We start from the raw sequence: 72,089 nt of genomic DNA, 5'->3' as shown, positions 1-72,089 counted from the left end.
TCCACTTTTCTCTCAATGACATAGATGTCGCTGCTTCGTGTTGAAATGCAGAATTCCCTCGCGTTCTTGAAAATTTCCCACTTTAGCAGAGTTGGTAATTATCGAGATTTCTGTCGATTTAATGTTTTTTGCTTCTAATTTATTTATTTTAAGCTAATATCTAACACAAATATTAAAAACGGGTTTGTTATTAACCTGTCCTGTTGGGGAAACCTTCCGAAATTTCGAACATATGAAGAAAATGGAGATATTTTCAAAAAAACTTCAAAATAAAGAGACACGTCATTTATTTTGCTCACAGTTGTACAATAATTCAAAATGAGACAATAATGCCTTACCCCCCACATAAATATATGGCATCGGTAATAAATAAGGGATTTATTAATTCAATAAATCTACCGACAATAACAATGTATACGCATATTTTTTGACATGCACACACCACACCTAACCTTTCTGAATCGTAGCTCTCTAAGGTTTATTTATTTAACAATTCGCCAGAGTGATAGCCATGGTCACAATCATATGTTAATTTTTCCGCTCGTATTGAAATCTTCCATTTTGCATTATTACACACAGCCTTGCGGAAGAAAACCTACAGACTGAAGCATAAGTCGGTTAATACTCCTGTAGCACAAGAACGGTTGTATGTTGCTCGGGTGAATTATGGACCATATTGTACCACATGGTTGTCATGGCGACCATCTTGGAAGCCACCATTTTGGATCAACTTTGTATTTTTAAATGTGAAGGGGGGCATGTGGGGTATCATTTGACACGAGCTCGATCTCAGGCAGCTATGTGCTGTCGTTCTTGAGGAAGACACTGCACGGCACCTCTGCCAATCCGCATGGACTCGCAACAGCATGTCAGGGTCAACGGTTTCACAACATTGCAGAATTTGTTGCATCAGATGGTGGATATCACAGATGGGTTCTTGATAAGACAGGTTCTTCAGATGGCCACAGAGGCAGACCTGGGGATTGTGGTGGCCACTCTATCGGTCCCCATCGCTCTTCCCAATGTTCCGGAAATTGTCTATCGAGCCATTGGCATGAACATAACGCATAATGAGGTGCAGCCCCGTGTTGCTGGAAAAAGGATGGAAAATCACCGTTCTCATTCAAAAGAGCAGGGAACACATCCTCGAGCAGATCACGATATTTCTCACCAGTCAGGATGAAGTACGTTCCAATAATGCTCGTCCCCCAGATTAGACACCACACTATCACGTTTTCCCAACCCATCCCAAAAATTAAAACAAGATTATAATCGATACAAATGTACGGGATGAATATGATCGCAAAGTATGGTGGAATAAGCTATTTGTTTAGTTCTTCTTGACCAACCACTAAGAGCATTTATAATCCATATGTGATTTTATTATGCTCAATTAGTACATTCAGGTTCACGAACAACGACGAAGTGAACGATACGAGGATACGGTTGCAAGTAACAACTGTAGTCATAATAATATAATTCAACTAAGCAACGACGAAAATGATGGGGAAATTAAAAATGACCAAAACTGAATGGTTTACATCGCTCATTTCGAAATACGCCTAGCAGAATAAACTTATAAGAAATGACAAAAATCAGTGAAATGGCATTGTACTAAGCATGGTTTGGGGGGGGGAAGCGAGCATCCCCAGTGAGGATATTTCAGTTGATTACTTTGGGGGGAAACAAAACGTGCTTGAGGGGGCAAATCCTCATCCCCCCGGTAATTCGCACCCTGTGTGTATCCTATACTAGAAAAAAACCGCACCAGCATTCAATATGACTAAGTTTGCGTTCATATTTTATAAAATAGTAGTGAAATTGTGATATTAATCGAAAGTACCATTCGATATCTGAAAACCAGAATCGTTAATGATTAGTTTTTCTAACCTGTGTAGTGGAAAAAGAATAAAAAGGCGGTAACAGTGGAGTGTGCCACATATTAATGTAAAAATGATTTTACTCATGGTTTGACAAGATAACCCCTCTCATACGTCGTGTAATGATCGTCATAGCAGTAAAATGACAGATGGATTGTTACTGTATTCACTCATCTCCGAGTGTAATTCCGTATTCATTTACGCGACGCGAATAACGTGACCGTGTCGTTTAATAATAGGCCAATGAGAAAAGGTATCTATATATTTAACCAGTGGGAAAATCTCAGTGTTGCTTGTGAATGGGAAATTAAAATAATAAATGGATATCTCTCATATTATTTTTTTTCTCTATCAAGATTAGTGTTAAAAATCAATTTTATGAGTTCTGTGTATAAGGTCATTAATATGCATTATAAGTGCTCTGTTTATTTATTATAAAATATATTTGCAAGGGGCTCTGGATAAAAACATATTCCAGGTAAGCTTTGAATATATTTGTGTGCCTTCTATGTTTATTTATTTATTTATTGTGCGTACAAGATAGTACGATACGACTTTACACTTGCTTTCCAGCCGACCTCTGCGAATTCGGGTTATTTATGTATATATTTAATGTATTATCCCCTGTAGCTATGAGAAACATCGTTAACATCCGAACCCAGATTAATAGAGACAATCAGACCACCATACTTAATGTTCAGCTGTAATCGTATCGTGTGGCTCGTCTTCGACGGTGGGTACCCGGAGGAAAACTCCAATCTATCTACGTAACTTGATACCGAACCCTAGCTATCGTCGTAAATGGAGGTTGTTTTTTTTATTATTATTAAAAACCTTGGATAGACACTTTCCAATTTAATATAGATAATCAATGAGTTCTAGAAAATATGCAAAATACTGAGGCTATACGAGAGTTGGGCAATACAGTTCAAGGAAGAAGCTGATACAATAATGCATTCAAATTTCTGGACTTTACCACCGGGAATTGAATTTCGTGATCCAAGGCACACGCACTATAGAAAATAGAGCAGCATAGAAACTTTCTGTTCATGTCGGATCAATCTGATGTCTCCTATATGATGCTGCAATTCTATTGGCCAACAGTGGTGGATAGTTCTTTAAACATACACATCCGTTCGTAAAACGCATAGTCAAACAACGAAGATAAAACGCAGAAACAGAGATAAACAGATTCGTGACATTTCACTACTTTATTATGTTTATGTATTTTAACATGTTTGATGTGGAACAGAGTAGCAACCCTACGAAAAGATCCTAATATTTGAGTTAAATGATTCTGTTTAATACGTAGCAACAGTTCTTCGATATCAGCACATAACATTTTTGCATAAAGAAGTTCTATTGGACTTCCGCTTCTCTTAATTAAGAGTTTTTCCATTCAATTTGACTGAAGATCGAAATTTGGAAGGAGAAAACATTTAAGCAGAAATCTAAGCATTTCAGTTCGTTCGTTTGTAAACACTTTATTCCCTTCGAGAAGTACAAGAAAGACAGAATATTGTGCTTCGCTTAACACACAGTAAATCGAATTCATTCTGAAGGGCAATATATTCAAATACGAACTTACACAACTTGATGTAGAACTGAAGGAAAGTTTTGGAGAAGGCAGATATTACATGGTTGAGAAGGCGACCGTAGTGACTTATTTATTTCAATATCTTCTCTGTTTCTTTTCATCTCTCCCTCGTGTTTAAATTTTCGTCAGTGTTCTCTTCTTGTGTATAAAGCGACAAAACTATCGGAGAGATTCTTCTATGAAAAGAAACCTAGCTCAGATTACGAGTAGAGCTTATTCCACTTCATGGAGTAAAGGCAATACTAGCGTACACGTGTTCTGGATGTGTTTCATTTATTTATCTCTTTAGCACCATGGTTATTCAGTTTCTTTTGTAGAAAAATATCAAAATATTTTGAATCACTGTTTAGAAATCAATATTAGGACATTTAGTAGATAATAGTAAAATATATTTTGATCATGAAAAGGGGCTAGAGCATATTAACTCAGTGGCAAAATATTTCATCTCGGTGCGAAAGGTCCTTTCTTTAATCGCGTACTACTAAAGCGATAAACACTAAGTGGAAAACAGTATGTTCATGAACTTTTCTCTTTTGTTTTTGAGTGAACGAATTGAACGAATTTTGTTTTTACTTCCTTCCACTAATTATTTACAGATTCGAGTAGCACACAGATCTTCCTTAATAGTACAGATTAGTAGCAATTCACTATTTTTTATTATTACTGAATAATAGTAATTATTAATTACTTTATTCTATGAAGTGCAGGTCTCGTGAGTAAGAAATTAATATCCCATATCTTCGGTTTTTTGAATAATGAATACACGGTACATTGGCTACAAAGATAAATAAATAAATAAAATGCAATTACTTATCAACATATGGAATGCATCATAATAAATTGAATTACTCACCTAGTAATATTCCTTCTTCTCTATATTTCGAATGAGTCACTCGTTCATTCTTCTTCGGGGGACACAAAAGGTTCTTACACTGTAATGGACTTAAGCTTTTGTATGTCCTAGAAGAAGAATGACTGAGTGGAACCATTCGAAAAATAGGGAAAAAGAAAAATTAGAAAGAACTTTCGGTGAGTTACACGATTTAAACAAAATGCAAGTTCGCAACTATCGTAACTGCAAGTCTCAGGGAAAATACTGATTTAAAATTTTAGCTGAATTAACGACGAGATATCTTCCCACCAGCAGAACTTGTAAATTAGAAAAACAATTGAAGGGTACACTGAAAAGAGGGGATAATTGTAATTTTTGTGAGAAAGCCGATATGGACAGTACCTGTTGGTGCTAGTTTGTACTTTTAAATTCACTACGGATATTGCGAGAAAAGTGACTCCTTGCAGAGAACTTACACAAGAAACACAGCTATACAAGGAAAGAACCACCGATCAACATTTTAAATTTCTTCTCCTGACAAAAATGTAAAATGTCGAATAGACCCTTCTTTCTGCGTACACTTGAATTGCTTTTCCAATCTTTTTTTTGCGTAGTTTTGGAGTTGCTTTTGTTCTTTGCACTGAAAATCTTTTTAGAAACAAGACATTCTAAAAATAAACTTGATTTGATACTTTTAGCAGAACCAAAATTTTACCTATCTTTCCAGCTCTACACAGAGAAAAATCCGTTCTCCGAACAGCGGTATATTGTATGATACCACCCTCCTTATTACAATGTATCAATTGCAACCTTCTTACACACTCTCGCTCTCCTGATATCACCCCCTTTACTACATCTCTCAGAATGCAATCCCCTAGCAAGATCGAAACTTGTGATCCGTTCATTTTTTCGCTTCCTTATATCGTCCAATATTGCTCTCGTCTCTTGCATTTTTTCAGCATTTCCTAATTCGTTTTCCTCTCTACCCTGCTAACCTTCTCTATTTTCCTCCATATCCAAATTAGCAAGGTTAAAATTTAAACAACCAAGTTCGAGAGTCAAAATAAAATTTGAAGTTCTGAAGACAACATGATTTCCTAGTAAGGAATGTATATAGAACTTCTTTTAATATTTTTTGCTGTGTAATAAACAAAAATTTCATCACGTTAACATTCCGATTTTTCCATTTAAAAACAGAGTTGCTATCTAGAATCATAAGGAACTAATTGCACTGAAATATCATTCTGTAGGGAATTACCTTTTAATTTTTTCTTGATTAATTTATCTACAAGATATTTGCAACGTTATATAAAATCAACCAGTAATTTAGTGGCCAGAAAGTCAAATCACTACCGCAGCAATAATAATAATCTTAAGGTGACCAAGAAAGTTCTGTCTCTTTTTGTGGAGGTCTGTGTTCAATTGGCCTTCACACCGTGAGTTGAATGCAAATGGAGTTAAGGCGAAGGTTAGTTGTTGGACGAGACGAGACGAGACAGAATTTTCATGAAGGGGTACGAGATGAGACAGAGCTCTTTCAATAGTAACATATTTACTTTTCGAGACGAGACTACCTTCATGACACATTTTCGAGACGAGAATGCCCCAAACCTGGTCTCGTGAGCAACACTAGTAAGTATATCCAACATACTACCTGATTGTGGCTGTTCAGATACACCGTGAACAGAGCGTCATAAGGGCTTGTTTGCTGTGCGAGTTCAAATTGCTGCTCCGCGGGGCGGAAGATATGACAGGCCTTTGGTGAGGGTGTCGTGACCAGAGCCCTGCACGGGCCGACCCGTTTCAAGTAAATCAAACTGGACCGGGCCCTAACCGGGCCGGGCACATATCGGGCCGAGCCGGACCGGCCCGGCTCGGCCCGGATACTCTGAAAAATGGTTCGGAAACTAATATTGTCAGCCTATTTGTTTATTTAATGTCCTCCACTACCTCTATTTTTGCCGTGTTTATACGGTCTTACTGTCAGCCTATGTTAATCGTAATGTGTTTGGGAAATTGACTCTTTATTCAAGACTGCGATGTACTGATAATACTATTACTATTACTACTTCTACTACTACTATTACTACTTCTACTATTACTACTACGACCACTGCTAATACTACTACAAGTGCTACGGCTTCGCGTCAGAGTTGACATGTCTGGTGGTACCGAATTTACCTTCTAAGTACAGAATAAAATGGAGAAGTGCTAGTTATTATGGCCGGTCTGCGTAGAATGTGAACCGATGCTTGATCTACGAGGGAGAACAGTGGCTCAGTAGAAAAACACTCACATCTGGTGCTAGAGGTCGTCGGATCAATCCCTGCTCATGCTATGTGAGCTTTGTGGTGGACAAACATCGTGTGCGTGGGAGTTTCTGGGGTGGTCCCGCTTCCTCCCACTGTTTTCTTTCCACCAATTCATCCCATCATCATCCATACAGCCTGAGCCGTAGTTACCTAAAGAACGTATGATAAAGTCAAGTACTTGACCTAGTAAGTAGAATTTGGTACGCTACCATTGGACCACGGAGGGCAAAACCATGAACTGGCGTGCTCATAAGATCAGTGCAATTTGTAGTAATGTTCAATTAGCAAGGCAAATATCGAATGGTGTTACATGTTCATGTATTGTTTATAGTATGATGCTACAAATATAATAAAATATAATGATCAAATAAATCACCAAATCGCCAGGGTGGATTAGGTGTTCCTGGAACGGTGGCTCAGTGGTTGAGCGTTCACCTCTGGTGTATGGGGTCCCTGGTTTGATCCGAGCTCTCGCCAAGTGAACTTTGTGGTGGACAAACACCGTGTGAGGGGTTCGCGGCGTTCTCCTGTTTCCTTCCACTTTATTTATTCCACTATTTCATTTATTTCTCATCATCATCGTCTCCTTTAGCCTAGTTGGCATAACTTGGAACCACCTACCAAGAAGAATAAACTAATGGATTGGAAAGATAGACATTCAGTCTCTGGTGAATTTGATGATAAGTAGACACCTACCTCAACATGTCATCATGTGTAAGAGAACTACATATACTGCAGTGGTGGAAGCAACAAGAACAAACATTACCAAAATTGTGTAAATTAGCGCGTCAGTATCTCGTCATCCCTGCTTCTAGTGCGTCTACTGAAAGAGCTTTTAGTACTCAGGAACGGAGAAATGCTCTAAAGCCTGAAACTGTTGACTCTGTTTCCGTGCTATTCGATGCGTACAAGGACATACAGTAAAGCGATGATCATTTTGCACTATTGGTTTCTTAGGAAACGTTATATTTTCATTTTCTTAATATCAACTATCCCTTCTATTATATGTGATGTTAAGAGGCATTTTTGATAGCTGATATCTATACATTTTTCATTCAGGGGACTTTTGAGGTATTTTTCGTTCAACAATGATATGTGTGGTTTTTGGTTTGATTTACTGCCTCGCATTCCGTCATATAGCTCAGTTATTTACTTGTTACGAACCGTTCCAGGAACACTTCATCGATCCTGGGGTCTGGGTTGTAAGGGGTCTGTCCTGGTTCGTATTTTAGTAATCTTCAAAATAATTCAAACCGTTTTAACACTTTCTTAGCTGGGTTTTAATACTTAACCATGAGAAGCGTACATAATCAACTTTCTGCATATAAAACAAGATATCTACACCTTTATACATACACTTATTTCCTCGACAAGATGTCTACGTACATGTACATTTATTTACGACGTTGCTATAGTAACAACTCTCTTACTTTAGTTACTGATTACAAAAAATAATGTCTCGAAATCTCTATATGTCTTTCTTTTCTTTATACATAATACTGCTCAAATAATTCGCCTCTGATCCGTTTCTGTAAATTGGCACAGATTGTTAATATTACATACAACGTTATCGTTGTAGCGTGATTTAATTGATCATTGTTTTTCTTTTGTTATTATTATTGTAGCATCGAATTATTAAGAATAGAGGAACATGTAATGTGATTTGGAATCTGCCGTGCTAATTGAACATTACTACAAATTGCGCTAATCTTATGAACACGCCAGTTCATGGTTTCGGCCTCCGTGGTCTAATGGTAGCGGAACAAATTCTAATTAGTAGGTCAAGGACTTGACTTTCTCATATGTTCTTTAGGCAATTACGGCTCAAGACGTATGGATGATGATGGATGAATTGGTGGAATGAAGACAGTGGACGAAACGGGCTAATCCAAAAACTCCCACGCACACGATGTTTGTCCACCACAAAGCTCACATAACACGAGGAGGGATCGATCCGAAGACCACTAGCACCAGATGTGAATGCTTTACCTACTGAGCCACCATTGCCCCTCGTCAAGCATCTGTTCGCATTCTACGCAGACTGGCCATAATAACTAGTATTTCTTCGATTTTTTCTGTACTTAGATTGTAAAGTATGTACCACCAGATATGTCAACTCTGACGCGAAATAGTAGAAGTAGTAGTAGTAGTAGTAGTAGTAATAGTAATAGTTGTAATTGTATTATTAATAATAATAATAATAATAATAATAATAATAATAATAATAATAATAATAATAGTGATAATAATAATAATAATAATAATAATAATAATAATAATAGCAGTAGTAGTAATAATAAGAGTAGTAGCAGTACAGTACTTTACAGTGTTGAATAAAGAGTTAATTTCCCAAACACATTACGATTAACACAGGCTGCCAACATTAGTTTCCGATCCGTCTTTCACAGTGTTCGGGCCGAGTCGGGCCGGCCCGGCTCGGCCCGGTTTGTGCCCGGCCCGGTTAGAGCCCGGCACAGAATTCAGATCCATCCGGGTCGGGCCGGGCCGTCTTCGGGCCTGGGCTTGCAGGGCTCTGGTCGTGACTACGCGGAGAATGCAGTGGTAGGACGGTTTAAGGACGGTGACGAAACACTCTAAGACGCACCACTTGCCGGAAGACAAACAGATGTTCAAAATAAAGATCTTCAGGCAGCAATTGAGGCGAAGACAGACATGTGAGGAACTGGTACTACAATTCAGTGTGAGTGGAGAAACCAGTCGGCACCACCACCATCAACTTGGGAAGCACTGCAAGTTGGGTTGATGGGTCCTACATGATTTGACTTGGGGCCAGAAAGCAACGCGAGCAGACACCTGTGTTTCTTTGGTGTCTCGTCTGAGGAAGGAGCAATTTCTGGACAGGGTGTTGACATGTGATGGGAAGTGGGTCCTGTATGAAGCTCCACGGCGCCGTCATCGTTAGTTAGCATCCCATGAACCGGTTCAACAACAGCCCAAGCCAGCACTAAGGTTCTCCTGTGCATATTGTGGACTGCTCGCGGCATCGTCCATCGGGAACTGCTACCAGTTGGTCAGAGCATCAATGCAACTGTGTAGTGTCAGTCTCTGGGTCCAGCACTTATGAATCGCAAAGGGGTCCTCCTGTTACAAGGCAACGCTAAGCCCCACGGGACTAAGGTGACCCAGGCCACCATTCTACGCCTTGGATGGGAAACACTATTGGTTCCGCCATACTCCACGGACATTGTACCGTCCGATTATCACCTGTTCCATTCCTTAGACAATCACCTTAGAGAACGCCAGTTCAAATCGCTAGTAGAGGTTCAATATGCACTTGATACCTTGTTCGCTTCACGTCAAACCAAGTTCGACTGCAATGGAATCCATAGCCTTCCAGAACGTTGGCAGAAGGTCGTCGATGCTGATGGAGACTATTTTTGATATTCCAGGTACATCATAGGTTACATATCAATGTTCGAAGGTGTTGGTGAAAAGGCGGTGGAACTTTCTTGGTCACTCTTAAAGTAATAATAATAATAATAATAATAATAATAATAATAATAATAATAATAATAATAATAATAATAATAATAATAATAATAATAATAATAATAATAATGTGTCCTGCCCAAAGGCAGATGTTTGACCCTAAGGTCCATGGGTATTGATTCCAGCTCGTACCAAGTAAGTTTTCTGGTGGACAAACACCGTATGCATGTGTTTTCTTGGTGGTCTCCCATTTCCTCCCACTTTCTTCATTCAACCACTTCAATTATTTCTCATCATCACTGTCTCTCTTAACGTTGGTGCATAACGTGGGACATTAACTAGATATTTCCTTTCAATTTCAATTAATGTGACATTTAACTTGACATAAAAACGCAGAAAGCAAAAAAGTCAGTCGTAATATTAATTACAATTACCATGCCAATTAGTTAATATACGGTTAAATTAAAATTTTATTACTATTTCAGCTACAATCAGTCACAATTATCATTCATTCACCAACTTCGAATTGAATTCTACAATAAAGCTCGTAATAGTGTTTCAAAATAAGTGAAGAATGTGACCCGACTCGAGCTGACCCGACCCGACCCGTTTGAGAGCACTATCAGAGGGGTACAATTTATTTTGTATGGTTTAGCATACTTTAAGGCTGCCATATTTTTTGAAAATAGAGAAAGCGGGACATCTTTCAAATTAATAGTAAATATTGCATTTTGTATTAATATTATCTTTCGAATTTTACTACAGCATCGCACTAATTACACAACTTAAAATAATGTATTAATATAGTCCATACTTAATCAACAATGCTAAAAATTATTATAGAACTAGAAGCTGTTATACAATATAAACGCAATCAGTGAACATGCAATATTTAGGCAAAAATTGTATTTTCAATAATATTACACATACAACCTCACATGCTCTACATGTCTATAAAGAAAAAAATCCAGATTTATGAAGTTGTTTCCAAATTTCAATGGACTGATTTATTTTTGTTAACCTAAAATGCGAACTAAAAGAAAGCAATTTGCACAATTGTTTTTCTGAAGCAGAAAAAAAAAGTGTTTTCGGGGCTGGTCTGCAACGTCACAAGAATTTGTTGCCACCTCGGTGTATACATTCTTACTTTTGGTGATAAGAGTGCCAGTTAGGAGGATTTAAACATTGCATATTATATCCGGGGAAGCAGCGATTGAAATAATAATAATAAAGATTAGAATGAAATTGTGCCTATAGTATTGTCGGAATCGAAAGCAAAAGAAATAAGTCGATTTTATTATCTTTTCAGAACTTTTGATATGTAATTAATAATAATAATAAAAAAAGGACAAGAAGATAAATTTCTGCACACCGGGACAAATTTTAAGAAACCGGGACGTATGGTAGCCTTACATACTTATTTGCATGCGGAGTGTCAGTACGGAGCCACTACGTAGCAGAGTTGAAACAAAACCTCGTAAATAGGTTGCCAACTCAGGAAAACAAAATTACCGGCACACCCTCAAAATTTTCTGTACAAATGAGAAACTGAAGACTGTATTGATCGTTATTGTATTTCCAGCAATTGCCACTTCCTTAAAATTATCGAAATAGATGAATAATACTGGATATTAATCTTTACGTAATAATTGTTGATTCATAAAATGAAATTAACTCTATAAACTTACACTTTAAATAAAGGAAATTGCTTTAAAAAGTCATTTTCTACTCTCAATAAATGTATAAAATTCTTTTACAATAAAATCTGTTATCAAATTTCTTATATTAAATAAATAAAAAAAACTGCCATTGATTAAAAAAATATCGATAATGTATAATACAACGGAAATTTGTGTTTGTAAAGGCACTGTTGAAAAATTTCGATGTTCAATGTTATATTCCGGAATGCAGATTCCAAAATACAGGTCAGAAGCTGGCTAATAAGAAGTTTGTACCGGTCACCGGTCTTAATCAAAATCACAGCAATATTCCCGGCCAGGAAGGTGAAATACCGGCCAGTTAGCAACCCTACTCGTAAACAGAATGCTGAATGCACCAAAATACTTCACCATGTATTCTATAGGTTCTGCAAAATGAGTTTAATGAAGATGTTCAAATAAAACAAGATATTGTGTTATAATTTTCCCCTTAACAGTCTACTTTGTGAATTTGTTAAATCTTCCACTTGTCAATTTCCTGTACGAGATGAGAATAACGGTTTCTGCGCAAGTTAGAAAGAAAAAATGCATTTTTCTCATAAGGATTCAGCTCACGTAAAAACTAATGAATAAGTTTAATAATAAGAGCCGAGGAGCGATAAACTAACTAGCAATAATGATCGTAAGTATAAATATAAATATAAAAACAAAAAATAACATTTAATTCCATCATCGTTAGAATAAGATCAATGCAGTAAATCACACGATAGTGTGAACATAAAAATCGACACAATAGTGTGTACAAAGTCTTGTTAGAAAAATACTCCATAGTATGTGACACATTTTTTAAAGTTTCTACCATTTAGAGAGTCCCGCACATTGTTTTCGTTCTAGCGGCGCCCCTAATTGTGTACAGATGAAAAATTCGCCTGCACGTTTCTGTACAAATGATGTACAAACGATTGCGACAACTTGTGATTGAATTGGACATGGCGCGGGTTACCATTTAGACAGGCCCCACTTTGTTTTCGTTCTGGCGGTGCCACTAATTGTGTACAAACGAATATTTCGCCTGCACATTTCTGTACAAATGATGTACAAACGATTACGACAATTTGTGATTAAATTGGACATGGTGCGGGCTACCATTTAGACAGCCCCCATTTTGTTTTCGTTCTGGCGGCGCCCCTAATTGTGTACAAACGAAAATTTTGCCTGCACATTTCTGTACAAACGATGTATAAACGATTGCGTCAATTTGTGATTGAATTGGACATGGTGGGGGTATCATTTAGAGAGCCCCCTACTTTGTTTTCGTTCTGTCGGCGCCCCTAATTGTGTAGAAACGAAAATTTCGCCTGCACATTTCTGTACAAACGATATAGAAACGATTGCGACGATTTGTGATTGAATTGGACATGGTGGGGGGCTACCATTTGGACAGTCCCCACTTTGTTTTCGTTCTGGCGGCGCCCCTAATTGTGTACAAATGAAAATTTCGCCTGCACATTTCTGTACAAGAGATGTACAAACGATTGAGTCCATTTCCGATTGAGTCTTGAAAGGTGGGGGGGGGGCTGTCTAAATGGACGTGAAAAGCAGTACTGCAAAAATACATGTAATTCATATTGAGCACGATAGGAGGCAATGTTCATTTTAGATTTTCCAGGGCGAGGGAATTGAATAAACGATGGCTGAATATAGTACTGTGAAAATTCTAGTAACTCAGATTGTGCACGCTCGGGATATGCCATAGAGGAAATTTCGAAGCTCTAGCCCCAAGAGCCGCCTCTATAATCATCACTGACTGCCATTTCAATGTGTTTTATGGTCTTGTGTCCGTGTTTCCATCCTTTCCCTCCCCCTCCAACTGGATATTTGATACTTTTTCTATTCCAAATTTTTGTGCTAGTTTTCTGCCGAAACCTTGAGTTTTGTACTCTTATCGGTTTCTAGTTAGTTAATTATTTAAGTTTAGGATTCCGTTTCTGCATCGAGGTTATATGAGACGTAGACTCAAGATTATGATGAAATTCAAACAAAGTAATCGTCCAAATTTTGTAAGCTCTATAGTGATCAACGTTAAAATCGGAAATGACCCATTTCTACCACTTCCAGTTGGCGAATCACCTCCATTAAGGAACTCCCTCGAGAGGAACTCCCTGAATTAAAAAATTCGCATTCGTCCAAAGTTATTGTGTGAAGTATCTGCCGCTCGTATGTACGTACTAATATCGATAAGTTCCACTACGCGATCCCAATTAATACTTCATATACCCCCGCCACACACACACACACACTAGCATATGTACACACGAAAGCTTACTTGGTAGTATCCACACGCTTACGCCGGAAACTAGAAACACACACACAGAAACAGACGGAGAGAGAGAGAGAGAGAGAGAGAGAGAGAGAGAAAATCTTGTTGTATCTTTATACTGAATGCACCATAACTCACAAAATCAATTAGAAAAGAAAAAGGAAAAAAGTTGTAAATGAAACTTTCAAAGATTGGTACCACTTCTGCGTGTAACGCATGAAATTGTTCCATAATGATTGATTCGTAATATGATGTATGTGGGTTTCTTAATGGTAGTATAACAAAATGCCTTCAAATTGACCACAAAATAAAAAGTGAAATTTATTTCTCAAATTTTGTAACATCGAAGTCGGTGGACATTATGGGAACAGTCTACAATAACAATATATGCAAATAAATATTAATATACTTCACGTTTTCCAGTGGGTGCAAGAAAGCTTCCAATAGTGTTTGGTGTCATAATCATTAGCGGTAAATATATATATATTAAAATGCCACAACAGCAATTATAAGCGTGTTGTTTTGTTTTAAGTTAGCTATCTATGGTGTAGCTTGCACCCATTGCGAGGGCTGCACCCTCTATTTAGGAAAGGGATTTTACATTATTATGGCGAAAAAAAGGAATTTCTGTTAGGCAAAGAGACATTTATTAATTTTATTAAACATCCATTTTTTTAAATTTTTTATTTATTTATTTATTTATTTATTTATTTTTTTTGTTATACGTGAGAGGTCCTGTTAGTAACAAGCGGGTTTACTGTGTATGATATGAAAGTAAGATATGGGCCGGTACGTGTGATGTGCTGAGGATACTGATGATGTTATAGTCCGGATGATTTGGAGGTACGTATATTTATATAATGCGAAAAGCAGTGAGAGAGGTGTAGACGTGTGGTGATGGCTGTGAGTGTAGGGAGCGTCGCTGTAAAAGGTTTCAAAAAATAAAGCGTGTTCGGTGTCATAGCATTGAGTTATATATTTAACACGAAGAGCTCAATATGAGAAAGAAAGTGACGAAATGTGATGCGGTAGTACAATTCACGGGTTGGACTTGTTAATTTAATGCGGTAGGCTAGGCGGAGAGCATGTCGTTCCATTATTAACAGCTTTTCGTAATGTTTTGCGCTTACTGATATCCAGGAGGTTAAACCATATGTAAGAACGGGACGGAGGAAGACCTTGTAGGTGTTAATGAGCGTAGAAGAATGGAGACCCCACGTTGTACCTATGAGACATTTAAGTAAATTTAATCTATTTTTGGCTTTGCTTACAACGGTAGCGAGGTGTGGACGCCATGTAAGATGATCATCAGATGTCATACCCAAGTAGCTCACTGTCTTTGAGTGTTGTATGGCAGTATCATTGACTGTAAGGGCAACACGAGCTGGGTTTCGATGAACTCGTGATCGACGTTTTGGTGGAATAAAGACTATGGCCTGAGTTTTGGTAGCGTTTATTGTTGAGTGCCACGTCCGACACCAATCGCTAAAGCGACGGATAGCTTCATTCATCGCAGTGTTTATTTGAGAGATAGTTTTTGTTAACGCCAGGAAAGCCGTGTCATCGGCGTACTGAAAATTATGAATGTTTTGCGGTAAGGACGGCATGTCAGCGACATAAAACAGATACAGCAGTGGGGACAAGGCACAGCCTTGCGGAACGCCGCTATGAGGAAAAACAGGATAAGAGACACTGTCATTGATGTAGATGTATGCCAGGCGGTTTGAAAGAAAGTTAGAGATGAAACGGATGTACGTGATAGGAAGACGGAAAGACAGTAGCTTGAATAAAAGTCCCAGGTGCCATACTTTATCAAATGACTTTTCGAGATCGAATAAAACCAAACAGGCAGGCTTGGAACAATTGTAGTGATTAGTGATCATGTTGGTGAGGCGAAGTAACTGATCGTTAATACTATATCCTGGTCGGAAACCAGCTTGATGTAAAGGTAGCAAATTTTTCGCTGTTAAGTGAGTGTGAAGTCTTTTGACAAGAATGCGTTCCAATATTTTGCTGAAAGTCGGAGTTAATTGTATGGGCCTGTAAGATGATACGGAATTTAGTGGTTTCTGTGGCTTAGCAAACATGAGTGTTTTGGTAGTCTTCTACTGAGGGGGAATTAAAAGCGCCTGAACTCCAACCTATAACTTCAACTTTCAAATCTTTCATTTACGGCTATGCGTGATTTCACGTTTAACAGAGACAAACATTTTAGGTATTTGTACTTTAAATAGTCTAAAATAGTTAACTATATCTTTTTCATAAAGTTTATGATATAAAATTATTGTTCAAAGCCTTTGTATTTTAATAAGCTTTCTCTAAAATCAATGCATGTGAATTGTGCTTCCATCTTCCGAGTTCTTTTAAACTATATGTTGAGGACGTGTATATGTTTGTGGCCAATCCGTTCGACAATGAGATCTCGGAAACTACAGGCTCTAGAAAGATGACATTTTCCCTGATCGATTGGAAATTTTGTCCAGTTCTAATTGAATATTTAGAAAAACATGGCCATTATTTCTTTATTACATTTTTAGGGTACACTAGAAGCGTTGAAATTAAAAAAACAAAAAACTAAACATCATATCATATGCGTTATACACTCCACCACCACATTGTTGTATATTTCTAAGCCGTTTGTTTCATGGCCAAATAATAATGAAAAAGGAAGGATAACCATTTCTCGAGTCTAAAATAAATCTTTATTTTTTGATTGTTTTGCCCAATGAACACCATTTATAACTGACTTTATAATTGATTGTATATGTAATGTATTTCCGTATTACATACTGCATGCAACAAGAAAGAAAACAATGGTCATACATGAATTAGACACTCCAACCGGAAGTAGGCTCAAAACTTGCAAACTGTTCGGGTATTGAGAACAAATTATCAAAAAAATCTCCCCTTTATGATACCCCTTGCCGACTTTTATGAAGACGTCTTTCACTTGTGTCTGTAAATGGACATGTATTATCTGTCAGGAAAGTAAATGTACACCTATTTTTCGAGTCTGGCATTCCTGCGCTCCATCCGTGGAGAGTATAAGAATTAAATCAATCAAATGTTTACTGAGGGGCAAAAAGAAAAGTTTAATCTGAATAAGACATTGTAGAGGAGCACAAGCTGTGAATACGAATAGTGCAGAGTGTAAATAAAGAATGACACCGAAAGAGAAAGCCAGAAACAGCTGTTAAACTTAGAAAAAAGAGTAAAAATTGTCGAAGTGGAAACATAAAACTCAAATACAACAAATACGCCGACAACTAAACGTTCACCACGCCATGGTCTTGGTGTAGTGGTTAAAGTGCTGGCTTACAAATTAAAAGAACGCGAGTTCAAATCCCAGTCGGAGACGTTTTTTAAAAATTTTGTTAATAATACATACAGCTCATGAGAGATGGTAAAAGAGGTCGTATTTAGTCTTTCGTAGCAATTATTATTGGTAATGTTCAGTACTGATAATACTTTTCGTCTTTGCGTATTGCTTTTATTCTCTTCTTAATTTTGAAAGAGAAGAATATCCGAACAAATGCCACCAAAATTCCTCATATTTTGAATGTAAACGCCATTTGCAATTAGTAAAGAATAAAAATTGAACGTTCCGATGTAGCTGCAAAAAGTAAAAAGAAAAACATGGAAGTGGAGTGTTCGAATCCATACTCATGGTTATTAAAAATACAATTTCTACATGCTTTACACCTCCCGACCACGTTTCTACGTTAGCAATTAAGAGGTTTGTGTTTAGGTTAGGCTGGTTAATACGTTTTGCAAAGGGGCCCGGTTTAGCTCTGACGCACCACAGGTGAGAGCAGGGAGCCAAACACCTTTTCTCTCTCCCTCTGTGTGTCTATTTATCTATCTATCTGTATATATATAACGCTATTTGTGAATGCCATAACCACCCTAATTTTCAGCGGATTGAGACGAAACTTGGCACAAACATTAATTGTTGAAATATCTTGATGAGTTCGTTAACCAGAATAATCAGATGAAAATGTTCAAAATGGCGGCCCTTCAAACTCTTAAAAGCTTCCAAGGGAACCAAATTTCGTCCATAAATAGGTATTCAGAAAGTTTGAATAACTTTTCCTCTTTTACTGAGATATTTGAGTGCAAGGACTTATTGAAATATTGGACCCGATTAATCGCATAAAGAAGGTTCACGCTCTTTCGCTACGGTCAGGCTTTTTTTTTTTTTTTTTTTTGGCAGGAGGGAGTTATTTTCGTTACGGAACAAGATGATTGTTAGTGATGATATGAAATTACACGTTGAAAGTGAAGTAACTTGTGAAACGTGTTATTTGAAAGAATAAATAATAAATGTGCTTTCCCCTAACACAGAGAACTGTAAATCATGTATTTCGAGTTTCGAGTTCCGGAGCGTGAATGGCGAGGAGTGTTATTTGATTTGCTTTTTAGTAACACATTGCATTGCAAATAAAGGTATGTAACATTAGTGGTAAGTAAAATATTATTATTATTATTATTATTAATAATAATAATAATAATAATAATAATAATAATAATAATAATAATAATAATAATAATAGGTGTTGTTTGTGGAAAGACAATATCTTCCTCAATTCTTCTTCAAACGTAATAATTGTAACGCCATATCTCCCTTACAAACAAAATATTAGCAATTTATATCGAGAGAACGGGAAATTGTAGAGTGATGGGAGCAACGTTGGACAGTATGCACTCATAGTAATCAGAAAATAAGCGATTTCAATGCAAAATGAACGAAGAGTCATTGTCATGGGTAGTCATGGAGCCACGGCAGAGCCCTCTTTAGGCAAAATGTCGATAACTTATATCGAGAGAACAGGAGGTGATAGTGAGATGGGACCAACGTTCTGCCGTGTCATGACAAAACGCTGTAACTTTGGCGGAGCAGTTTTGCGAAAATGAGCCGTAAAGTTTTCATCCGAAAATGTGATCTGTATCGTGTAGAACAAGTGTAACTGGGCAATAATGGTCAACCAATCAATTTTCACCAAATTTAATCACAACATGCATTTACGTAACATTACATGTAATCACGTGTTTCCAAAGTCAAGATACACTGGTTCTACACGATACAGATCACATTTTTACATGAAAACTTTACGGCTCTTTTTCGCAAAACTGCTCCGCCAAAGTTACAGCATTTTGTCACAACACGGCAGCGTTGGACACTGTGGACCCATAAGGCGCATCGAAATTAGTGGGGGGGGGGGGCGCCAGCCAGCCTTACGTATTTCCACATAATAATATAAAATTATATTGTCGAAATACACACACGAGTTAGCTAGTAATATTTGATATTATTATTATTATTATTATTATTATTATTATTATTATTATTATTATTATTATTATCGACAGCGTCTTTTCATTACGTGTGCATGTTTCACATGAAGCCAAAGAGAAAATCCATCATTCGTAGAAAGAATAAGAATAGTCAGTTACTTTAACTGTGAACGACAGCGAAAAATACGAAAAGAGTGATTAGCTGTAGCGAAAAGAAACAATACTTTCTCTCAAATGGATAAAAAACCGAGCCGAGATAGATTCGAACTCGCATGGAAGGCGTCAAAAGTCAGTGCTTTGTCCACTTTTTTTTTTAAACTGACTCACCGAACGTGTTTCAGTAACTTACTTATTGCTAATTTTACTTGCTTCACTCGTTTAACTTGCTTTTTCTAATAACTTATAACGACAGAGAGTTGAGTTGATTTTAGTTTAGCGTCCCTTTCAGCAGCGAGGCTATATGAGACGTGGACCTACTGATTAACGTGGAATCCGAACCACATGAGCTCCAGCCGGGAATCGAACCCGGGACTCCCGCGCCAAAGGCGCGTACGCTAACCGCTTAGCCACGGAGGAGCTCTATAACGACAGAGACACGAACACAGAAACATAAGGAACAGTTGAAAATCATAGATGCTCTCCCGCGGGGAATCGAACCCGGGACACCAGACTCCAAAGTCGCACGCGCTAGCCACTAGACCAGAGGGGAGGGCACTGCTCACTCTCTGTGTCGTTAGGGATTACGACCACTGTATTGCCAGCTATCACTTCTGTGGGTTGTATACTATGATCACATGTTTCTTCTTTGCTGGAAGAGTTAAACCTACATTCTATGTAATACATGAGGTATTTAGACCTACATGCTCTTCATATAATGTAATAAAAGGGTCATGCTGGGAATAAGAAAAAGAACATTCCTTGGACAAAACGGAAACTATTGGCATCAGAAATATTTATCTACGAGGCATGCGCAGAAACATAATTCAGGATAGTTACATTTTAGTTCAGTAAGCAAAGAAAGGGGTATAAAAAAGCAAATATGTCGCGTCAACGAGATCGACCGGAGTTGACAGAGGTGGAAGCAGATGTGTAGTAATACAACTTGGTTAAATTGATAATTGGTTCTTTATTCTGTGGTAGATCGTATCACAACTTTACGGGAGAGCAGAGTTGAGTTGAGTTGATTTTAGTTTAGCGTCCCTTTCAGCAGCGAGGCTATATGAGACGTGGACCTACTGATTGACGTGGAAGCCGAACAACATGAGCTCCCGCCGGGAATACGGGAGAGCAGAGAAAGACTTACTAGCGCTCTCATATAGTAAGCTTTAGTAACACGATCATATAGAAACAAATGGATGTAACTGTGAGTACTACAACTTGGGTTTAACGAAAGCCGTTTAGATATTCAGTGGTTTGCAGGGTTGTATAAGACACAAAAAGATAAGACACAATACAATTCTTAATACCTCAGCTTCCAGTAACTAGATACATGCAATTTCTGGTTAGATACTGAAACTGCTGTCGGATTTTAATACATGACGTATTGCAGGATACAAAATGCTTTGCATTACTTGTTTGTTTGTAGACAGCTACTAGCTTAGTGTTCTGAAAGGTTGTGTATAAACTACGGATAGCCAATTCCGGAATTATTACTTTCCGGACTCCCGAAGGTAAAACCGGACAAATTCCGGAATTAGGAAAATTCCCATTTTGGAATAATTCCGGAATTCGGAAAAATCCGGAATTTAGAAATTTCTGATTTCGTTAACATTCCGGAATTCGGAGCGATCCGGATTTGTTCGAAATCCGGAGTTTTTCTCAATTCCGGAAGTTTCTAAATTCCGGATTTTCCCGAGTTCCGGAATTTTTCTGAATTAGAGAGTTTAACTGAATTCCATAATTTTCCGAAATCCGGAAAGTGAAAGTTCCGCTTCCAAAAAATGAATTTACTTTGGTTAATATGAATCGTGGCGGAAATAAGTCTTTGAGCAGGTAATGGCGACTGCTTTGAAAGAAATGGGGTGTATGAGAATTCAATCTGTCATATTTGTAGTTTCGTGTGGAGAAAAAACAAACTTGTGAACCAACGGTTTAAGAAAAACTGAAGTTATTAATGTAAACTTTGCCGACATCATAAAAGAAATACGAAAGACATTTTGAATCGAAGAAATATAACATACAAGTTTGCAAGCGGAGACAAAGAAACCTAACGTAACCAGACTAAAGATGAATCGTTTACCGCGTAGCGATCAAGGTCAAGCTGTTTTCGAGGGCAAGTTTCGAGTTGAGTCGAGTTTGATAATGGCTCGCTCGCGCGTTCAGTTCGTTTTAACTCGTTTTGAAATAATGGCCTGATTAGACTGGAATTGCGAAAGCCATGAGAAATGTAAGCAGTAACGTGGAATACTTTTAGTGTTGCTCATGACAGGGGTGCGTCTCTATCGTAATTTTAGTGCATCTCGTGGGGTAATTTTAGTGTATCTCGTCTCGTCTAGATAACGAGAAGACAAGAGTTTTTTTACGAGACAGCCTCAAATGTCGTAATCACCAATATAAGTATATACTGTAGTTCTTAAAATCAAGGCTGAGACCTGCACTGTCGAATTCTTGAACCCAAGCAGAAGACCAACTCGGGTAGTGATATAAACCGGCTCGGCTCGTATCAACTGAGCGAACAGCTCGAGTCGGCTTGGTTGGGATGAGCCGATGACCCGAGCCGGCTCAGTTAGAACGACATTTGAGCTGAGTCGATGGCTCGAGCTTTCTCGGTTGGGATGGGTCCCCTACTCGGCTCATGTGAACCGGTTCAAGCCAGCTAAGTTGAAACTAGTCCATCGGCACGTTTCGATTCAGCTGAACTAAGCCGATGGCTCAAATCGGCTTGGTTGGGTGAGCTGTTGGCTCGGCTCACTTCTCGGTTCGGTTCGATAGTGAATGAGCTGTAAGCTGAGGCGCTCGAGCCGTTGAGAAGCCTAAACCCGGTCCCAGCTGTTTTGAACATGTTTGGCTGAAGCCTATAACTTTTAGTGTTGCCACGAGACGAGACAGAACCCTTTTACACGAGACACGAAACGAGACAGACTACTTGTCCCGTCTCGAAAATGAAAACGTTGGCTGGAATGGTCAAGATTGAAATTGCCAGTGGTCATATAGATTGCAAAAGGAAAATCCCCTTTGTGAGAAAACATGTTGAAAAGCCTTCATAGAAAAGTGCCCTCTGTCTATTAAATGAAACAATCGTGATACATGAGCCTCCAAGAATATCATCCTTAATGTCTTGTCCCCAATTCCTCTTGCTGTAAACTGAGAAATTCTCATTTTTTTCATTTCTGGCTGGAATGATGCCAAACAAAATCAAAGACAGGGAAGATTTTCACAAGGTCAAGAAACCGAACTACCACCACCATCTATTCAATTTGAAAACTGGGTAAGGTCTACATTCATTACAGGCTGTAGTTGAAAGTTCTGGCTGAGATGGCGGAAGAGAACAGAACAGACTACACTTGTCTTTATTCTCTGGTGACGGTATTCTTTTTGCTATATGAACCGAAAACGGCAATTGAAGTATGTTATCTTGCAACTAAAATTTTGTCTTCTCTCTCTCTCTCTCTGTCTGTCTTTCTCTCTCTCTCTCTCTCTGTCTTTCTCTCTCTCACACACACACATACACATAAAAACACACTTTTACCATTTTACGAATCGTTCGCTTATTATACAGCGGTCATGTTGTAAAATTCACCTCTTCGTTTGGAAGCCGGGCGAAGGACAAAGAAAGCAAAAATATTGTCGACGAACCCTTCAAATTGTTTGCTTTTGGCAAATTTATGGTACTAACAATACCACTGGAGTTGAAGAGGTTTTACAGGGGGCCTTCCTTTTGTTACGCGGAAACGTTTGATCTGACCAAAGTGCGAAATTGCCCCCTGCTTCCATGTTGAGAGGAGGGGAATACTTCCCTTTCCTAGTGAATAATATTCATTAGAACCTGAATTATCTTCAAAAATGGTTTCTTTCAGGCGCATAAAATCTTTCGAACTTGATAAATGTAAAGAACATTTGGTATAATATTCATGGAACTCCGTTGAAAGCAGAAAATATGAGAATGATCAGAAAATATCATGAGAATGAGAATTCGAACATTGAAGAACATAATTAACAGAAAAGAAATAGGATACCCAAACCATATTTTTAACCCTGCTATAAAGTGTATATCCTATATTTTTACTAATTCCTTACTCCCATGAAAGTATCCTGGGGAGGATATTCTCTCCAATTTTTTCAGACTGAAATCCTTTTATTTCGTACGATTTCCCCCCCTGACACAATACGAAAAAACAAATGCTGTTAAAATCCATACAGATGACCCTCCCGGGACTAACTCGGGGCCTTCAAGCCGATGGTCTATCGCCGCAGACCGCTCGGCTTGGTATGAAGATGTACGTTGTATGATTGCGAATAGATCACGACAATATAAGAAACTTAATCCAAAATGGCCACCCAAAAATCAACTTTTTTTTAGACCACTAGGTAATCTGGGTGTACTGTCATGAGTTCGTTACACAAACGGGGCAACCACCACATAGTATCACACACCCCGCGGTTATGGGAACAGATTTGAACCATGGAGGTGAAGACTGGCCGCAAGCATTCTTTCATCCGATGTGTCGTTCAGCTCCCATTACTATGAAACTTTAAGTAGAGCTTACTGTGCAGTAACATAAAATTTCAATCAAATACTTTCATTACTCAATAAAATTATTTCGTTCCGAGCTTTTTTGTAATAATAATAATAATAATAATAATAATAATAATAATAATAATAATAATAGTAATAATAATAATAATAATTGCAACAAATCTAAACATGCTAAAATGGAAAGTAATTTTTGATTGGTATGGGTTAACACTGTGAAACCTAAAGGCTGGAATATATGAAATCAAAGTGTACACATATACCTATCTCTCTATTTATCTATATATCTTTCCATCTCTCTCTCTCTCTCTCTCTCTCTCATATATATACAGACACTATAAAGCAAGTGGGTTGATAGTATACGGTAGTGTCGGGGATGGTGACACCTTTACATCGAACTTTGCTTGTCGTGTAAACATTATTTGACATTAGTGGCTTCATCTTCGACGTACCTATGAGCAATTTACTGTATATTCGTGCATTAAAACTCGTGAAACAAATTTCAATGTTTCAGAATGTAAAAAAAAAAAAAAAAAAAAAAAAAGCCAGGGTCGAGAAGCCTCAGACAACTAACAGCAGAGATATATTATCTTGTAAACTATTTGTCCTTGCCTTGTGAGCTTATTTGAATTTATTTTTAAGACCGTTAGGCAACTTTGGCCGAATGGATGATGATGAGGAAATTAGTGGAATGAAGAAAGTAGTAGGATACTAGACAACTTCGAGAAAACACACACATTCGAAAAATGAAATGAAATTAAATGAAATCTTTGAGTTTTCCGTCCCACGGTTAGGCTAAAGGAGACAGTGATGATGAGTAATGAATGAAATGGTGTAATGAAGAAAGTGGGAGGAAAAGGGATAACCCCGAGAAAACCCACGCACACGGTGTTTGTCCACCACAAAGTTCACTTCGCGAGGCTGGGATCGAACCCGAGACCCCAAGCACCAGAGGTGAACGCTCTACCACTGAGCCACCGCGGTCCCCACACACATTCAATGTTTGTCCACCGCAAACCTCACATGGCACTAACCGAGATCGAACCGACTACCACATACACCAGAGGTGAAGGCTTCAGAGTGTAGCTAACGTGACATTTCTTGTCTTGTGTGTTCTGGGTAATACTTGTGACTTCGTTGTATCTTGATTAGCATGGTGCAACCTGCTACATTTTACTTTCGTTCCCATGGTATGCTGCTATATTTTTACGAGACAAGACGAGACAAAACGAGACAAACGAGACGAGACGAGACGGGACGAGCTCATTTTTTGAGACGAGACATGCTTTGCATGGGACGAGACGAGACAGCCTGAAGTCTCGTCTCGTCTCGTCTCGTGGCAACACTAAAACCTTTTAACAATTTTTGGCTCGAGCCCGAATACTTGCCCCTTCGGAACTCAAACCCAGAACGTGACCGATGTCCTTCCCTCCTGAAGACTTCTCGACGACCGAGATCGACAGTCAATTGGCTTTTACTATTCAGATACAAACTGTATACCTTTTAAAGATTATACACGGTGTTGATATAATAATAATAATAATAATAATAATAATAATAATAATAATAATAATAATAATAATAATAATAATAGTAATAAAAGTTTAAACTTGCCATTGAAATTTGGCAAAACTTACTTAAAAGTAGAGATTTCGGGGAAAGGGTTCCGTATCTTCAAGACAACTCTGTAACTACCAACATTTTAGACTACAACGTTCCGTTGAAGTTTCATGTAGAAAGTATTCTACTGTATGTTTTAAGGAAACGAACTGTAATAAATATAACTGAATATCACGCAACAGTAAGGCATATAATAAACTAATTTTTAGGATATGCAGAGGTAAATATAAAAGCTTTGCTACAAAATACCTACACAGAGCATAATTCAATGAGCTCTGAAATATAATGTAACGAAATAGCCTATGAAATTCAGTCTACAGAGCAATTGTTACTTAAAGAATGGACATACATTATTTCGAGAATCGAGACAAGACGGGAAATGTTTACCATACTTTTCGTCTCGTCTCGATTTTCATCTCCAAAAAGAGACGAAAATTTTGAGTTAGCCTTGACCCGTCTCGAATGTAAAATGTTAATTCTCATGTTATTTTATTTGTTTTAGAAACGAGATGAGAAACTCCTCTTCTCGTGAGCAACATTAAACCAAACCGAAATATTCTTTCCAAATGTCACGTTTCTGCTTGTAATGGTGTGACCTGAGCGATAATTAGCTCCTAGCTTTTAATCTTCTACGAGATAATAATAATTATTATTAGTTTATTATTATTACTATTATTATTCCTGAAGATTTGATAGTTCAAGTATTGAAACATCCGAGTATTCAAATATCTGAATATAATAAAACGTATGTTATCGCCGATCAATCACCATCAAAAATCCTAAAGTAAAAAAAAAAGTGCATTCGCACAAGCACCTTGACCACTCAATCGCGACCGCTACGCGGTAAAAGATTCATCTTTAGTCTGGTTACGTTAGGTTTCTTTGTCTCCGCTTGTAAACTTGTATGTTATATTTCTTCGATTCATAATGTCTTTCGTATTTCTTTTATGAAGTCGGAAAGTTTACATTAATAACTTGAGTTGTTCTTAAACCGCTGGTTCACAAGTTTGATTTTTCTCCACACGAAACTACAAATATGACAGATTGAATTCTCATACACCCCATTTCTTTCAAAGCAGTCGCCATTACCTGCTCAAAGACTTATTTCCGCCACGATTCATATTAACCAAAATAAATTCATTTTTTGGAAGCGGAACTTTCACTTTCCGGATTTCGGAAAATTATGGAATTCAGTTAAACTCAATAATTCAGAAAAATTCCGGAACTCGGGAAGAATCCGGTATTTAGAAACTTCCGGAATTGAGAAAAACTCCGGATTTCGAACAAATCCGGATCGCTTCGAATTCCGGAATGTTAACGAAATCAGAAATTTCTAAATTCCGGATTTTTCCGAATTCCGGAATTATTCCAAAATGGGAATTTTCCGAATTCCGGAATTTGTCCGGTTTTACCTTCGGGAGTCCGGAAAGTAATAATTCCGGAATTGGCTATCCGTAGTTTATACACAACCTTTCAGAACACTAAGGTAGTAGCTGTCTACAAACAAACAAGTAATGCAAAGCATTTTGTATCCTGCAATACGTCATGTATTAAAATCCGACAGCAGTTTCAGTATCTAACCAGAAATTGCATGTATCTAGTTACTGGAAGCTGAGGTATTAAGAATTGTATTGTGTCTTATCTTTTTGTGTCTTATACAACCCTGCAAACCACTGAATATCTAAACGGCTTTCGTTAAATCCAAGTTGTAGTACTCACAGTTACATCCATTTATGTCTATATGATCGTGTTACTAAAGCTTACTATATGACAGCGTTAGTAAGTCTTTCTCTGCTCTCCCGTAAAGTTGTGATACGATCTACTACAGAATAAAGAACCAATTATCAATTTAACCAAGTTGTTGTATTACTACACATCTGCTTCCGCCTCTGTCAACTCCGGTCGATCTCGTTGACGCGACATATTTGCTTTTTTATACCCCTTTCTTCGTTTACTGAACTAAACAGTAACTATTCTGAATTATGTTTCTGCGCATGCCTCGTAGATACATATTTCTGATGCCAATAGTTTCCGTTTTATCCAAGGAATGTTCTTTTTCTTATTCCCAGCATGACCCTTTTATTACATTATATGAAGAGCATGTAGGTCTAAATACCTCATGTATTACATAGAATGTAGGTTTAACTCTTCCAGCAAAGAAGAAACATCTGATCATAGTATACAACCCACAGAAGTGATAGCTGGCAATACAGTGGTCGTAATCCCTAACGACACAGAGAGTGAGCAGTGCCCTCCCCTCTGGTCTAGTGGCTAGCGCGTGCGACTTTGGTGTCTGGTGTCCCGGGTTCGATTCCCGGCGGGAGAGCATCTATGATTTTTAACTGTTTCTTATGTTTCTGTGTTCGTGTCTCTGTCGTTATAAGTTATTAGAAAAAGCAAGTTAAACGAGTGAAGCAAGTAAAATTAGCAATAAGTAAGTTACTGAAACACGTTCGGTGAGTCAGTTAAAAAAAAATGGACAAAGCACTGACTTTTCACGCCGTCCATGCAATTTCGAATCTATCTCGCCTTGGTTTTTTATCCATTTGAGAGAAAGTATTGTTTCTTTTCGCTACAGCTAATCACTCTTTTCGTATTTTTCGCTGTCGTTCACAGTTAAAGTAACTGACTATTCTTATTCTTTCTACGAATGATGGATTTTCTCTTTGGCTTCATGTGAAACATGCACACGTAATGAAAAGACGCTGTCGTAATAATAATAATAATAATAATAATAATAATAATAATAATAATAATAATAATAATAATAATAATAATAATATCAAATATTACTAGCTAACTCGTGTGTGTATTTCGACAGGTTTGGGTACAAAACCTCGCGGCCAGAACCTCGCGGCGACAACCTCGCGGACCAAAACCTCGCCTGGCCAAAACCTCGCCTCCCAAAACCTCGCGGCCCAAAATCTCGCCGGGCCAAAACCTCGCCTGGCCAAAACCTCGCCGCCCAAAACCTCGCGGGACAAAATCTCGCCGAGCCAGAACCCCGCCTGGCCAAAACCTCGCCACCCAAAACGTCGCGGGCCAAAATCTCGCGGGGCCAAAACCTCGCCTGGCCAAAACCTCGCGGGGCCAAAACCTCGCCTTGCCAAAACCTCGCGCCCCAAAATCTCGCCTGACCAAAATGTAAATGTTTCAACAGATGATAAGGATGACGGTATAAAAAACGCTGTTTCAGAAAAAGTATCACGGGTATTTGACCAAGTCCCGCGATACCATATGAAAATTATATTTCTGTATTAGAGGATTTCAATGTGAAGATAGGGCGACAGGATGTTTTTAAACTGGTTATAGGGAAAGAAAGTCTGCATAAGGAAAGTAATGACAACTAACGGGGTTAGTTTCGTGAACTTTGGAGCATCCAAAAACTTAAAATTTCAACAAAAATCTAATAATATTTATGAAAGTATGAAATAATATATGAGTCCTTTATATTATGTCCCTTGATTATGTCCTGTAGGTTAAAGGAGACGTAGATGACCAGGATGAAGGAAATGATCGAAGAAACTGGGAGGAAACGGGAATAACCCGAGAAAGCCCACGCACACGATGTTTTTTTGTATCTTCTTCTTCTTCTTCTTCTTCTTATTATTATTATTATTATTATTATTATTATTATTAGTAGTAGTAGTAGTAGTAGTAGTAGTAGTAGTAGTAGTAGTAGTAGTAGTATTTGTAATGTGGAATTGTATATTAAGAAACTCATTGGGTAAATTTTAAAGAAAAGTTTCATTCGCGGCGAGGTTTTGGCCACGCGAGGTTTTGGGTGGCGAGGTTTTGGCCCGGCGAGATTTTGGGCGGCGAGGTTTTGGCAACGCGAGGTTTTGGCCCGGCGAGATTTTGTCCCGCGAGGTTTTGGGCGGCGAGGTTTTGGCCACGCGAGGTTTTGGCCCGGCGAGATTTTGTCCCGCGAGGTTTTGGGCGGCGAGGTTTTAGCCACGCGAGGTTTTGGCCCGGCGAGATTTTGTCCCGCGAGGTTTTGGTCGGCGAGATTTTGGGCGGCGATGTTTCGGCCGCGAGATTTTGTCCGTATCCCATTTCGACAATATAATTTTATATTATTATGTGGAAATAAGTAAGGCTGGCTGGCGCCCCCCCCCCCCACTAATTTCGATGCGCCTTATGGGTCCACAGTGTCCAACGCTGCCGTGTTGTGACAAAATGCTGTAACTTTGGCGGAGCAGTTTTGCGAAAAAGAGCCGTAAAGTTTTCATGTAAAAATGTGATCTGTATCGTGTTGAACCAGTGTATCTTGACTTTGGAAACACGTGATTACATGTAATGTTACGTAAATGCATGTTGTGTGATTAAATTTGGTGAAAATTGATTGGTTGACCATTATTGCCCAGTTACACTTGTTCTACACGATACAGATCACATTTTCGGATGAAAACTTTACGGCTCATTTTCGCAAAACTGCTCCGCCAAAGTTACAGCGTTTTGTCATGACACGGCAGAACGTTGGTCCCATCTCACTATCACCTCCTGTTCTCTCGATATAAGTTATCGACATTTTGCCTAAAGAGGGCTCTGCCGTGGCTCCATGACTACCCATGACAATGACTCTTCGTTCATTTTGCATTGAAATCGCTTATTTTTGTGATTACTATGAGTGCATACTGTCCAACGTTGCTCCCATCACTCTACAATTTCCCGTTCTCTCGATATAAATTGCTAATATTTTGTTTGTAAGGGAGATATGGCGTTACAATTATTACGTTTGAAGAAGAATTGAGGAAGATATTGTCTTTCCACAAACAACACCTATTATTATTATTATTATTATTATTATTATTATTATTATTATTATTATTATTATTATTAATAATAATAATAATAATAATAATAATAATAATAATAATAATAATAATATTTTATTTACCACTAATGTTGCATACCTTTATTTGCAATGCAATGTGTTACTAAAAAGCAAATCAAATAACACTCCTCGCCATTCACGCTCCGGAACTCGAAACTCGAAATACATGATTTACAGTTCTCTGTGTTAGGGGAAAGCACATTTATTATTTATTCTTTCAAATAACACGTTTCACAAGTTACTTCACTTTCAACGTGTAATTTCATATTATCACTAACAATCATCTTGTTCCGATACGAAAATAACTCCCTCCTGCAAAAAAAAAAAAAAAAAAAAAAAGCCTGACCGTAGCGAAACAGCGTGAACCTTCGTTATGCGATTAATCGGATCCAATATTTCAATACGTCCTTGCACACAAATATCTCAGTAAAAGAGGAAAAGTTATTCAAACTTTCTGAATACCTATTTATGGGCGAAATTTGGTTCCCTTGGAAGTTTTTAAGAGTTTGAAGGGCCGCCATTTTGAACATTTTCATCTGATTATTCTGGTTAACGAACTCATCAAGATATTTCAACAATTAATGTTTGTGCCAAGTTTCGTCTCAATCCGCTGAAAATTAGGGTGGTTATGGCATTCACAAATAGCGTTATATATATATATATATATATATATATATATATATATATATATATATATATATACAGATAGATAGATAAATAGACACACAGAGGGAGAGAGAAAAGGTGTTTGGCTCCCTGCTCTCACCTGTGCACAGTGGTCCGAAACGCCGCTAAACCTGCGCAAAAATCCAAAATGTCAAGTACTGGAGTATGGAGTATGAGTAGGATACACGTTTAGTCCATACAATAGTGCATTCAAAAACAGCATTAAGTATTTTTTAAATACGAATAGAACGAACATTTAGAGAAGTAAAGTTTGTGTAATGTGTAATTAGAAGTTTGCTCTACAGAAACTGGAAGCAATACTACAGCACCACTCAGCGTCTCCGTTTGAGAACACAAGTAGACGAAAAGGGAAACCCCATGAAACAGAAACTGTAGGGAAGTAGCAATGAGAGGAAGTATATAACTGCTCTCCAGAAACGAACCTGGAGGAACAATGTCATATAAAATCTTAGCATATAAGTAGTAGGAGAAATTCACTGTAGTGGTGATAAATCATTGAGTTATAAAAAAAGTACCAAGAGGTACCAGTAAGATTCCTGCATGGGTGTAAAGGTATATAGGGTATATAGGTAACGTACATAACAAAAATTGTTGCACATGTTTGCACATTTTCAGACTAGTCACCTGTTAACATGGGTCAGTACATAAAACAATGCATAATTTGACCCATACCATATCCGCATTATGTACTGTCTTGACACGTTTCGCTTTTCATTTGGTCTTTATCAGAAGGAAGATAGGTGAATTACTAAACCGCACATCGTTCGCTGCACTTTCGAGGGGGAGTGGTTTGAGAACAGTATGTATAGGACGTGCAACAGTGGAACTTTCTTCAGCTTCAGTTGCCAGCTCCAGAAATGGTAACTTTGCAGGTGCATTAAGCCAATCAGAATATCGTTCAAGAATCCTATCAACCATTCTGGAACAACTATCTAGTCCCTGGAAAATCTTGGTGCAAAACAATTTGATAGTTGTCTTTATCTCGTTGCACTTTTCTGCATTATCCTGAATTCGCAGCTTTCCTATAATGTACTCTTCCAAGTGTCCTTTTTGTTCAGAATGATGTTTGCCATCCTTTTCCCTCATTACGTTCAAAAGGTATCTTCTGGTAGGCCTAAACGCCATTATTCCTGAAAAAAGCAGATAATAAAAATCACTTTCTGAATTTAACAAGCACAAAGACTAATGTGTACAATATCAAAGCAATTAGGCCTGAAAAGAAAATCTACGTTAGGTTGCGATTTCCACTGTTGCACGTCCTATACATACTGTTCTCAAACCATTCTCCCTCGAAAGTGCAGCGAACGATGTGCGGTTTAGTAATTCACCTATCTTCCATCTGGTAAAGACCAAATGAAAAGCGAAACGTGTCAAGAGAGTACATAATGCGGATATGGTATGGGTCAAATTATGCATTGTTTTATGTACTGACCCATGTTAACAGGTGACTAGTCTGAAAATGTGCAAACATGTGCAACAATTTTTGTTATGTACGTTACCTATACATGTTGTCCTTTACACCCATGCAGGAATCTTACTGGTACCTCTTGGTACTTTTTTTATAACTCAATGATTTATCACCACTACAGTGAATTTCTCCTACTACTTATATGCTAAGATTTTATATGACATTGTTCCTCCAGGTTCGTTTCTGGAGAGCAGTTTTATACTTCCTCTCATTGCTACTTCCCTACAGTTTCTGTTTCATGGGGTTTCCCTTTTCGTCTACTTGTGTTCTCAAACGGAGACGCTGAGTGGTGCTGTAGTATTGCTTCCAGTTTCTGTAGAGCAAACTTCTAATTACACATTACACAAACTTTACTTCTCTAAATGTTCGTTCTATTCGTATTTAAAAAATACTTAATGCTGTTTTTGAATGCACTATTGTATGGACTAAACGTGTATGCTACTCATACTCCATACTCCAGTACTTGACATTTTGGATTTTTGCGCAGGTTTTGCGGCGTTTCGGACCACTGTGCTGTGGTGCGTCAGAGCTAAACCGGGCCCCTTTGCAAAACGTATTAACCAGCCTAACCTAAACACAAACCTCTTAATTGCTAACGTAGAAACGTGGTCGGGAGGTGTAAAGCATGTAGAAATTGTATTTTTAATAACCATGAGTATGGATTCGAACACTCCACTTCCATGTTTTTCTTTTTACTTTTTGCAGCTACATCGGAACGTTCAATTTTTATTCTTTACTAATTGCAAATGGCGTTTACATTCAAAATATGAGGAATTTTGGTGGCATTTGTTCGGATATTCTTCTCTTTCAAAATTAAGAAGAGAATAAAAGCAATACGCAAAGACAAAAAGTATTATCAGTACTGAACATTACCAATAATAATTGCTACGAAAGACTAAATACGACCTCTTTTACCATCTCTCATGAGCTGTATGTATTATTAACAAAATTTTTAAAAAACGTCTCCGACTGGGATTTGAACTCGCGTTCTTTTAATTTGTAAGCTAGCACCTTAACCACTACACCAAGACCATGGCGTGGTGAACGTTTAGTTGTCGGCGTATTTGTTGTATTTGTGTTTTATGTTCCCACTTCGACAATTTTTACTCTTTTTGTAAGTTTAACAGCTGTTTCTGGCTTTCTCTTTCGGTGTCATTCTTTATTTACACTATGCACTATTCATATTCACAGCTTGTGCTCCTCTACAATGTCTTATTCAGATTAAACTTTTCTTTTTGCCCCTCAGTAAACACTTGATTGATTTAATTCTTATACTCTCCACGGATGGAGCGCAGGAATGCCAGATTCGAAAAATAGGTGTACATTTACTTTCGTGACAGATAATACATACGTTGTGAGGAATGAGAAGGAGATTTATGCTCATATGCGAATGATGCGCTGTGTAGAGAGCGCAGGTTCAGCTAGTATATATATATATATATATATATATATATATATATATATATATATATATATATATATATATATATACAACGAGACGAGAAGACGAAAACCAATCAATTGGCAAGCTTCGATCACTGAGCGCTTACGCAGCAGGGACGATGATCCAAAACAGCTACTCAATGCTATGAGAAGCTTCCATTCTTACCTTCACAAAATGGGCGGGGGTCAGAGGGGTCACGACGAGAACACGAAGAAGAAGACGGAAAGGCATGTTTCATCTTGTTTCTATACCTGATGCTGTCCAAGAGTATAATTCCTTATTCTAGCATAGCAACATACTGGTTTAGGCCAGTTTAGGCCCAGTTTAGGTCCCATGGCAACTTTCCCAGGCCAGGCCTAAAGGTCAAAGGTCAAATCTTTCCCAAGCAAATTATTCACTATTAGTGGTTATTCAGTACATACAGTAATTATAATACCGTACGAAAGGCTACTTACATTTAATGCTTCTGAAAAACATGCTCGTACACTAAATTACACCGATCTTGTAAGTGACACTTAAAACTTATAGGCCTAAGGGAAAATAAAAAATAAAAATATGTATGACAAACAATTACGTATGAATGAACTTTTATAAAATCACTGACTTCACACAATGTCGACGGACACACTATTTTTTGTCTATCGCTAGCGTTATATTAAGACAAAATGTGAAAAGCTTCTAGGGATCGCGTTCGGATTTTTGACGTTCGGATTATCGCCTATTTATATACGTCCTATTGTCCTGTATTTCGCTAACGGAAAAATATTTAAAGCAACAAGATTTAATTCTACTTTTTAGTTTTCTGATTTATGGTAAAATCACTCTTTATTCTTTGTATATTTTTCGAATAACTCAAAAAAGACACATACACACATATACCGCACAAGTGAGTAAATTTGAACAGCGAGAAATATATTAAACGGTTGAGTATGTGAAACTTCCGTTCGTTATTATTACAGAATAGCAGAATACCCGTTTTTCGCACAGGGAGAATATGTTTCATTTTGGACACAAAGGGCACCAAAACTGTCGCCAATAAACTTATGGAGCCCGAAAACTATGAATTCGACATTAATATCGGTAATTTTCAATTATCTTTACATGTCACCATTTCTCCTTAAAGTACTAATGGGACTCTTTAAACAGCCGGAAGTGCCACTGTTCATCTCAGCGACCACGAAAACTATCGATTCGACATTAATATCTGTCATTTTCCCTCTCCCCTTCCCTCAAGTTGCACCTTCAAAGTAAAATAATAAAAACCATCCCGAACCTCATCTATGTTGAACATTTTATCGAGATCGGCGAAATTTCCAAAAATTTTGAAGCCATTAATAAAAAATAATTTGTTCGGAAATATTAGCAAAAACCCGGAAAATATAATTTAAAAACTATTTTTTCGTCTGATGCTAGTAATCTTACTTGCATCTTGCTAGTATTCTAACATGTTTGCTGCGTTGCAACAGGTTTTAATTTTACTTTTTTTAGTTTTCGGATTTCTGGTAAAATTCTCCCTCTTTATTATTTGTATGTTTTTCGAATAACTCAAAAAGAGTTACTCACATATCTTATTTACACATACACACATATACCGCACAAGTGAGTAAATTTGAGCATCGAGAAATATATTAAAGGGTTGAATATGTGAAACTTCTGTTCGTTATTATTACAGACTAGCCAAATAGCTTGCATGGGAAGAATACGTTTCATTTTGGACATAAAGGGCTCCAAAACAGTCACCAATGAACTTATGGAGCCCCAAACTATGAATTCGACACTAATGTCGGTAATTTTCAATTACCTTTACTTGTCCCGTCCCCTCTTACGGTTGGGAGTACTAATGGGACTGAATTTGTGGATTTAAACGGCATCTCTTGCTCATCTCAGGGACACCGAAAAGTGTGGATTCAACCGCCATTTTCGATCATGTATATATCTATCTTTCTTTCTTTCTCTCTCTCTCTCTGTATATATATATATATATATATATATATATATATATATATATATATAACAATAAAGGTGCCGGAACGCTGGACCGCACCTTCACAATGGTTAAAAAGTTGGTTGTATACCTTTCAGGGTAATAATAATAATAATAATAATAATAATAATAATAATAATAATAATAATAATAATAATAATAATAATAATAAGAAGAAGAAGAAGAAGAAGAAGAAGATTAAGAATAAGAATAAGAATAAGAATAAGAATGAGCACAATATGTAGCACAATTAGCTCCCAATGTTCAAACTTCAAACCCTACACTTTTGAGTAGAACAGCATTTTCATAAAAGATAATTGAAATATAAGCACGTACGCAGGAATTTTTTCGGAAGGAAAAATGAAATGAAATCTTTTAAGTTTTACGTTCGACAGTTATGCTGGTTAGGCTAAAGGAGACGGTGATAATGAGAAATAAATGAAATGATGGAATGAAGAGAGTGGAAGGAAACGGGAGAATCCCGAGAAAACCTACGAGCGCGATGTTTGTCCACCACAAAGTCCACACGGCGCTATCTGGAATCGAACCAGGAACCCCAAGCAACGAAGGTGAACGCTGTACCACTGAGACACCGCGCCCTTATTTATTTCAGAAGGATCAAAGGTATTCGGGGGGATTCAAGTTCAATTTGAGGATAAATTATATTAAATTTTGTAAACGTGCTCCTAGAATTAGACTACATTTACACAAAAAATCAGGATTTCTGGGGGTCCGGACGTCAAATTTTACCCCCTTCGTTTGTTCCTGTTGAAATATCTATATTTTATAGCCTATTCCAGACAGCAACGTAAATTACAAAAAGGCAGCATAATATTTTAAAACACGGTTCACAGGATAAGAAATGTACCCACATAGTCCTTGGAAATTTTAAAAAAGTGACTACATTTTTTGTCATATCTCTAGATAACTACTCGACGTTCCTCTACACACTACACACTTACATGTACGGTAAAATTCAATTAAAATTTTCATAATTCGAAAATATTTAGAGCTTTCTTGTCTGTCACACCTCGCAACAAATCACATGACCAACTAAATGAAAGATACTTCATTGCTGAAAATTCATCCCACGACGTTCTAGTGTCCCCGAAACCGAAGCCGCTTGCATACTGTTCACATTCACAGCATCTCTTGAGCCGATGTGGTCTGAACTTCAATCTTTTCCATCTGTAATCGAGCACAAACTCGAGAGCGAGACGAGCTGAAGTTGCTTCTCAATGCGAAAAAACTAAGATTTTGGACAGAAAGCTTGGTTTACTAAATTGTTTTTCTCAACGTGTCCACAAGTAACAAAAGTGAGCGGGCTTCGATATCCAAAGAAGTGTCTGCCAAAGCATACAAAGAAACAATAGCACAGTAGTTTCCATAACATCTGTGTGGTCCTTCGGTAAGCTACACATCCCGTAAGAAGTTAAATCCTAAATTGTAAAATTGGTAGGAGGAAAGGGCAGTTTGGACTGGCCAAATCAAAAAACTCGTAGCCGGCTTGTACAGATAATTGAATGGAAATTTTCTAGTATTTCTGCATCTTGAATGCACATTTCCATTTACTGAATGCCCATTTGTGAAAGAGAGAGAGAGAGTCTGACTTTTGCTCACTGTCCACTTTTCCCTTATTGCTTTATTTATCTTAGGAATTCAACCCTCAACTTTCCATCTCTAATAACCATTGAATTAGCGACAGACAAATTTGTTGGGAGATATCAGTCTTTTCAAAAAAAAATCTGGTCGGTTCAGAACCTTTATGGTTTATATTGCCGTGCGAAAAAGAAATGAACAAAGGAAAGCGCGAGGACGTACCAGCGATGGAAAGATTCCTGAATATTATTAACTGGCTTCAAGAAGGAACAAAGATTCGCAGCTCTTTCTCCTCAAAGAAAAAAGGAAAACGAAAATAAACAAAAAAAACTCTGATTTTCAATAAACCTATACATTTACTATTTGGTATTTTTTAAAGTTTCTTGTCAACCCATTTTTAAGACAGAAAAATAAATATTCCGCTACCATTAAAAGGTGCCAGTATGTCATATTATTGCGTACCGACAGAAAAAACCGACATATATATAAATATATATATTCTCCCTTCCGCCAAGTTGCTGGGCTGAATTTGGAATTAAAAGGCCGGAAGTGTCACTGTTCATGTTAGGGACTCCAAGAAACTATCGATTCGACATTAATATTGGTCATTTTTAATAATGTTTATATATATCCTCCCTCCTCCAAGTTATGGGGCTGAATTTTGATTTAAATGGCATTGGAAGTGTCATTGTTCATTTCAACGACCCCGAAAATTGTGGATTCGACACTAATATGTCATTTTTCCTTTCCCCTTCCCTCAAGTTGCACCTTCAAATTGAAATGATAAAAACTATCCCGAACCTAATCTATGTTGAAAATTTTATCGAGGTCGGTCTGATGATTCAAGAGTTATTAAGTTAGAAACATAGTCACTTTCATTTTGATTGTAATAGATAATCTATCGCACTAGAAAACACGTATTTCTTTACATACAAGTTTTTGTACATAAAGTTTATACGAGGGCAATCCCAAAAAAAGGTCTCCTATATTTTTAGATATACAAAAACCGTTTATTTTCCATAATTGCTATACCACTTTAAAGGTTGAAGAAAGCTTTATTTTTCTACATAATCGTCGATACATTTTTTGTAGACGCTGTAGCAGTTTTACAATGCCCATGTCATACCAGCTTGCTGCCATGCCCTTGCACACACACCTTCCGATATTGCAACTTTTCCGTTAAAATCCTGTGGATGGTGCTTCTGGAAACCGAAATAAGTGCAGACTCTTAATTTTCAGCTAGCTGAACCTACGCTCTCTACACAGCGCATCATTCACATATGAGCATGGATCTCCTTGTCATTCCTCATATCTATACTTGTCCCTTTACAGATACAAGTGAAGAACGCCTTCATAAAAATCGACAAGAGGTATCATAAAGGGGAAATTTTTTCGACTATTTTTTTTCAATATCTCGCACCGTTTGCAACATTTGAGTCCACTTGTGGTTGGAATTTCTAATTCATATATGAGCAGTGTTTTCTTTCTTTTTGCATGCATTATGTAATAAGTAAATAAATTACACACACAATTAATTATGTCAGTTATATACGGAGTTCATTTTAAAAAACTCTCCGAACAGTGAAGATTCATGTTAGACAGGAGAAATGGTTATCCTTCGTTTCCTTATCATTTGGCCATGAAACAAACACCTGAGAGATATACAACCCCTATATACAACTATGTGATCTTGGAATATATAACTCGTAGGGTATGAAGCTTTACTTTTTCAAAAATTTCAGTACCTCCAGTGTACTCCTAAAAAGTTAACAAAGAACTAATGGCCGTGTTTTTTTAAATATTCATTAGAACTAGACAATTTACACAAAATTTGGAATCGACCAATGAAAACGGCACTTTTCTAGCACTTGTGAGTTCACTATCTCATTGTCGAAACTGGAAACAAACATATAAACTTTTCTGTGGGGAAAAACATGTACGCGTAAATCTAGTATTTTAATACAGATAATAATTGGAATAGTTTTATTTTCGAGTACTATTTTTTAATATTCGCAATATAGAAATTTTGGAATTTTTGAATATTTTTCACGCGTTTGAAAAAAAGGATATATCATTACTAGTAAAATTAACCTAATACAAACATTTTTAAAATTTTTTCCAATGTTTCCAATTTTTTCGGAAAGAAATCGAAAAAAAACGGTTTTTTACCAACAGGTTCAAAATTTCCAGAAATTTTTCAACACTAGCTCAGACACACTTGTACTTGGCCCAGCATTAAACTCTGATGTTACTTCCGACGCAGCTCGCTGCCTCTCTTGTTTTACCAGTCTGCCCAGCCTACTGGTAGGTCCGACATATGTAATGAAGTGGAAGGCACCCAACACCTCAATGTTTGGACGTCGTTTCCCCTTGGTTTCGCCACTTGTTGAAGACACTCACCACAGCACTCCTCGAACACGTGACAAGTCCTGCAGTTTCCGAAATTCTCGTGCCCAGTGTTTATGAATGAGCACTTTTTTCAAAATATTAAAAATTATAAAGATTATCGAGACATTCGAGTCGAGTCGAGATTTTTACGAGCTGCCTCGACTCGACTCGTGTCTCGTCTTGAAAATTAGAGTCGAGATATACGTTTGTCTCGACTCGTCTCAAATTTTACAGTGTGTCTCGACCCGAATTCGAGTCGAGTCGAGTCGAGTCGAATGGAGTCGAGATTCGAGACATGTCTCGACTCGTGCGCATCCCTAACTCTCGCCCTTATGGATGCTGGCTTGGTCGCCGACAAAGATCAGAAGCTTGTGATTGATCACAATAAAGTGAAGAGAGCAAAAGAAAAAATAATTAAATCCATAGACGAAGAATTTGATGAGTTTTGTCAGCAGGGTAAAATCGACTGCATCTACTTTGACGGCTGTGAAGATATTACAAACGTTATGCTAGTGGTAGAAAATTCAAATCACTAGTTCCCCGGGATTATAGGAAAACAACAATATTCTTTTTGCAGCGAGCCAGACTTTCACTCCTCAGAAAGATTGTGACAATAAAAAACAAGCTGAAATTATTTCTGATAATCTTGTAAATTTTATGAAGGACAAGGGCATTGATAATGACTTTATGGGCAATTGGAGGTAATTCACTAACATCAACATTGGTTGGAAAGTGGTACTATGCATTGGGTAGAAGTCAAACTCGGTAGTAAACTAAATTGGTTAGTGTGTGCCCTTCACACCAAGTTACCTTTGCAACACTTAATCACAACACTGGATAGCAGAACTTTGTCGAGCAATCAGTGTTAAGGTACTATTGGTAATATGCTAGACGCAGTTATTGAACTTGAAATCGATTTTTCATTCCAAAAGCTACCAATTGTAGTGTCCCTTACTGCGCTGAGTGAAAAGATCGTAAAAGATTTATGTAGAGATCAAGCATAGGGATATCAGATTGCACAGACCAATGACACTGGAAAACTTCCACGGGATATAGCGCTTCTTGAATTTGGTCCAGTCAGTCATTCAAGATAGTTGACCACAGCAAATAGTATGTGTCGTTTGTTGGTTTCTAAACATGGACTTAACGCCAAAGATCTCATAAATCTGAGGCGGATAATGGAATATATTGTTGGTGTTTATTGCCCATGCTGTTTCGCCATCAAAGTCAAGCACTACTGGGTGGAAGGGCCACGCCGCATCTTGTTTCAACTGCAGAGACTTAAAATGGAGAAGAAAATTGTTGTGGATGCTGTACTTCCAATGATTCGGCGCTCAGCATGGTATGCATTCAGTGAAATTGCAATCTAGGCACTTCTGTGCTAGGATAACATTGAGGAAAGAAAAGCTGGTGTTGAAAAGATTAGTGTTGCCACGAGACGAGACACGAGACGAGACAGAACCATTTTAGACGTGACACGAGACGAGACAAACTACTTGTCTGGTCTCGGAAACGAGACGAGACAGGACGTCTCGTGAAATGTCTCGTCTCGTCTCGTGTCTCGAAAATGAAAACGCTGGCGGGAATGGCCAAGATTGAAATTGCTAGTGGTCCTATAGATTGCAAAAGGAAAATCCCCTTTGTGAGGAAACATGTTGAAAAGCCTTCATAGAAATGTGTCCTCTGTCTATTGAATGAAACAATCGTGATACGTGAGCTTCCAGGAATATCACCCTTAATCTCTTGTCCCAAATTCCCCTTGCTGTAAACTGAGGAATTCTCATTTTTTTCATTTTTGGCTGGAATGATGACAAACAAAACAAAGAGAGGGGAGATTTTTGCAAGGTCAAGAAACCGAACTATCATCACCAGCTATTCAATTTGAAAACTGGGTAAGGTCTATACTCATCACAGGCTGTAGTTGAAAGTTCTGGCTGAGGTGGCAAAGAAGAACAGACTACACTTGTCTTTCTTCTCTGGTGGCGCGGCGGTATTCTTTTTACTAAATGAACCGAAAACGGCAATTGAAGTACGTCATCTTGCAACTAAAATTTTATCTTCTCTCTCTCTCTCTCTCTCCCTCACACACACACACTTTTACTGTTTTACCAATCGCCCGCTTACAGCAGTCATGTTGAAAAATTCACATCTTCGTTTGGAAGCCGGGCGAAGGACAAAGAAAGCAAAAATATTGTCGACGAACCCTTCAAATTGTTTGCTTTCAGCAAAATTATGGTACCCCTATAGTAACAATAAGCCTGGAGCTGAAGAGGTTTTACAGGGGGGGCTTCCTTTTGTTGCGCGGAAATGTTTGATCTGACCAGAGTGCGAAATTGCCCTCTGCTTCCATGTTGAGAGGAGGAGGATACTTCCCTTTCGTAGTGAATAATATTCATTAGCACCTGAATCATCTTCAAAAATGGTTTCTTACAGGCGCATAAAACTTTTCGAGCTTAATAAATGTAAAGAACATTTGGTATAATATTCATGGAACTCCGTTGAAAGCAGAAAATAGCATGAGAATAATCAAAATTCGAACATTGAAGAACATAATTAACAGAAAAGAAATAGGATACCCAAAACATATTTTTAACCCTGCTATAAAATGTATATCCTATATTTTTACTAATTCCTTACTCCCATGAAAGTAACCTGGCCAGGATATTCTCTCCAAATTTTTCAGACTGAAATCCTTTTATTCCGTACGATTTCGCCCCCTGACACAATACGGAAAAGCAAATGCTGTTAAAATCCATACACATGACCCTTCCGGGACTCAACCCGGGGCCTTCAAGCCGATGGTCTATCGCCGCAGACCGCTCGGTTTGGTATGAAGGTGTACGTTGTATGATTACGAATAGATCACGACAATATAAGAAACTTTAATCCAAAATGGCTACCCAAAAATCACTTTTTTAGACCACTAGCTAATCTGGGTGTACTGTCATGAGTTTGTTACAAAAACGGGGCAACCACCATATAGGGGCACACACCCCGCGGGTATGGGAAGAGATTTGTACCATGCAGGTGTAGACTGGCCCCAAGCATTCTTTCCTCCGATGTGTCAAGTAGAGCTTACTGTGCAGTAACCTATAAAATTTCAATCAAATACTTTCCATTACTCAATAAAATTTTTTGGTTGCAAGCCTTTTTAAAAATATTGCAACAAATCTAAACATGCTAAAATGGAAAGTAGTTTATGAATTGGTATGGGTTAATACTGTGAAACCTAAAGGAATATATGGAATATATGAAATCAAAGTGTACACACACATCTATCTATCTAGCTAATATATATATATATATATATATATATATATATATATATATATATATATACCGACAGTGGGCTGATAGTATACGGTAGTGTCGGGGATGGTGACACCTTTACATCGAACTTTGCTTGTCGTCAAAACATTATTTGACATTAGTGTCTTCGTCTTCCAAGTACCTATGAGCAATTTACTATATATTCGTATATTGAAACTGGTGAAACAAATTTCAATGTTTCAAAATCTAGAAAAAAAAGGCAGGGTCGAGAAGCCTCACACTGACAGCAGAGATATATTATCTTGTAAACTATTTGTCCTTGCCTTCTGAGCTTATTTGAATTTATTTTTAAGACCTTTAGGCAACTTTGGTCCACTCCGAATAGATGATGATGGGAAAATTAGTGGAATGAAGAAAGTGATAGGATACAAGACAACTTCGAGAAAACACACACACACTCGATGTTTGTCCACCACAAAGTTCACATGGCACTAACCGAGATCGAACCGACCACCACACACACCAGAGGTAAAAGCTTCACGGTGTAGCTACCGTGACATTTCATGTCTTGTGTGTTCTGGGTAATAACTTAGTTGTATCTTGATTAGCATGGTGCAGTCTGCTACATTTTACTTTCGTTTCCATAGTGTGCTGCTATTTTTTACGAGACAAGACGAGACAAAACGAGACAAACGAGACGAGACGAGACGGGACAGAACGTCTCGAGACGAGACGGGACGAGTACATTTTTTCGAGACGAGACACGGGACGAGACATGCTTTGCGTGAGACGAGACGAGGCAGCCTGAAGTCTCGTCTCGTGGCAACATTAAAAAAGATACTTAACTTGAGAAGCGAGGAAGCACAAGCAAATCTCTCTGTACGTCCGAGGAAAACAACTCTGCCAACACCAATGCCTCGTCCGTGCTAGAGATGATCGACTCGTCTGAAGGTGTTTATAAACCTCCCTTCTCAGGCAAACTTTCAACAGCATACGGAAAAATAATTTATTTTATAGCATTACATGCATTTTCGAAAGTATATCAGTATGAAATTCCGAAAACTGCTCTTGTGCTATATTGAAATCTTAATTTACCTAGCTAGAGTTTCTTTAATCACAAAACTGAGTTCGGATTTGAATTTCTCATACGTAAAAACATACTTTTAAGACCCCTCGCCATGAAAAATTGCAAAAATTATATTTCACCCTAAAAAAATGACACGCCCTATTGATTATTATTCAGGATGGAATATTAATTAAAGAGATAGTATGTTGTTTTTAATAGAAAGTCAATGTCATATGTGAATAATCTTGATGTAATTGCAATTTACCACCTTCGCGGAGCTCTAGGAGATAAAGAAAAGGAAGTGATTGAAAGAAACATTGTCACTTGAAGTTTGAATTTCATATTGTAACGATATGTTTTTGAAAGAGAAAATATTTCGCCCGAATAACCAACTAGAACGAAGCTATTCTAAGAAGAAGACCAATGTTATTTGTTCAATAAGATGAAAATTACACGTTTATTTAATAAGAAGTAGGAAATATAGACGGATTCCTCAGAGAATCGTTGAACTTTGTTTCTGTTTTCAGAGACTTATTTGGAAAAAGGTATACAGAGTTAATTCCATGTTGAAACTTCGAGATAAGTGTTGCTGCTCTAAATCATAATTTTATATACCCATTCAAGTTACTAGAGAGTTGAACATTGTAAAGAACTTTCAGAGATTCTTAGCTACATATGAACGAAAACGATACGCGAAGTAATTAGAAAATCCCAACAACTCTTCAGATGAGATACATTGCGGGAAATGAACATATACCTATATGTGGCAAATGAGATTGATCACCACACTCTCTTTGCACTAAACACATATACGTAACAATGATTAATCCATTCTTTAACTGAGAATTGGAAGTTGTAAGCAATCAATATGACTCAGTGATTACTATTAATAGGTTTCGTAAATTAAATAGAAGATAATTCGCATAGGTATAGTCTCCTGAACTGAAGACGGGAAGACTGTAAACAAAAATCGTAGATACTCAACTGTCGAATTTTCGGTAGCTATTTTTTTATCTCTAGCAATCCCTTAAGTAATATTTGCTTATGAGGATGAGGTGTGATGCACGTCCTAAAATACTGCAGGTGAATACATTAAATGTTTAAGTTGCTTGCTAGAAGTTCACTAGAATCTCATATGACATCTTCACTAGATTGGAATAAATAAACGTAAAATATTGTAGCGAACATAAAAAAAGACGCAATCCCTACTTGTTATAGCTTTGGATAAGAGTACGTTTTGTTGGTAGATTTTATAGATACTAATAGATATACGAGATCGCATTGTCCAAAACAAACAAAGACGTATTATTAAAACTTCATGCTTAAAACTTTAGGTGAGAATAGAATTCCCACTCACATGTATATTTGGAAATTTTCCAAGGATACGGTTCCTGAAAACCAGAATATTTAGTAACGTCTGGGTTCACTATATGAGTAACGTGATTCTACCATGTCAACCATATTAAACGAAAGGATCAATATATTCCTTTAAATAGCAAGATTGTTGGCTAAATGTTTAAAGGGTAACCATATTCAAGTACCTGCACTAACTAATTCGTTAAAACCTTCTGAGCTATGGAAAGGGAGATATATTAGTATACTGGTTGAGATAGAAGAAAGAAATTTAAAAGAAACAATGTACAAATATATTATCCGTATAATTATATCCTATTTATGCTTATAATAATTAGCTTTTGCCTTCTCTCTTAATAGTACAGTAAATGAAGCTCAAATTTTAATGAAGAAAACAACAAATTAGTAACAAGCTGAAAATTGGTACAAATGTTGGGAATGATATTCTAAACAACATACTAAAAGTCCTCTGAAATCCCACGTGACCTTCGCCGCCATATTCGAAAATGACCGCTCGAAGTGTCAAATGAACAATACCCCCCTCCCTCCAAAAATAGCAATATCTTCGCTATGGTTGAACATAAAGAGATAAATTTAGTGTCGTTTTATGGAACATTCATAACAAAATATATTTATATAGAGAAACAATTTTTCATAAAACACATACTTTTAGAAGTATTTATCTTAGTGATGAGCGCAAGAGTCTTGGTCTTGCAGTTTTTGCAAGAGTCTTGCATGCAAGACCAAGAGCAAGACCAGGAATCCCGATGCAAGACCAAGACCATGACCATACCTGCAAGACCAAGACCAAGACAAAAACTCTTGCGAAAGAGTCTTGCACAAGTACCAGCTCAGTGGTAGAGCAGTCATGTGTGGTTATATTGGTCCCTGGTTGGATTCTAGCTTGCGCCATGGGAACATTTTGCTGGGCAAACACCGTATGCGTGGATTTTCTCGGGGTTTTGTTGTTTCCTCCTATTTTCTTCATTCCACCATTTCATTCTTTCTCATCATTAATTTAGCTCTAAATTCTGAAATTCCGAAAATTCCCGTCAAACTGATGTAAAATTTTATTAAACTATGAAAATAATTATTAACAAGTCAAACTTTGACATAGATGTTGTGAAGATTATTTAAATGACATACAAAAATCCCACAACTTCGTTCGTCATATTGGAAAATGTCCAAACGTCCGAAGTAATTGAAAGATAATAGTTTGTAAGTGAAGTACAAAATCTGGACAGGGCTACATATTTGAGAAAATGTAAATGCAGGCGATCCGAAGTCAATTGGGATCAAAGCTGGTGCAAGAGTGGAAACATTATGACGTGTTTAAGGTTGTCGTCCGCCATTTTGGTGGCCGCCATCTTGGAATCAACTTGTTTATTTTAAATGACAACGTGGTCGTCTGACATATTAAACAACATCCTCGTTGAAAGAGAAACCCAATGGTAAGGTTATTTTTCCAAATCCTGCATCGGTTTTGAAGTTGTGAATAGATTTAGGATATGCTATGTGTGAAATGCTGTGAAATCTGCTGTGCGAAGTTTTGAACTGATGGATAAAGTAAAAATACAAGCTCTGTAACATTTCACATTACGTATTCTTTAATAATCAGGAAGAGAGAGAGTTAACACACATAAGACTATTACAATCACATGACATGTTCAACATGCCTACAGTTCTGTTCTATGCACATCCTTAATCGTGCGACTCAATGATTGCTCACTTTGCGAAACACAGTTAGTGATATTTCTTTGTAATGATTCTCCTTTTCAGGTAGCCAAAGTCATTAATTTTACACTGGTAGCAATAGCTTTAAAGTGCCCCTAAAGGTAGAAATGCAACGAAGTTAGGTCGAGGGACCTTGCTAACCACCACTGGTCCATTCCGACCTACCCAGTAACGGGGAAAATGTTTATTGAGGCTACCATAATGCGGCAGTGCCCCATCTTGTTGCTAATATTGATGAAATCACCCTTCCTCGTTCAACAAAAGTGGCATAACAGTGTTTTCAGACATATTTCCATATTGTGCAGCATCGAAGAGCCCATCAATGAAGATAGGCCCAATAAGATTTTCGACCCATATTCCGCACCGCACCATTACCTTACCTTCACCTTGCATCTTTGATGCATCTATCCAATTAAGATTTTAGTAGTCCAGTACCGGACATTTTGGTTGGTAATCTCACTTGTTACATAGAAATTTGCCTCATCACTGAAAACGTCATGAGAAAACATTAGGTCACGAGTTATCTGGGTCAACGCCTACTCACAAAACTCCATTGGTCAATCAGAATCAACCTCTGACAGTTTTTCTTTCAATTGTAACTTTTAAAGGTGCCACTTTTCCCTTTTTAATATTCTTTGAACACTTTTGACGTTAATATTATGTTCACTTCATAGATGCCGCACACTCTTCGTAGGACTTTTCACCAATATATCCAACATAGCTGCTGATGTGTCTGGATCAGTTGCATTTCGTGGTCGTCCTGATCGAGGTAAAACATGAACACTTCCCATTGTCCTGATTTTGTGGATTAGTTTTCGTACAACACTTTCGTCACTGGCTCGCGATTAGGATGTCGCTCTTTGAAGACAGCTGTTATTTTTGCTGAACTGCATTCTCCAGCCAAAAGGATATTTTCGATTATTTCCTCTCGAGTTAGCATCCTGTCCTATTTACAAGAAAACAGTAAAGAGACAGTCAGCTCCCATGTATACAATGTTCCACACATAACAAAATTTAAGTCTAAATGATAACTCGTAATCTATCCTAAATCCATTCACAACTACAAAACCGTCGGAAATTAAAGAAAAAACTTTACCGTAGGATTTCACGGTACTGGGCAAAATATTCTATACTGGGCTAATACAAATCTTAATTAGATAGATGCATAAAAAAGATGCATGGCACAGGTAAGGTAATGGTGTGGTGTGGAATATGGGACGTAAAACTTATTGGGCATGTTTTCATTCATTGGACCTATTGGACCAGTTTTCATTGACCTTGAATGCTGCACAATATGAAGATATGCTTGAAAACACTGTTATGCCATTATTGTTGAACGAGGAAGGGTGAGTTCATCAATATTGGCAACAACATGGGGCACCGCCGCATTATGGTCGTAATGTAATCGATGGCTCAATGAACACTTTCCCGGTTGCTGAATAGGTCGGAAAGAACCAGTTGAGTGGAAAGCAAGATCCCATGACCTTACTCCGTTGGATTTCTACCTTTGGGGACACTTTAAAGCTATTGTCTACCAGTGTAAAATTAATGGCATTGGCTACCTGAAAAGGAGAATCATTACGGACTGTGAACAAATATCACCAACTACGCTTCGCTGAATTCACAAGGACTTGGTCGCACAGTTAACCCATTACCCACCAAAACTCATGTATCGTTGCTAATTTATTTAAATGTGTTTATTCATAATTGTTTGAGGTATAAAGATGCAAAATTAGTGTTAAAATAGAGATAGCCGATATAGTTCGGGAAATACAGTCCGTCCCATTTTTGGGACAATGGCAGAATACGTAAGCATTTTATATTTGCATTTCACAAACGTCTTTGAAATTCGGGAGTTTATTAAATTGTTCCAAATGAATACACATTTACACACTTGATTCTTTTTACATATATGTAACTCAAAATTACTTTATTGTTATCCTACAGTAGTTTGTACACTTATATTTATGCCTTTGTTAGTTCATCTCTATATTTTGAAAATTATATGGGATTACACGAAAACCATCTTTATAAATTATAAAACATTACTCACTTCACTAATTCACATGAGCAACAATGTTTTTCTACAATTTATGTGTGAAATGACTCAAAGCATTTGTCATGCAGTCCTACGTTACATCGTTTACAAATCTTTATTGTCTTCTTCTTGCAAAATGCACCTCTTTTCTGCTTTTTGGTTACCATTATGAGATGATTTCCTGGGTCTGTACGCACGTCAACACTCACTCTGTCACCTAACACTTTGCTTGCCTGAGGCCCAGAAGGCCTGAGGCCGTCGCAAGACGGTTTCCTTTCGAAAGATAGAATAGAACAATCCCCTTCCGAACATCGAGCAGGGACATGTTCTCGTTTGCATTGACAATCTCATAGATCCTCCAAGTATTGACAACTGCGACATCTAACATTTGTGTAAACAAAGGCCACCACCACTTCTTTGATCTTATTCTAAACCTGTATAATGCTACCTGTTTATATAGAAGGTCTACACCTCCCATATGCGCATTGTATTCCTTGACAAGGTGCAGCATTTGGATATATATTTCCTTTTTTGCTTGTGAGAGTAACGCCGAACTGACGACACAGGAGCGATCGTGCCAAAGTTTGTTGCAACAGAAAGGGCTTTGTTATCATTCCATTTCACAATGAGAATTTCATTTTCTTTATCAAATCTATGGTCCATGAAACCACCTTCTGTTCCTTTCTTCACTGTTTGCTGTTCATCAAAGGGCAGTGGTTGGTAGGTTCTCTCTAAAGGTTGCTTCCAGTCCGTCTTCTTTCAATGCAATAAATGTATTTGCGCTACAGAAAATCTTGTCAAAAATATTTTATAGTTCTTTCTGTCTGCAACTGGAATACAAGCTGTAAGTTTCTGAATCACTCGGTCACCAAGTGGTCCACACTTCCCATCACTCCTGCCACAGTATGGTGAAAAGTTGTATAGAAAGCCTGAAGAACTAGTCAGACACCATATTTTGTAACCAAATTTTATAGGCTTTCCGCGCATAAACATTTTCGCAGGATGTTTTCCGTAATATCGCACCATCATTTCATCTAAAGACAATACTTGATGAAAAACACCAAACTTCTGAAATTCATTTCTCAAAGTGTCAAAAAATAAGCGAACTTTATACATTTTGTCCTTCTTGTCAATTTTTGAACTACCGTCGAGATGTAAATACTTCTTTATTTCTTTGATCTTATTTCTTGACATGGAGTTGGAAACAAGTGGTGCTGCTCCCAATACATATCTTCTTGTGGAAGCCTGTGGTATCCTAATAGCAGCAAAATTCCAATAAATGCATGCATATCGTCTTTTGTTATGTCAAAATTACCACAATTCTTCTGAGCAGCATAAACTTTACTTTGTTCAATTCTTAGCTTCTCAACCTCGTCTGATAAAATCTCAGCAAACATTTCTGGCACTGTCTTACCTGACAACTTATTCACTACATTATCTAAATTTATTTCTTCAGTTTGCAGCCATTCACTATATTTTGGATCACACTTACACCATTTCTAGGCACGAAAACTCGTCCCCACTGTTTTATTTTCCGCTTCAGATACATTTGACGTAGACGGCGCAACATCAACACTTACCTCTCATGTTTTCCTCCCCTTAGGAATCGATGTGCTCGTTCCGCCCTCAATTCTACAATTCCTAGGTACCAGCCATATCACTAACAACACTTTCCAATAAAGAGTTCTCTGGTATCTCTTTCTCGTCGATAAGTTCATCTGGTTCTGGAGATATAATTGCAACTTCCACATCTTCGCAGTCGACCTCATCACTATCGTACTTTTCTAATAAATTCACTATTTCACCCACTGTGAGGGCAGGCTTATACAATGTCATAGTGTTCTACGAAATGCAACCTTCGTTACTTACCACCAGCACCTAATCTTCAGAACTACTACTATTCCACTCAAGACTGAACTATAACTTAGGTAGGAAATAATACTAACGTTTTTTTTAGGGGTACGGGAATAGGGTAACATAGTGAAATCTTTATTCATCAATTAAGTTTCATCATGTAGAAAATAAGTTCCCACTCCCAGCCATTAGAGGGTTACGCCCTCTCTTTGGCATGGAGTTTAGAGTATCACTATTGAGTTCAAGGTAATTATATACGGGCAAAGTGCAGTAATCATAAACACAAATATTATTAAATGCATAATAAATTCATAAATTGTTTCTGAAATAATATATAACAGAAAAGTGCAGATATATTATTGAGGTGCTAAGATACGAATAGAAATCACAATACATAATAAATATAATAGAATAAAGAATAATGATGATTATGAAAAATGAGGTGAGGTGCTTACATGCAGGGTTAAATATTCTGTCCCGGGGCGGCTCGGGACTAATGAACACATTGGGATGCCCTTGTTAGTGATGAGGATCTCTGTGCTAAGATGGAAAGAGATGAGGAAGATGATGATCAATGACATATACTTCATATATTTCCCTTTCAGCCGCAGGAAGATGTTCGTGTTTCACATACATAGATATGAAGATATTTAAAGACGAGTGTTTGTATCGATATGCTGCGTCGGTAAGTGAGTCGGTGTGAAGTATATCCAAGAATAGCGGATGGCCTGTTTGGATGCGAGAGGTTATGTACCTAAGGCGAAGTTGTGCGAGATGCTCGGTGATCTTAGGAAAGTCTATATATTCATACGTGAGCCACGTCGGATATGGAAGTTTAATTCGATACGCCAGTCGAATAGCATGTCATTCCAGTATACTGAGCTTTTCATAAAAAGAAACAGAAGCATTGCACCAAGCGGTATGCCCAAAAGTAAGGATCGGACGGAGGAATGCTTTGTAAGTGTGAAGCAAAATATCGGCTTTAAGTCCCCAAGTTGTTCCTGTGAGGCGTCGCAAAAGATTTAATCTAAGATTGGCCTTGTCCGTTAGTTTTTTCATTGAATCGAAAACCACGCCTAGATAGGTAGCAGTGGTAGAAGGGCGTACAGGGTAACCATCAACAGTTATGCGTAAGAGAGTTGGATTTCTATGGACTTTGGAACGATATTTAGGCGGTAGAAATACTAGTGCTTGTGTTTTCTCGGAGTTTATCATTAAGTGCCATTTCTTACACCACTTGACGAAATTTCGAGTGTTGCTTGTAAAGCAATGTTAAGCTGATGTACAGTTTTGCCAAGTGCAAGAAAAGCTGTGTCATCAGCATATTGAAAAATAAAGACGTTGCGGGGTACAGAAGGAATATCGGACGCATAAAGGATATATAATAAAGGACTGAGAGCTGATCCTTGTGGTACACCAGTTAGAGGAAAAATCGGCCAGGAGAGTGCTGTACCAACTGTAACATAAGCTATACGATTTGAAATGAAAGAATATATTAACCTGAGATAGCACACGGGAAGTTTGAACGACTGCAGTTTTTTTAATGAGGCCATAATGCCAAACCTTATCGAACGCCTTCTCTAGGTCCATGAGAATAAGACATGATGGTAAAGCTTTGTTATATTGGTTAGTAATTATTGTGCAGAGACAAAGTAGCTGGTCATTTATGGAAAATCCAGGACGAAAGCCCGCCTGATGGATAGGTAACAGATAAGTTGTGTCAAGGTACTTATGGAGTCGGCAAACGAGAATTTTTTCCAGTAACTTACTGAATACTGAGGTAGGCTGAATGGGTCTGCAAGACGTTACTGAATGTATAGGTTTATTAGGTTTGTGAAACATGCAAACTTTGGAGACTTTCCAATCTGAAGGGTAGAAACCAGATTTAAGGATGAAATTGTGTATTGTTACTAGGAGTAGCAGGAGTGATGGCGGAGCTTCTTTGATATGTCTGTAAGATATCGAATCGATCCCAGGTGCTGTATTTCTTTTCCGTGCTAGTGCCGTATGGAGTTCATTGACTGTGATGGGTGAAGTAAGAGGATGATTTGGGTCAATGACATGCTCCGTGGAAGGTTGTAAGGCAGGAAGACAAGATATATCTGTCCGTTCACAACGTTTGGAAGCAGCTGATGGTGTAAAAACGTCCTGTAACTGAGCAGCAAATGCATTTGCTTTTTCTGCGTCAGAATAGAGAGGAGTACCGTCAGCTATGATAGGATAGGTTATTGTAGTGCTTTTGCCAACAAGCTGATGAAACCACTTCCAATAGCGAGAAGGATGAGCTTCCTCGGATAAGTTGTTACAAGTTCTTATCCAGTTTCTACGTTTATAAGCAACAAGATAGTTACGAACCGCTCTTTGCCATTGATGATGTAGGCGTAAATATGCATCATTGCCGGTTCTATAATATTCTCGAAGATGTTTTCGAGCTTGCTGTATAAGTGGAATGTAGGTTGGCGGTAATTTCGGCCTGTGCAGATGCACTTGTTCTGTCGGAATATGATCCTGAGCACTAATTTGTATAGCTTTAGTGATAGTGGAAACACATGAAAGCAACTCAGTTTCATTAGTTGGAGGCGTTTCACAATGAAGAATGCGTTCAAGATCCTGCCGGAAAAGAGACCAGTTAGCCTTATCATATCTCGGAAAATGACGAGGAGCGATTTCTTGGCGTGGACGTTGTCCTCGAGTCAGTGTGAGTTTTACTGGATGGTGATCGCTCCCAATCGAGTCCAAAATTTCTAGTTGACAGTCTGAAAGAAGATTCAGAGAAGTAATGACAACGTCAGGCGTGGTCTGACTGATAGGTCTAGTGTGCGAAGGAAGGACATGAAGATGAAGATGGAGATTATTAGTTAAATACTGTTGAAAGTCTGTTTTTTCACGATCACTGCGACTATGTATATTAATGTCTGCCATGATGATAATATTTCGATAGTTATGGGCAATGTATTGGAAATATTCTAGCGGGATAGGTTGACGTGGCCGAATATAAATCGTACTAAAATTGATGATTATAGAAGGAAAGTATATGGAGTAAAGGAGATATTCCGGGAAAGTACTAAAAGCTGGCGGATTATATGACCTAACTGGATATTTTGGAGAAAAGCCTATTGCAACTCCTCCTTGCGCACGAGCCAGGTGATCATGATAGTCATGACGTTGTAGTTGATAGCCGGGAATGCGGGCTGGCATGTTCGGTTTTAAAGCGGTTTCGTTAAGTGCAAAGACATTGATACGTTCCTCCAATAACAGTGTTTCTAATAATAGTTTATGCTGCGAAAAGGACCGAATGTTAACAAATAAGAAAGTAATACCCATGATGAATAATACTATGCAGATTGTGTTAAACAGCAGTTTCCAGAGATCCAATGTGAAAATGAACATAATAGTTAGAATATGTTGCATGTAGATTGATTTGAAAAATGGATTTTGCGACTGAGATAATGTGGTGAAGGATATTGTCTCGCTGAAAGGGAAATATATTTTGGAGCACCAAACTAATGTAGCGGAGTAATACTAACGTTTTTTTTTTTGCTAGTCGTGTACGACTAGCTCCCGCCCAAAGGGTACCGCCCTTTATATCGGGAAGTGGAGTAAAGGAATGATGGGAGTAGGAAATTGTGGATGGGTACTAGTAGATTTAATAAACTTTATTTCAACATTTTATTTCACATCATCATAAATATATTAATGCATTTACTGATCTACAGAGTAGTGTATCATATATTATCAGAAGGGTTGTACATTATGGCCGTTAACCATAATCATATTGGAAGGGGGATGGGAATGAATGGTAATGAGGTGCACAAGACGTCACAGCAACGGGTTTTGTTAGCAAGACAGATGTGTGTTATCTTCTGATCCGGGGGCAACTCCGGATCTGATGGAGACAGGGGAAGCCCAGTTAGACAAGAGGACTACTGTGCATAAGATGGAATAATGCAAGGTGATGCCGTGTCAGTGATGTAGTCTGTAATGAAAAGATGGTCAGGACTGTCAGGTGGTAAGGAGAAGTGGTACAGTGTAAAGAGGAGCGAAAGAGGGGTATGACGGAGACGTACATTGGTCGGGTGTAAAGCAAAGTGATGCATCGTGTCTAGAAGTAGGGGGTGATGAGTTTGAAAGCGAGTTGAAATGTAGCGGAGGCGTAAGGTTTCAAGGTGATAGAGTATGTGGGGAAATGGGGTACGATCGTAGAGTTCATGGGTTGGGCTGGGAAGGCGGATACGGAAAGCTAAACGGAGTGCGTGCCGTTCAAGAATTTGAAGTCTGGTATAAAAGGAGGGAGCTGCGGCAATCCAGGCGGTAAACCCGAAAGTGAGAACTGGGCGGAGAAAAACTTTGTAGGTGGTTAAGAGGGTGTGGGTGTTCAATCCCCAAGTAGTACCAGTGATACGGCGTAGAAGGTTGAGACGATTATAGACTTTGCTGCAGATGGACTTGAGATGGGCAGTCCATTTAAGATGTCTGTCAAAAACTATCCCTAAATAAGTGACGGTGTTTTGAGGCTGAAGAGGAACGTTGTCAACATGAACATGGAAGTTAGCAGGATTGCGATACACGCGAGAGCGTTTGTTGGGAGGAAGGAAGATGATGGTTTGCGTTTAAGCAGCATTTAGGGTCAGTCTCCAGTGTGTGCACCAGCAGAGAAATGTGTCAATAGCAATCTGGATAGTTCGGTTTATCTCTTGGATAGTGTTCGCTATGGCGAGAAAGGCTGTGCCATCTGCAAATTGGTATAAACTGATATTTCCAGGCAAAGGAGGAAAGTCGGCCACATATAACAGATGTAATAACGGAGATAGTGAAGACCCTTGAGGGACATCAGAATGGAGAAATATAGGGTGTGAGAGGTGGTTGTTGATAGATATATAAGTAAGGCGGCAAGAAAGAAAGTGGAAGATAAAACGAATGTAACACAGAGGAAGGCTGTGAGAGAAGAGTTTATACACAAGACCAAGGTGCCACACCTTATCAAAAGCTTTTTCTAAATCGAATAAGACCAGGCAGGAAGGTTTGGATGTGTTGAACTGCATTGTGATATTGGTGGTAAGGCGTATAAGCTGATCATTGATACTATAGGAGGGTCGAAAGCCTGCTTGCGGAAGAGGAAGAAGATTATGATCGGAAAGATGACGATGTAGACGTGTGACAAGGATGCGTTCCAGAATTTTGCTGAATACAAGAGTGAGCTGAATAGGCCGATAAGAGGAGACAGCATGGGGAGGTTTGTTTGGTTTGGGAAACATTAGAGTGATCGATGCTTTCCAGTGAGTCGGAATGAAGGCTGTGCGCAAAATGAATGTGTAAATAACTGCAAGTAAATGGAGAAGTACATAGGGAGCCTCTTTGATATGTCGGTAAGAAATACGATCGGCGCCTGGAGCCGACTGACGTTTTCGCGCGACTGTACTGTGGATATCTTCGACCGTAATAGGAGCAGCGAGATAACTATTTGCAGGTAGGTGGTGGTTGGTATGGGGTTGAAGATTGGGTGAAGAAAGATTGATATTTTCTGCTGGATGACGGCGTATGGATGGATCAGATGCAAGAGGAGTGAAAATACCTTGAAGATAATCAGCAAAGGCGTTCGCTTTAGCAGTATCATCAGCGTGAGGGTCTTCTCCGTCTAAGAGAGGGTACGGTGTACGAGAGGATCGTCCAGTGAGTTGGTGGAATCGTTTCCAGTATCTGGTAGGATGGGTGATGGTGGAAAGATCATTGCAGGTAGTGATCAAACGACGACGTTTATAAGCAACAAGGTAGTTGTGAACAGTGCGTTGATACTGGCGGTGGAGACGGAGAGACTCAAGGTTACCAGTGTGAGTGAAGTCTCGATAATGTGCCCGGGAACGTTTGATAAGTGTAAGATACTGAGGAGGAAGAGCTGGTTTGTAAGCATGAGTGGTGCGAAGCGGAATATTTTGATCAGAGGCAGTATGGATGGAAGCTGTGATAGTATCTAATGCGACATAAAGGTCATCTTCTGTTTGTGGTTCCGGGACATTTTCTAAGTGATGTTGAAGAAATGTGCGGTAACCGTTCCAGTTGGCTTTGTCGAACATAGGAAAAGAGCATGAGGGTGAAGGAGTAGTGCGAGAAGCAGAACATGGGGTTGTAATGGTCAGAAGAATTGGTACATGATCACTGCCGAGAGGATCCAGGACATCTAGCTTGCACCGAGTCTGTAGGTTGAGAGAAGTGATAACAATATCTTCTGTTGTATTACTACAAGGTCTTGTAGGCTTAGGTAACGGATGAAAGTGACCGGAAGTTTTCGTTATAAGGTAGTTACGGAAATTCTGTTGCTGTCGAGGAGTACGACTGTGGAAATTCAGATCCGCTAGAATGATGTAAGTACGATAGGTATCTGAAATGTACTGAATAAATGAATATGGAAGAGGATGTCCAGGACGGATGTAGATGGTCGCAACAGTGATGTTGAGCTGTTTGAAATATAAAGTAGTAACTAGATGTTCGGGCAGTGGATGTATGGGAAGAGTGGTGCGGCGAAAAGGAAGAGATGGTGAAAAGCCTATGGCGACACCGCCACTTGCCCTCCTCGCTGGTATCGAGTTATCGTGCCGAAGCATAGTATAATTTGGTAGGTGTACGTGGGTGCGGGCCTTAAGATGTGTCTCGTTCAAAACGAAACACGCAATATGTTTTTCAAAGAGGAGCTGTTCAAATAAGAGTTTATGTTGAGGTAAGGAACAAATGTTCAGAAAGAGAAAAGTAATGTCCATAATGATGTGAAGAAACAAGATGTTGTCGAATAGAGTCTTAGACTTCTGTTTGCAACGGATCGGAATGAAAATAAACAGTTTGGCCGGAGTAGGTAGCTGTGAAGTTGATGTTAAGTATGGCTTTGTCAGTTTGTTGGACTTGGCAAAGAATATGGTTGCGTAGTAGAGGATGAATATTTTGGAGAGTAACAGTAAGAAAGGACAAGAATTGGGTGATTGTGATGGGCTGACAGATATCGTGAGGAATAGAAGCTGTTTGAGTGATATGCGGTTTTAATGGTACTGTTAATTCGGGCTTGAATGGATCTGCAGTAGGTTTAGCCTTGCATTTATAACTGTAAGTAGGATGTCCAGTTTCGTTACAGGTGGAACATTTAGGAGTGTCCTTCAGGTTAGAACAATTGCGGGTACTATGAGGGCCAGTGCAGAACCCACATTTAAGTTGGTTTGGGCATGCGACGGTGGGATGATCATTGTATACCTGGCACTTTTCACAGCGCATTGGAAGTGGAGCAGGAGAACGAGAAGGCTCGACTCGATGGCGTTTACGATAGATAAAGGCTCCATTTGAGAGAAGAGAGTCTATGGTGTCATGTGAATTAGTTAAAACACGAACCATGTAGGTGTTTCCTTGTGTGTTTTTGATACGGATACATTTGATGATAGCATGTCCCTCAAGCTGGAGCTCCTGACTGATTTCTTCGTCCGTAAAGGACGGGTCAACACCGCGGATGACAACTGACAAAGCAGGTTGTTTGCGTGGTGGCGGTGGTTGTTTGGCTGATGGAGTGTTGAGTTTAGTGATAGAAGCGTTTTTACCAAAAATTTCGAAGGAATAAGTATTGCGAAGTGTGGATGCAAAGTTATCGTCTGGCGTTTTAATAATGATGCCTCTCTGGGTATAGATGATTTGTGTGATACTCGTCCGTGGGATGTATTTGGTGATGCGATGATACAGTTTCTTGAGATCGAGATATTGAGGGTCATAATTCGTGAGTAGAAATGAATGAACAGATGGTTTTACAGATGTGAATGTAGAAGTTTCAGCGTCCATGCGATGTGATGAGTCTGATGCAGTAGAAGATTCGCTGAGAGTATGATGACGCTTTGGGTGAGGTGATTGAGGCTGATTCTGATTAACTTCGTTAGATGAGGTACGTTTAGAGCTCTCCCTTCGCTTGTCGGCAGATGCTGACGGAGCGGAGGGGCCCAAGGAAATATTAGTAAAAGCGTGGGTAGCCATGATAATCAGTACAATAAACAAATAACAGCTAAGAAGGTATGGTGAGCAGGTTGAAGCCACCCATTCGGATAGTGGCTTAGGTGAGGAAATGCCCCAGTCTATACGTGTCGCAACGAGCTACCCTTGGCTGAGATAAGTCTGATAGCTGTTGCTCAGCGAATATCTGACGAGCAAGTCCCAGGATCGTGGACAGGATTACAAAAAGCAGCCGTGCTGACGTTTGGTACGTCCCAGCTGGTGTGGTCAATATCGCTTTCGACCTCAGATGATGTACTAGCGTTTTTTTTGTCGTCTACCCGGTTAAAGGGTTGCGCCCTTTCTTCGGGGAAGTGTTGTATTAGGAATGTTGAGGCTACAGAAATTGTGGTTGGTCTAAGGGGTTTTCCTTTATTCATTCATTATTTTAAGTAATTAACATATATATACAATAGAGATAAATTGAAACAGGTGACACAAAATCCTAATAATAACAACAACATAAGGGTAATATGTGTATGGAGGTTATTAGAAATATGAAACAAGAAAATAAACTGTCAGTGCATAAAGGCTAAGTGCGTGAATATAATAACAAATGAGAAAAACAGTAACAGAAATTACAATTCAAAGAAATAATATTTACAAATGATGATGAAAATGAGGATGAATGCACTGGACGCCACAACACTAGGTTCTGTTAGTGAACAGATGCTGTTATCTTCTGTTCCTGGGGCTATTCAGGAACTGATGTAGACAGAGGAGGCCCATGTTAATTGGTTATTACTGTGCATATGATGGATAGATGGAAGATGACAGATTGCGTGGATGATATATAGCAAATACTTCTGGGTCTCGATTGGCAGGATCCATTTGCAAGTGATACAGTGTAAGATAGTGTTGGAGCGGGGTGTCGACGTATCGTGGCGGTGCATCATTGTCTCGGTCATATCGTAGTATATCCTGAAGCATGGGGTGTCGTAAATCAAAGCGTTTCGTGATGTAACGAATGCGAAGCTGTTCTAGATGGGTGAGCAGTGGTGGAAAGTCTATGAGCTCGTAAAGAAGTCTGGTTGGGCTTGGTAAGGGAATTCGATAGGCCAATCTAAAAGCATGCCGCTCCATTATAGACAATTGTTTATAAAATTTGTCGGGAGCTGCGGCCCAAGCTGTATGGCCATAGGTTAAAGTACTCCTCATAAATGCTTTGTAAGTGTGGAGGACAGTAGGTGGTCGTAAACCCCAGCTGGTGCCAACTAAACGTTTAAGTAGATTTAATCTGTTCTTAGCTTGAGTAACAATTTTCTTAAGATGCGGAGTCCACGTAAGCTTTAAGTCAAATATCACCCCAAGGTAAGTTAGAAGATGAAGGCGAAGGAACTGGCGTGTTGTCCACGTGAATATTTAATAAATTCGGATTGCGAAACACTCTGGATCGTCCACGTGGTGGTAGAAAGACTACAGATTGTGTTTTTGCTGAGTTAATACTGAGTCTCCAGACCTGACACCAACGGACAAATGTGTCGATAGCTGGCTGCATGAGTCTATTAATACCCTGGATAGTGCGAGCTGTTGTGAGAAATTCTGTGTCATCGGCAAATTGGTAGACTTGGACGTGAGGAGTCAGTCTGAGATCAGCAACGTACAGTAGATATAACAAAGGAGACAGAGAAGAACCTTGAGGTACGCCAGAATGTAAGAATATGGGGTGTGATAAAGCGTTGTTAATAGAAATATATGCAAGACGTCCTGTTAAGAAAGTATTGATTAATCGTATGTAAGATATGGGCAGCATATAGTTGTGTAATTTGTATATCAAGCCAGGATGCCAGATCTTATCAAATGCCTTTTCCAAATCAAACGTAAAACAAGAAGGAAATCCCTTTTTGTATTGATTATAAATAGCAGTGACGAGTCTTAAGACCTGATCGAGTGTACTGAAGCGCGGTCGGAACCCAGCTTGATGGATCGGCAGAAGATTGTGCATGAGGAGGTGGTCGCGGAGCCGACGAACGAGTATACGTTCTAATAATTTGCAGAGACAACTTGTTAAATGGATCGGGCGATACGACTGTACTTCTGATGGTGGTTTCTTAGGCTTAGGAAATAAAAGAACTTTAGAATTCTTCCAATCGAGCGGAAAGAAGCCAGTGCGCAGGATAAAAGTATAAATATGGCTTAGAATCAGAATGAAAGAAGGCGGTTCTTGTTTGATGAGAGCATATGTGATGGAGTCGAATCCAGGTGCCGTACTGCGTTTGGTTGCTAAAATAGCCCTGATATCATCTGGGTCTATAGCCTGAGTAAGTGGATTATTAGATTCCAGAGTATGGTGGTCAGAAGGCTGTAGATGAGGAGCGGTCGGATCGGCGTGACGGCTGATCGAAGTTTGAAGGCGGTGCGGTGTGTGCCCTCCAGAAAGAGGAGTGAAGACTTCTTGGAAAAATGTAGCAAAAATGTTAGCCTTGTCGATGTCATTATTAATAGCTTGATGGTTGTGAATAAGTGGATAGGGTGTACGAGACGTTTTGCCAGTAAGTTGGTTGAATTTACGCCAATATTTGCTGGGATGAGTTTCTGCAGTAAGAGTATTACACGTTAAAATCCACTGTCTTTTCTTGTATGCTACAATGTAGTTGTGTGTTATTCGGAGATATTGGCGGTGTAAGCGCAGTGCCTCCAAGTTGCCGCTGGTTCTATATTCACGATAAGCTCGACGTGAAGCAGAAATTAGTCCAAGATATCTTGGTGGCAAAATAGGTTTATGCGGTTGTACATGAGTAGACGGAATGGCATGTTCCACTGCTCCTTGAATTGCTGTAGTAAGGTCAGTGATGACATGATCAAGACTATGCTGCGAGGTAGGTATAGTGAGTGTGCTAATGGCGTCGTCTATTGTGGATCGGTATTGATCCCAATTAGCCTTATGATATAGATAAATTTTTCTAGCTGGTAAGTGATTTGACGACTTCACTGTACATTGCAGTTCTAGTTTAACAGGAACATGATCGCTGCCGATTGAATCTAGTACAGTAATGTTAATAAGAGGAGAAAGAGAAGATGAGGTTATTACTACGTCAGGCGTTGTGTTGCTAGCTGGCCTCGTAGGTTGTGGCAAGATGTGAAATTCTCCTGTAGTGGAAGTTTGTATAAAATCAAGAAATTGCTGTTTGTCGCGCTGTGTTCTACTATGGAAATTTAAGTCTGCCATGATAATATAATGCCGGGATTGTGTATCAATGAAGCGAAAGAAGTCCGAGTTGAGAATCTTTCCTGGCCGAACATAGATTGTGGCAAATGTGACTGTGCGACTCCGTAGGTAGAGAGTAGTTACATTGTATTCAGGCAGATTGAAAGTTGGAGGCATGGTAACAGTGCGGTATGGTAGACGAGTGCTAATGCCGATAGCTGTACCGCCGTATAGACGTGGTCCGTACGGAGCATCATGACGTAGTAAGTTATATTTTGGAATGTAACACTGTAGATAAGGAGCCAGATAAGTTTCGTTAAGTGCGAAGGCTGAGATGTGTTCCTCCTGTAATAACTGCGTGAATAGTACTTGATGTGTCAATAGTGAGCGTATGTTCATAAATAAGAAGCTATACGCCATTACGAAAATACAAAAAATATTGCAAATGGAAGCTGCCATATTAAACGTAAACTTCGATAGGTTGGATTTGAAAATGAACGGTTTAGCTGCATGGATGATTTGGTTGAGAATGTGAGTGCGAAGAAACGGATGAATATTCTGTAGACTAATCGTGAGGAATCGGAGCAGATCTTCAACAGTAACAGGATGAAGTAAAGAGTTTGCAGGTGGAGTGGGGCGGTCAGCAGACCTTATGGTTGCAGCAAGTTCTGGTTTAGAAGGTTCCGGTTGTGGCTTAGCTTTACATCTGTAACTATATGTTGGATGTTTTTCAGGACACGCAGTACACTGTGGTGGTGCATTTTGATTGGGGCAATCCTTCGTAGCATGTTGTAATGAACAATAGCCACACTTAATATCATTAGTACACTCGGATGTGGGATGTGCATTATACAGCTGACATCGCTCGCATCTTAACGGAAGAGGAGAAGGTGTGCGAGAAAGTTCTACTTTGTAACGTCTTCGATAAATGTAAGCTCCAGTGGACAAAAGCTGGTCTATCAACTGTGGTTGATCGGTGAGAACCCGTACAAGATATGTTGCACCGTTAGCGTTCTTTATCCGGATACATCGCTTTACAGGAAATCCTTCCTGATGTAATTCCTCATAGATTTCCTCATCGGTGAGATCCGGTTCAACTCCTCGTATAACCACGGATAGCATCGGCAATCGCCTAGGAGGAGGAGGAGTTTTACGTGAACTTGGAGTTAGTGCGGAGAGTTTAGCCTTTGGTCCAAAAATCTCAAAAGTGGCTTTGTTTCGCACATGCGATACAAAATTTGAGTTGGTAGACTTTAGTATAATGCCTCTGCGAGTTTTGACGATTTCGCGTATCTCAGGACGAGGCACATATTTAACCAACTGCTGAAAAACTGCTCGAACGGTGTTATACTTTTGGTCATAATCTGTCAGCAGGAAGTTATATATAGGTTCTGGTTGGTGATGTGAGTTTGAGTTATCGACGGAATTAGATGATGCCCAATCCATGGTATTGCTTATACTTGGATCAATAATAGATGTGACTCGCTGTTTCTTCGGATCTATGGATTGCTCACCATCCGAGAGAGACCGAGAGCGAATGCGCTGCCCTTTAGTAATGCAGTCAGCGTAAGTAGCAGGAACAGTGGTGATAAGTCCTGACCGTACCGTTCCGGTAACAATCTGGGGTTGAGTCTTCTGCCGACCGTTTGGCCCTATATTAGCTGGAGTTTGTTGACCGAGATGCGATGAGCCGGAAGCATTGCTAAGATCCGTCATGATAGGTAGAGAGCCTGGGGCCGAAGCCCAAATGAAGATGCAAACGAAAAGAAGGATGATAGATGAGATTCAAAAAGCAAGCGCCCTCCGAAAGTGAAAACATTCGTCAATCCTCTAAGTATCCTAATTGTGTTATGCTCGCAAGTACGTGTTGCAATACTTGGTCTTTGCTGACACCGTAAGAAACACAAGAGAGGCTAGGCTTCTTGGTTAAGTATGTACTAACGTTTTTTTTAAGTGCTAGCCATAGGCTAGCTTCCTTTTAGAGGGCTACACCCTCTCTTAGGTGTGAGAAGTGAAGGTAATATGGTAAAGATGTAACGCATGGGTGGGCTAAGAGTAATGTATTTATTTATTTATTTATTACTAGAACTAGGACATTATGATCTTTTCGATCATAATCATACTTGAGTGGTAGGTGTAGTTTTAATAACATAAGAGCAGTAACATAATAACGAGTATAATTGAACACAACATAAATATGAATATGATAATTATAGAAATATATATATAAGTGAGAAAACAAAGCAAAACATGAAAACAATAGAAGTGCCAAAAGTACGATGTGATAGATTATATAAATAGATGAATGAAACGTTACTTTACATATATATGATTGTTAATAAAGGAAAATACATAAGGAAATAATCAGACAGTATGTTATAAGCAAAGAACATTAATGATCATAACGAAGGATTAAGTATAGCATGTACAATACAGATGATCTAGTAATGGGCGTGAATAATGTGGTGAGGTGCATACACAGGACAACACGTGGGTGATGTTAGTTAGACAAATGAGCTTATCTTCAGCCTAGGGGCTGCTCTAGGCAATGATGAAAACGAATGAGGCCCATGTTAGTAATTAATGGTAATCACTGTGCTGGAAATGATGGGTGAATGAGAGGAAGATGTTCATGAATGACGTAATCGGCGATGATAAGTAAAGCGGGATCTAACGGTGGTAGTGTATAGTGATATAAGGTGAAGAGAAGTGAAAGTGGAGAATGATAGTAACGGTGAGGTGTTGGGTGAAGTGCTAAATAACGCATTGTCTCCTGAAGTAAAGGATGTCGGGTTTTGAAACGTTTGGTGATATATGTTAGCCGCAGCTTTTCAAGATAGTATTGTAAGGTCGGAAAAGTAATTCGGCGGTACAGTTCCTCTGTGGGACTAGGTAGCTTAATACGGAACGCTGTACGAAAAGCATGGCGTTCTAGGATTAAGAGTTTATTGTAGAATTTTGTTGGAGCAGCTAACCAAGCAGTGAAGCCGTACGTGAGGACTGGTCGTAAAAAAACTTTGTACGTATTTAGTATGGTGTGTGCTTTAAGGCCCCAAGTGGTACCAGTCAATCGTTTCAAGAGATTAAGTCTATTATAGGCTTTAGTAGTAACATTTTTCAAGTGTTGCGACCAGGTAAGGTGGCGGTCGTATGTAATTCCCAGATATGTAACAGTATTACTGAGTTGAATAGGCACCCCATCAACCTGGAAGGGAGAGTTTTCGTGGATTTCTACGGAATTTGGAAGTTTGTCTGGGTGGTAAGAAAACTATGGCCTGAGTTTTCGCTGCGTTAATAGTAAGCCTCCAGAGAGTACACCAGGTGTAGAAGCTTTCGATAGCAGTCTGTAAGATAGTATTGATCTGCTGGATAGTTGTTCCAACTGCTAGAAGGGCCGTGTCGTCCGCATATTGAAAGAGGTGTACTTTATCTGGTAATCGGGGCATATCAGCTACATACAGAAGATATAGTAAAGGAGATAAAGCCGACCCTTGCGGTACTCCAGTGAATAGAAAGATAGGGTGTGATAAATTGCCACGTACGGAGATATAGGTGATACGATTGGTAATGAAATTATATATGAGGCGGATATATGAAATAGGAAGCTGGAATTTGATAAGTTTATATATGAGCCCAAGGTGCCAGACCTTGTCAAATGCTTTCTCCAAGTCAAATAACACTAAACAAGAAGGTTGAGCTGAATTATAATGTTGTGTGATGAGCGTTGTGAGTCGGAGTAGCTGATCGTTGATAGAGAAGGCTGGCCTAAAACCTGCTTGAGTGACTGGGAGTAAGTTATGATCGCCGATGAAAAGATGTAATCGTTTAACCAGAATGCTCTCTAAGATCTTACTGAAGGTGGAAGTAAGTTGGATAGGTCTATAGGATGCAATATTCTGCGGCGGTTTGTGTGGTTTAGGAAACATAAGCGTCTTAGATGTTTTCCAAGCTAAAGGAAAGTAGCCAGTGCGCAGTATGAATGTGTAAACATTCGCAAGAAGAAGCAGAAGTGAGATAGGACTTTCTTTGATATGGCGATATGTCACGTTATCGAGACCTGGTGCAGTATTTCGTTTATTATGAAGAACTTGTGAGATTTCCTGAACAGTGATGGGAGCAGAGACAGCAGCATTAGTAGGTAAGATATGAGTAATATTTGGTTGAAGTTGTGGCGATGAGGTGTTAAGTCTGTCTGCGGCGTGTGGTGCGTTGTCAGTTGACGGTGTGAAAATTTCTTGTAAGTGGTCTGCAAATGCATTCGCTTTATCTCGATCAGTAGTAATAGGTGTGTCGCCTAATAAAATAGGGTAGGGTGTAGTAGTAAACTTCCCACACAATGCATTAAAGCGAATCCAGAATTTTGTAGGATGCGATGTTTCGGAAAGATTGTTGCATGTCTTCACCCAGGAGCGAAGTTTATATGCTTTGACGTAGTTGTGAACTGTCCTTTGGAGTTGTTTGTGGTGTCGGAGTGCTTCTGGATTGCGAGTGCGAAGATAGTCTCGATAGAACTGGCGTGAACGTTTGATCATAGTGATGTATTGAGGCGGAAGCTTAGGTTGATAGGGAACGGATTGGGTGGTTGGAATGTATAAGTTGCTGGCTTCTTGGATTGCAGAGGTAATGGTGTCTACAGTCTGATATAAATCATCGCTTGTGGTGGGTTCGGTTAGATCTCCTGTGAGGTCTGAAATATGTGTACGATATTGATCCCATTTAGCTCTATCATAACGCAAGCTCACTCGCAATGGTAACGAAGAACTAGTTGTAGCTAAATATGGTTTATAGACGAGCTTGATGGGTGCATGATCGCTGCCCAGAAGATCAAGGATTTCGACATTGCAGTGTGAGACAAGATTTGCTGAGACGATGACTATGTCAGGCTTGGTGTTTCAGATGGGACGTGTAGTTTGCGGAAGATCAAGAATGATTCCAGTAGTGTGCGTCGTTATAAAGTTAACAAAATTGGTCCGGTCACCATCGCTGCGGCTATGCATATTGAAGTCAGCCATGATAATATATCTATTGAAGGTGTTGGAGATATATTGTACGAACTGCTCAGGTAATGGATGGTTTGGTCTTATATATATAGTTGCCAGTGTGATTATGATATTTTTGAAATAAACAGTGGCAATCAGGTATTCGGGAACAGCTGTTGTAGTATAGTGATGTCGGCGAAAAGGAATGTGAGGAGAAATCCCTATGGCCACTCCCCCATTAGCTCGAAGGGTAGGTAGAGGGTTTGCAGAATGAAGCATGGTATATCGTGGTAAACGACAAGAGCGAGAGCTTGTAAGAAATGTTTCATTAAGTAGGAAGACTGTTACATGCTCTTCGAGAAGAAGCTGTTCAAATAAAATTTTGTTCTTTGGTAGTGACCGGATGTTGAGAAAGAGAAAGGTTAAAGCCATGATATTAATCGATAGTAGTAGCATGTGATTTATGGAAATGGACAGTATTACCGGAATATGTTGCAGTAAAATTGACATGGAAGGTTGTTTTTGCTGCTATAATGATTTGTTGTAGAATATGAGACCTAATGAAAGGATGAATATTTTGCAGAGCTAGTGTCAGAAACGTTAGTAGCTGGTCCAATGAAACAGGAGCGTCAATTGGATGTGGAGTGGTTTGAACTGGCGTCGGTGGTCGCAAAGGAACGATGAGTTCAGGATGGTCCTGAATAGGGTCCGGCTTTGCCTTACACTTATAACTGTAGGCCGGATGCTGTTCATTACAAGTGGCGCATTTTGGTGGCAATTGCAAGTTGTTCAAGTCCGGGTGTTATGTGGGCCAGCATTTACTTATGTAGCCACATTTACTTATGTTTTTACAATCAGATGTCTGATGAGCATTGTAAACCTGGCATCGCTCACAGCGGATAGGCATAGGAACTGGTGTTCGTGATGGCTCTACTCGGTGTTTATGGTTATAAATGTAGGCTCCTGATGCCAATAGCTGATCGATGGTGTCTTGGTGGTTTGTGAGAACACGAACCATATAAGTAGGGCCTTGGTCGTTTCGAATTCGTAGAACTTTCGTAATAGTATGACCCGCCCCCCGAATCACAACAGATAACAATGGTGATCGTTTCGGTGGTGGAGGCTGTTTACGTGTAGAAGAGTTCAGTGCTTGAATCTTCGCGTTGGAACCAAAAGTGTCGATGGGGACTTTGTTTTTGATTGTAGTGAGAAGAGTCTGATCCGGTGTTTTTAATATGATACCATTCCGCGTATGGACTATTTGTGATATAGCTGCTCGAGGTAGGTACTTGCGAAGTTGGATGGCAACAAGCTTCGCATTGTTGAATTTCACGTCGAAATTCGTGAGCAACATTCAGTAAACTGAAGGTGAAGTAGATCCGTCAGCATGATTTGAAGATGAAGCTGTGTCCATTGGAATTTGGCTAAGATTCGAATTAGACGCGAGATGTTGCTTTTTCGGAGGTGGAGATTGCTGAAGGCGTTCGGCATAACTGTCTGTCTGTTCTGAAGTATGTGGCGATCTGCTGCGAAGAGAGCCAGAAGAGATGACTGAAGTTGCAGAGGCAACTGAGGCTTGAGAACTTCGCCGCTGCTGCTGAGATTTACTGAGTGTGGAAGAAGCGTGACTTGGATCCCTGCGGGTCCTCAGCTTCGTGTTGCTCTCGGTGGGTCCAGCTAAAACTTGCGGTAATCCTGTGTGCTTGCCTTTCATCGTTTTGCCTGATCCTATCCGTAAGTCCGCCATCTAAAAATCCGCCCCTGGGCTGATGCCCAAATGAAAGAATATGAAACGCTTTGGGATGTGTAGTGTATGAAATAATGATACAGAGTGTAATGATGATGATGATAGGTTCACCCTCCAGCACTGAAAAGCGCTGTCAATCCCAGTGAGAGCGTATGCGTGCTGGTCTCGATTGTGCGTGTACTACACAATGTCCTCGAAGGCACGTTAACACTTCCCAGCTAGGCTAGGTTTTATTCAAAAGACAGCTTATGACGTTTGGTACGTCTAGCTGATGAGAGAGTATGTATACTAACGTATTTTTTTTGTTCGTAGTCCCGTTTAAAGGGTTGTGCCCTTTCTTCGGGTAAGTGTTGTACTGGAGATCAAGTGTCTCTATGGAAATGTAGGTGGTCTAAGAGTTGCCAGGTTTATTATTTCTTTATTCATCATATTAATATTAAACATACATGGATTGAAATGATTCCAGGAGAGAAAAACATATATATAACACAAACATTAATAGGTTAATGGCTAGAAGAGAATATTGGCAGTTATTACATAAACACAAATATGAAAAGAAAAGAAAGTTGAGGGCAGTAATAAAATGAACAACTGTAATGGATGAATGAAATGCAGTGCTTTGGACGTCACATCACAAGGTTATGTTAGTTCAGACGAATGAAGTTATCTTCTGTTCCTGGGGCGATTCAGGAACTGATGAAGACGAAGGAGGCCCTTGTTAATAGGTATTACTGTGCATATGATGGATAGATATGAGATGAAAGTTCATGGGGTCGGTAGATTGTATAGATTTCGGGGTCCAATATGTCATCATCTAACTATAAATGATATAATGTCATGAAGTGTTGGAGAGGGGTGTCAATGAAAGTTGGTGGTGCATCGTTGTCACGGTCGTAGCGGAGTATATCAAGTATCATAGGATGGGGCTGTGCCATACGTTTGCTGATGTAACGTATACGTAGTTGTTCGAGGTGCGTTAATAATGGCAGAAAATCGATCATCTCATAAAGTAAAAGTGTTGGATGAGGTAGGCTTGTGCGGTATGCTAGGCGTATAGCATGGCGTTCTAGTATAGCAAGTTTTTGATAGAACTTTAGGGGCGCAGATGCCCAGGCTGTATGTCCATAGGTTAATGTACTCCGCATGAAGATTTTATATGTATTGAGAACGGTATGTGCCCTTAATCCCCAAGCTGTGCCCACTAATCGTTTGAGAAGATTAAGTCGATTTTGCGCTTGACCTATTAGTTTGTTGAGAAGTGGAGTCCAGGTAAGATGAGTGTCAAAAATGACACCGAGATACGTAATAGTACTTGAAACTGGGATAGGCGTAAGATCAACCTGAAGGCGAAGTAGATTCGGGTTTCGATGTACTCGTGAACGGCGTCGACGTGGTAAGAAAACTATGATTTGTGTTTTGGAAGAGTTAATATTTAGCCTCCAAACATGACACCATCGCACAAATGCATCAATGGCTACTTGCATGGTTTTATTAAGAGATTGTACGGTGCGGCCAGATGTGAAAAAAGCAGTGTCATCAGCAAACTGAAATATTGTGGTGTTATTAGGAATCACAAAATCAGCGACGTACAGTAAGTATAATAAAGGAGACAATGATGAGCCTTGTGGTACACCAGATTGGAGCAAGATATGATGAGAGAGCGTTCCATTGATTGAGATATAAGCTAGTCGTCCTATTAAGAAGGAGTGTATGAAGCGGATGTACGAAGTTGGCAGAAGATAGTTACGAAGTTTATATAGTAAGCCAGGGTGCCAAACTTTGTGAAAAGCATTTTCCGAATCAAACGTTACAAGGCAAGAAGGAAAACCTGTATTATATTGATTGTAAATAGCTGTGGTGAGACGGAATAGTTGATCTTGAGTACTAAAATTTGGTCGAAATCCAGCTTGGTGTATTGGAATAAGATTATGTGAGTGAAGATGGTCGTGCATGCGACGGACAAGGATTCTTTCCAAGATTTTGCAGAGACAACTAGTGAGGTGAATAGGACGATAGGATGTGACTTCTGATGAAGGTTTCTTTGGTTTAGGAAAGAGAAGCACTTTTGAGTATTTCCAGTCGAGTGGAATATATCCACTTCGCAGAATAAAGATATAAATGGTGCTAAGAAAGAGTAGAAAAGAGTGAGGCGCTTGTCTGATGAGTACATATGTAACAGAGTCAAATCCTGGTGCAGTATTCCGTTTACCTTTAAGTGTATTACTAATAGTTTCGGGTTGAATCGGCATGGTTAGAGTATTATTTGGTTGTAAATCATGATCAGCAGACGGACGAAAGAAAGGAGAAGCTGCATCGGTATATCTGTTTATAGTTGATTGCAAGCGATCTGGTGTATGCCAACCGGGTAGAGGTGTAAAGATATTTTGAAAATAGGAAGCAAAAATATTAGCCTTTTCTGCATCCGTAAGGACTGCTTGATGATTATGAACAATTGGGTAAGGCGTACGAGAAACTCTACCTGTTAATTGATGGAACTTGCGCCAATATTTTGTAGGATGTGTTTCATTAGCTAGTGTGTTGCAAGTTTGAATCCAGTGGCGTCTCTTGAACGCAACGATATAATTATGAGTGATCCTTAGGTACTGGCGATGAAGCCGAAGCGCTTCAAGGTTACCCGTAGCGAGATATTCACGGAAAGCTCTCCGGGATGCTGAAATAAATGGTAAATATTGCGGAGGTAACTTAGGTTTGTGTAGCTGAACTTCGATTGTGGGAATAGGACGTTGTGCTGCGTCTTGAAGGGCTGTAGTAAGTCCAGTGATTGTTCGATCGAGTTCGTATTGCGTACTAGGCATTGTGAGCGTA

The sequence above is a fragment of the Thermobia domestica genome, chromosome 2, assembly GCF_964235325.1.
Source record: "Thermobia domestica chromosome 2, izTheDome1.hap1.1, whole genome shotgun sequence".
Lineage (NCBI taxonomy): Eukaryota > Metazoa > Arthropoda > Insecta > Zygentoma > Lepismatidae > Thermobia > Thermobia domestica.
The sequence above is the reverse complement of the archived record's forward strand: the minus strand, read 5'-3'. Positions refer to the sequence as shown.